Source organism: Palaemon carinicauda, chromosome 21, assembly GCF_036898095.1.
Source record: "Palaemon carinicauda isolate YSFRI2023 chromosome 21, ASM3689809v2, whole genome shotgun sequence".
NCBI classification, from domain to species: Eukaryota; Metazoa; Arthropoda; class Malacostraca; order Decapoda; family Palaemonidae; genus Palaemon; species Palaemon carinicauda.
Window position 1 is genome coordinate 39,285,323 of NC_090745.1, and position 72,089 is coordinate 39,357,411.

Sequence of the window (72,089 nt, forward strand, 5' to 3'; positions counted from 1 at the left end):
AATAATTGGTTAACCCGAAACCCAAAAGGTTGAGGAGATTTTGGGTGCAACTCAAAGTAGGTTGAGTTCCTTACAAGGCTTGCAGTTTGAAAGGCTGAAGAACTGGGGAGTCTTTGCAATCTAAACCAATACCGAATAATAGAGGACATTTGGTAAAGGTCCAGAGGCAACTCCCCAGCATCAACAAGGAGACTTGTGATAGGGGAGGTTCTAAAGGCTCCTGTGGACAATCTAATGCTAGCATGATGTATTGAATCTAGTATTTTTAACCGGCTTGGGGTTGCTGAGGAGTATATTTCGCATCCATAACTAATTTTGGAAAATATCAAGGCCTTGTATAATTTCAAAATTGTATTGCGGTCTGCCCCCCATGATGTATGGGACAAGACTTTTAAAAGATTCATAGCTTCAACACATTTAGCTTTTAATGTTTTTAAATGAGAAACCCATGTAAGCCTACAATCAAATATCAACCCTAAAAATTTGGCTTCACTTGCACATGGGATCCGTTGACCTTTGATGTATATATCCGGGTCTGGATGTACTCCCCGTATACGACAGAAATGGACAATTGTAGTTTTACTTGTTGAGAACTTAAATCCATTCATATCGGCCCAATGGATAATTTTATCAATAGAGAGTTGGATTTTTCTCTCAACCATTGCCATTCTGGCTCCAGCAAATGATATGGAGAGATCATCCACAAATAATGTTGCAAGAACATCCCGGGGAACGACTGAGGATATCCCATTAATTACTAGTGCAAAAAGGGTTACACTCAGCACACTCCCCTGAGGAACTCCTTCTTCCTGGCATCTACTCTGTGATAGAGCTTCCCCAACTCTCACTTGGAAAACTCTATGTGAAAGAAATGACTGGATGAATAGTGGTAGCTCACCTCTCAATCCGCACTCATGGATTCTTTTAAGTATACCGTATCTCCATGTGGTATCATATGCCTTTTCAAGATAAAAAAAAAACTGTAACATGGTGCTGTTTGGAAGCAAAGGCTTCACAAATGGAGGACTCAAGTTGTATCAGCACATCAGTCGTTGAGTGCATTTTCCTGAATCCACATTGAATGGGTGATAAAATATTCTTCTTTTCAAGGTACCAAATCAGTCTTGCATTGACCATCTTCTCCATGATTTTACATAAACAAGATGTCAATGCAATAGGTCGGTAGTTTGCTGCTAAAAACTTGTCCTTACCGGGTTTTAAAAAGGCTAAAATAATGGCTAGTTCCCAAACACTTGGATAACTATGATCATGCCATATTCTATTAAAAATGCTTAAAATAAATAACTTTGTATTATAAGGTACATATTTAATCATTGCATATGGAATTCCATCGGGTCCAGGGGCTGTATCGTTACAAGTAGCAAGAGCAGAATCAAATTCTCTTTCAGTATAAGCAGAATTGTATGACTCTTGCTTTCTTGTTGCGAAGTTTAAAACTTTCTTTTCTTCATTGCTCCTATACTGGTGACCAGGAGCTGCTTGACACTTGCACGATACATTTGAGAAATGGTCAGCCAGGGCATTGCTAACTTCGGTTGCTCCAGTCATATACTGGCCATTTATCTTTAACACTGGTGGTGGGTTTGGGGTGAATTTTCCTGCTATCTTTTTTACTTTCCTCCACACAGATGATGTTGGTGTTCTACTGTTAATGGAGGAAACAAAGGACATCCAAGACTGGCGCCTAGCTTCTTTCATGGAACTGTGCTCTACATTTCTTGTATATGACTAAATTCTCCTCATTACAGTGCATGCGCAATCAAGTTAAAGACTTTCTTGTGGCTCTGTGCAGGGCAGTTAGTTCTGACGACCACCAGGGGACTGGTCGTCGTCTGAATATCCCAGTTGTTTTGGGAATGGAATTCACTCCTGCTGTGTGAAGAGTTCCATTAAGTAAGTCTATGGCATCATCAACACTTTCAAACTGTTCTGCATTTCCTTCAATTTCACTTAACTCCCGAAATCTATTCCAGTCCGCCTTATCAAGATTCCATCGAGGTGATCTTTGAAAAGGTGGACCATTGTTGGTGTTTATAATGATTGGTGCATGATCACTAGTATGCCAATCATCTAATGTTCTCCAATTAAAATCGAGAAGACAGTTAGAGCTTGCAACTGATAGGTCAATGCAGGACAAGGTACCTGTCTGTACATGAAAATGTGTGGGCTCTCCTGTATTGAGGAGTCCGACATCTTCATTCTCCAAAATTGACGATATAATATTACCCCTTGCATTTGCTAAAACATCACCCCATAAAGGATGTCTACTATTAAGGTCTCCTAGTAAGATAAAGGGTTGTGGGAGTTGTTTAATCACCTCTACTATATTATCATATGAGATGTTATCATTTGGAGGCAAGTAAAGAGAACAGATTGTGTATTTTCTCCCTATATCAATCTGTACAGCCACTGCCTGCAGAGGGGTACAGATAGACAAAGATATTTGGGGAACATCTCGACGAATGTATGTATATAAGACTTCCCCCATGGCTCCCTGCTCGTTGATCATATGGTGTCCTATAGCTAACATACTCTCGAGGACAAGGAGTATTAGCATCGAGCTTGCTTTCTTGTAGACATACTGTTATAGGGGAGTGCTCACGTATGAGGAGCTAAGTTGTTCATATTTCGCCCTTAAACCCTGGCAATTCCATTGCAGAATGGAGGAAAAAACTATGTTTTATTTTTTGGAAGACACCTTAGATGAAGTCTTCCCAATGGCACTATTTGATCTAACAATGTTTCCCGGAGGTAACTCTAGAGAGGATCTTGATATAGTGGGTTTTGTGTTTCTCTTTTTCTTTGTGTCCTTTTGATCTAATTGTTGAGGAGGATGGTGGACCTCAACTTGAATTTCTGATTGGTTCAATTTACCTTCTAGTTGTTCAGAAACATCAGCAGACAAGATATCATATTTATTGGAAGTCGTGACTTTAATGTTTCTTATGGTAGGGGGAGAGAGGGAGGGAGGTCTCTCTCTTTTTCGATTGAAAGGTTGTGATCTGTCAGGTTTTTGCACCTTCCCCACTACGGGTTCACCAGGTAAATTGGTTTCGAGTGCAACCTCCATCAGATCAGGCAAGGAAACGGCCTGTGAGAGGTTTGTACTATTGTTTAAAATCGGAGTAGTTGGCTTTTGAATAATTTTCAGATCTTTAAGTGTCCGTTTTGATTTTTCCACAATTTCTGGATATAGATTTTCGATGGGACTTTCAACCTCTTTAACTACTTTCATTTGTTTCTTTATCTTAGAAGTAGAGATATAATTTTCGTCTGTGTGGTTTGACAAGTTTTTCTTCAGAACCATTGAAAAAGGTTGCCCTGGTCTTATTTGCTTTTCAAGAGCTCTTTTACGAGCCTCTTTAAAAGTAACCCTTTCCATGGTCCTAATGGCCTGGATTTCTTTTTCAAAAATAAACTTTACACAGCTTTTAGATGTAGCTGGGTGTGCTTCCCCACAATGTATGCAATTAGGGTTTTCTATGCATACTCCATGACTACTTTTTCCACAGTTGGCACAAACAGCTGGCTTATTGTTTAGTTTTTCTTTACATTTCTGGCTTAAATGGCCATACATTTGGCAATGATAACATCGCAATGGTGACGGGATATATGGTTTTACCTTCAAAGATAGCCATCCACCTTTTATAACATTTGGTAATCGGCATTGATCAAATGTTATAATCAGAGTAGCAAGAGGGATACGTTGTTCTCCAACTCTCTTTCTCATTCTGACTACTTTAACTACTCCTTGACTTTTCAGTTCATCCTCTATTTCTTTCTCCTCTATATCCAACAATTCTGGAGCATATATTACACCTATACTCTGGTTGAAAGTAGGGTGTGAAACGCATTTTACGCTATGACCATTCAATGTTGTAAGTGTTTTTAACCTTTCACCTTGTAATGGGGACAGTGTCTCTATCAAGAGACTTCCATTTCCCTGGGGTAAAATTTTTGGCTGCCCTCCACATAAATTAACTATTTCTCTATTAGCTTTAAAAACATTTATACGCTCATTTCTTCCGTTTTCAAATTCCAAGATAAAAAATTTTTCATAATTCACTACTTCATAGTGACCAGGTAATACTTCTACTTTTCTATATCTTTCTGTATTGTCATCATTTTTCACTCTCTCTCTCTTCTTCTCTAGCGTTTTATTATTCACATGACGTGAATAAGGTTCTAACGTTACAATATTAGAACCCGAGTTGGAGCTGTCTGTACCGAGGTCCATGTTTGTATTTTCCAGGTCGTCAACAGAGGTGTTTGGTTTTTTGAAAAAGCAAGCCGGGTTATCCACCTCTTATCGGAGGATGTCAGTCCTCCTATCCCATGTGGCCCAACACGAGAAGAGGCTTCAGCGGGGACCAGTCCTCTATTAGAGAGGGGCTGCCTCTCTTAAGGTGGGCGTACACTGGTCAGTGGGGGTAGTTAGCCCCTCCCACCGTCGACTCCAATGCCTGGCGTCACCCATTACCCGCAAATATGGGTGACTTAAGACCGGATCACTGGAGCCCGACTCTTAACAGACTTGGTCTGCACCCAATGGGGTCTGCCAGAGGGTGATGGCATCTAAATTGGCACAGGTTGAGATGGAATGCAGTCCATCCCACACTGTGCCAAATCCAAAGCAGCATCCAAAGTAAAATCGAACATGCCAAAGTCGTCAACAATATCGAGCCCAAAAGGAAGAGATGGGAGAAAAAAAGAAATAATCAAAAGTAAAAGAGAAAGTGCTGACTGATTTAGTTGAATCGACAGCTGGGCACCGAGGTCCAATGGGAAGTGGTTCCCACTGTTCATTAGAGCCCAGCTGCTAATCCCTAAGCCCCCCATCCTCGTCAAGGCTTCAGCATCTGGGGGGTTACCGAGCAGAGCTGGCTCGTGTGGACAGGGCCTTAGACCCTTCTCCTTCATGTCCTTCAATAATTCATCATTCAAACTCAACTTTGGTCTTCCCATCCTTCTTCTGCCCTCCACCTCCATGTTCGTAACCTTTTTACATACGTGTTCATCCTTATGACATGACCAAACCATTTCGCTCTTCGTTCTTGAGCTTTCTTTGAAACCTCTAATACTTTGACTATCTCATTGAACAATTAATTCCAGATCTTTCTCATCTCAGCCACATTTTTTTTCTTTTGCTCTTACTTTATTGGCCAAGTCCAAGCCCCAGAGAGCATGACTGATCTAACAATATTTATACAAAACTTTCCTTTAACTTTTGCACTCAACCTCCTATTACAAAGTATCCCTGATGACTTTCTCAAATTCATTCATGCACCCCGAATTCTATAACAGGACCAAGATATTTGAAGTAGCAAAGCTCTCTATGTCTCCTTGGCCTATTTCACTATTAACTGCAATTCATCTCCCCCTGTCCACATATATCTTCTTTGTTCTGCTAATATTTAAGGCTCTACGTTTAAGTTCTTCTTTCCATCTTTCTAACTTGAGTTGGTCACCTTCTCGTGTTAGATCAGTCAGCATAATGTCATCGAAAAACATTGCACTTAACGGCATATCATCTCTAACTTCCGAGGTTATAACATTCATTACAATATAAAAAAACGTACCTTAAGCCTTGTCCACACTATCGACAATGCTCAACAGGCAAACAGTGATATCAGACCACAATGGTTTGCGAGAATGAGGGTTGACAACATCAGCAGTGGAAAAACCACAGGCAAGGATCTGGCAACACTATCCGTTGCCAGATCTGCTTGTGGTTTTCCCACTTCTGAGGTTATCCTTAATTCTCACTAACCCTTAATTACCAGATCCCTGTCTGTGGTTTTACCACATCTGGCGTCATTAACCCTCATCTCACTACACATTGTGGTTTGGTATCACTGTTAGCACGTCGAGCATGCTCGACAGTGGTGAAAGGGCATTAAACTTCTCTGCAGTTTTAACAGTGACCCTTCCCTTTGTAATTCAGGACCATTTGGCTATTTATCCACATCCCTGGCATTCTTACTTGGCGATACATCCTAGTTATTAAATCCTACAGAATATCTATTCCTTCTCCTAAACACTTCCACACTTCAGCTGGTATCCCATCAGGTCCCACGGCTTTTCCCTTAATCATTTTATCCAGGGCCTTCTTAACCTCTTCTCTACTGCTATCCTGGCCTATTTTTTCCATGAGGGTTTCCATCTCTTATTATTTATTCTGGGGTTCTCTTTATTAAGTAAATCTTCAAAGTACTACTTCCATCTAGCTATTATGATTTCCTCTTTTGATAGAACTCTTACATTTTTGTCCTTTATCTCTCTGATTTGTGTTAAATCCTTTGATGATGTATCTCTGCTTTTAGCTAAATTTAAAAAATATTCATCTTACGCAATATCTTTCTCCCTTCCTAAGCTTCCGAATATCAATTATATTTTAGTACACTTTCCCATACAGATCACAACCCACAAACGCGAGGATTCTTATCAGTTAGGTTTCCGAAGACACTGATGTATACAAAAAAAAAAAACAGACAGCACAAGACCTTTCACAAATATTTCCTAAGAATATCACGTAGGTTTCTGCAAGCTTAGCAAACAAAAATAGAACACCAACTCTGCTTACATAAATTCATATCAAACATGAGTAATATAGTTTTAAAACAAATATTCATATCGAAACCATAATATTTAACATGTTTTAAGGGATGATAACATTATATACATTGAAAATCTCGAAACAAAACTTTCTTAGTGACAATATAGGCGTAAGTTCATGTGAAAATAACCAACCCTTGTCTTTAAAAGTCTTAAAAGAAAAATGCATACCGTAAGTATCAAACCAGACTTTTTTTATATGGGCACCGGGAAGAGAAAAAAAAACACCCTTAAGATCAGATGGGAATTTCTTTTCATAGAATTTCCATGAAAAAACTCATATCCAAACCAGCAAAAATCTGGTTTTACATAAATACAAAAAATTATTGCTAACTACACGAGCCTTTTTCAGCGATTTTCAAGAAAACCTTACGTATCCAAACTACCGGCAATTGCTTTTCCGTACATTAAAAAAAGAATATTCATATGCTTGCTACAAAAAAAAAAAAAAAAAAAAAAAAAAAAAAAAAAAAAAAAAAAAAAAAAGATAAAAAAAAAGACATCTTATGTAACATTCAAGAAGAAAAATCATTTCCTAATTTGCAGAGGACTTTACAAAAAAAAATTAATTAAATTTCTATGAAAATGACTTGTATGACTTTCATGTGAAGCAAATCATATCTATTGTATACCATCAAAAAAAGGGAAAAATATTCTCATGATTTTAAGATAAAAACTACCAAACATTTTTGTACTTGGTAATAGAAGCAATCCTCTTAAGGCTACGTAAAAACAAGTCTTTCCCAATGAACTTCAAGAGAATATTCACATCGAAACGTATGCATGCAATTTTGCAGTAGTTCTACTATCATATTCAGACCAGAGCAACCAGTGACTTTTACCACAATATTAAAAATGTATTCATATCCTAACCCCAAAACGTAGCTTTCAAACAATCCTCTAAATATATTTATACCCTAACGACCGAAAAGTGGCTTACAGCACGACATTTGAAGAACATATTCAAATTCAAACCAATAAACAGTGAGTGAATAGAATATTTTCCAAAAAGATAAAAAATAACTCTCTCTCTCTCTCTCTCTCTCTCTCTCTCTCTCTCTCTCTCTCTCTCTCTCTCTCTCTCTCTCTCTCTCTCTCTCTCTCTCTCTCTCTCTCTGTTATGTTTTCCCAAGGAGTACAAGCCTCAAGCAAAATACACAATGTAAAAATAAAATTCTTATTGTTAAGGATTTTCAATTCCATTTATATTTAAGCCAGCAAGACCATTCAAGACTCCCATTGTGATTACATTTTCTGCATATAGTACGTATTCCTTAGCCTCTTGTAATTTCGCATATAGTAATTTCCTATAGCAGTCCAATTTCACGTGATTTGGTCGTCCTTGTTGAGGAGCATAAACTTGCATGAATCTTATTGTGTGTGCCAATCTTCAAAGAAAAACTGATAAGCCTATCATACTTATAACCTTTCTTCCTAGACAATTCATCTCTCAAGATAACTCCTGCTCGATGTATAGCTTCTCTCACACCTATTAACAATAACTGACAATCACCATTTATCACTTTTGTGCCTCTTCTAGTAACCGTTTTTCACATAATCCTAGAATGTCTATGCTCCTTTCCTTCATTATCACAATTTCTGTCTTCTTTTCTATAAGGATGCTGAGAATAATGGCACCGAATATTAATTTTCTTATGCATTCTGTGTCCATAGTCAATTCTATTCCTGGTCCTTCAGCATTCTCACCTCGGCCACTTCATTTTTCTTTCTTACTTTCTTTATTGGCCAAGTCCAAGCCCCATAGAGCATGACTGCTCTAACAACACTTCAATAAAACTTTCCTTCAATCCTCCTATCACAAAGTATCCCAAGTAACTTTCCTCAATTCATTCATTCTTCATCATCATCATCTCCCTCTAGGTCTATTGACGCAAAGGGCCTCGGTTAGATATCGCCACTCGTCTCTATCCTGAGGTTTTAATTAAATACTTCTCCATTCATCATCTCCTACTTCACGCTTTATAGTCCTCAGTCATGTAGGTTTGAGTCTTCGGACTCTTCTAGTGCCTTGTGGAGCCCAGCTGAACGTTTAGTGAACTTAGGGAGTGAGAAGAGCATGCCTAAACCATCTACATCTACCCCTCATCATGATCTCATCCCCATATGGCACTCGAGTAATCTCTCTTTTAGTTTCATTTCTAATTCTGTCCTGCCATTTAACTCCCAATATCCTTCTGAGGGCTTTGTTCTCAACTCTATTAAGCCTATTGGAGATTGTTTCATTGTCATACCATGACTCGTGTCCATAGAGTAACACCGATACTAATAAACTGATATATATTGTCTGATTTGCTTTTTTCAATCTTTCACTAAACTCTAATTCTAAAGACCCTGTATTAGATATCATACTTCCTAAATACTTAAAAGACTCTATTTAATTAATCCTTTCTCCATCCAATGCTATTTTATCTTCCATAGCATAATCCGTATTCATTATGTCTGTCTGTCTGTCTTCTACTTATCTTCAGCTCAACCTCATGTTATATTTCATGCATTCTGGTAAGCCAGCATTGCAAATCCTATGGTTTCTAATAAAAAGGACAGAATCATCAGCATACTCTAGGTCTGCTAAATTCCTATCACCAATCCATTCCAATCCTTCCCCCACCATCTCTGACTGTTCTACGCATTATAAAATGTAAGTGACAACACATTCCCTTTGAGTATTCTTCTGTTCACTGGAAATTCATTTGATAATACTCCACTAACCTTTACTTTGCACTTACTATGCTCATGAACAGACTTGATCAAATTTACATATTTAAGGGGAATTCCAAAACACAGGACTCTCCATAAAATTGGGCGGGGCACACAATAAATTTTTCATAGCCCTTGAATGACATGAAAAGTGGATTTCTAGAGTCCAATCATTGCTGTACATGTCTCAAAATGAAAATTTGGTCAGTGCAACTTCTACCTTTCCTAAATCCTGCTTGTTCATCTCTCAGCTTTTCATCAATCTTTCTCCCTAGTCTCCATAGACTGAGAATATTATATGTTTTACTAACAACTGCCGTAAGCCTTATGCCTCTGTAATTATTGCAATCAGTCAGGTCTCCTTTTTTTTCCATTTTCTCCAATACTCCCAACTCCCATACATCAGGTTTTCCCTCTTCATGCCACACTTTACAGAATAATCTTGTAATTACTCTGGGAGTAACTTCATTTTCGGCCGGTATCATGTCGGCAGTTATTCCATCGTATCCAGGGGCTTTCCATCTCTTCAGTGTTTTTCATTCAAGCACACTGAATTCTGTGACTGACTTCTTCATCATGATTTCCAGTTTTGCTCATAACAGGAACAAGATATTTGAAGAAGCAAGCTCTTTGTGTCTTCTTGGCCTATTTTCACTGTTCCCTGTCATTCCTCTCCACCTGTCCAAATATATTGTCTTTGTCCTGCTAATTTTCAAGTCTCTACTCTCAAATTCATCTTTCCATCTTTCTAGCTTAAATAGGACCCCTCTTGTTGGATCCGTCAACACAATGTCATCAACAAACATTGCACTCCAAGGCACCTCTTCTTTAACTTCTCATGTTATAACATCCATCACAATATCAAACATATACCTTAAGCCATGTCCACACTATCAGCATGCTCAACAGGCATACCAGACACATTAGGTAGTGAGAATAAGGGTTGAAAACATCAGGAGGAGGAAAACCACACACGGGGATCTGGCAACAATGTTTGTTGACAGATCCCTGACTGGGTTTTCCAGCTTCCTACATCATCTTTAATTCTCACTACATACTTCTTGGCAGTCGAGAGAATGAAAAGCGGGAAAAGTGTCGAGAGAATGAAAAGCAGGAAAACCAGAGGTAGGGATCTGGCAACACTTTGTTGCAAGATCCCTGCCTGAGGTTTTCCAGTTTCCAACATCATCAACCCTCATCTCACTACCTATTGTGGTCTGGTATCACCGTTTGACCAACGAGTATGCTCCATAGAGTGGACAAGGCATTAATCATTTCTGGATTTTACCAGTGTTCCTACTTGTGTGGTTGACTCTGCATACAAGACTTTCTTTATTCAGACTCCTTTCTCTGTCAAGCACCTCCACACTTCCTGCCTAGGTGTTCTATCATACATTTTTCCAAATCAATAAAAACCATGTGTAGTCCTTTCGGTTTCCCCCTGTACTTCTCTACTGTCTGCCTTAGTGCAAATATTTCATCAAATGTGCTCTTTCCTGGCATACAACCAAATTGTTCTTCAAAAATTGTGGTTTCCATTCCCAATCTTCCTTCTATAATCCTCTCATATCTTTATTGTATTTGATATTAGCTTAATTTCTCTGCAGTTCCCAAACTCCTGCACATCACCCTTTGCTTTGTAATTCTAGATTATTTGGCTATTTAACCACGTCTGGCATTCTTTCTTGGCGATACATCTTGGTTATCAAATCATACAGGATGTTTATGCCTTCCTCTCCTAAACACTTACACACTTCTGCTGGTATTCCAGTAGGTCCCACTGCTTCCCCCTTCTTCGTTTTATCCATTGCCTTAACCTCTTCTCTGCTGACATCTTGGACTATGCTTTCATGGGGATTTCCATATCTTCTTATTATTCTGGCATTCTCTTTATCTAGTAACTCTTCAAAGTACTTCTTCCATCTAGCTATTATGCTTTCCTCTTTTGATAAAACTTCCATTTTTTCCTTGATCTGTCTGATATGTGTTAGATTCTTAAGATTATTTATCTGTGCTCTTTGCTGACTTTAAAAAATATTCATCCAACTCGGTGACTTTCTCCCTCCCTAAGTTTCTGAATTTCAAGTAATTTTAGTACACTTCTCCGTAGAGAAAAAAAAACACAAACACGTGTGTAGAGTAGAATCTTACTTGCTAGGTTTCCGTAGACTTATGTATACAAAAAACATATATGGACCACACAAGATCTTTCACAAATGTTTCCCAAGAATTTAAGGTACACAAATCAAAAACCCTGTATCACCTAAGTTTCTGTAGGCCAGGGGTCGGCAACCCATGGCCGTGTCAGACTTGGCACGTGAAGTGCTTATCTATGGCACAGCGTTTGATTCAAAGGATCAAAGGAAAAACACTAAAAATTACTGAGAGAGAGAGAGAGAGAGAGAGAGAGAGAGAGAGAGAGAGAGAGAGAGAGAGAGAGAGAGAGAGAGAGAGATTGTGCTCATCAATTTCATCTTTATGGTTTATTTAATTTATAATTTAAAATATATCCATTCATCTCTCTTTATATCTATCAATCAATCTATCTATCTAATGTAACTCGGCCACTGTTGCTTTAACTAGTACATCTGTGTTCAGTGTGGACCTTGAAGAAAGAATGGCAAAACCAAGGGAGAAGACATACTGAAGGAATTCACTGACCATTTTGAGAACAGATTGGTAGACATAGGAAAAATTTTTTGCGATTACAACAAATTGGTAAGAAAAAACAATGGTTTTACTAAGATGGTTGGGGATAAAATTGGGCACCCCATTATGAAATTGCATTGCCTAGTTCATCAAAACAACTTTAGTCAAGATCTCAAGCTCTGATCTCAACAATGTGATTACTAATATTACAGAAGTAGTGAATTATTTGTTACACGCTCTCCTCGCAGGTAAAGATAGTTTCGAACTTTCCTTGAAGAACTAGACAGTACGTACAAAGATATACCCTGCATGCAGTTTTTATGTGGTTAAGCTGTCGGAAAGTATTGGAGAGATTTGTGACGAAATCAAAATTTTCCTATCAGAAAAAGACCAAGACTATCCTGAGCTGGAGGACAGAGATTGGATTGTGAAACTTATGTTTCTTTAAGACACCATCAAACATCTAATGCCCTCAGGTGCTTGGAAAACAGTGATGGATTTATTTGATATTTGGAATGCATTTATTGCAAAGCTTGCAGTTTATTAAAGATATATCAAAATTTATTCTTTCCGTTATTTCAAAAAACTTGAAGAACTTATCTACAATTCATGCTGTCAACACTACCGATATTTAGCTTTACAGGCAAGAATTGGTGTTAATGCACTATTTTTCTATTGCTTAACGTGAATGATGGAGAAACACAATTTTGACACGCACATATAGTTCTTTATTAGATCCATGACGTTAACATCGATGTGGTTATATTGTTAGGAGTTTATACATGTAGACTTGACGTATGTAGCATAACTTGAAGTGATGTGAAGTGACGTGATGTGATGTGGTTCAATTACTATGGATAAATGAAAAAGAAATCAACGTATAAATAATATGCTAATGTACACAAAATTATTAAGTTAAATAACTAAGACTGATAGAAACAATATGCAAAGCTTAATTAAGTAAATTATGCATGTATAACTGTTAATTACAAAAAGGTCATACACAAAATCAATATAATTAAGGCTTATCTAAAGGCATACGTTATGTAACATGTAGGTTTACAATTGGGAAAAGATGAATCCGTTATTCCAAAACAGTATATAATAGGCGTTTACTTACAATTGTGTTCCTATAACAAACGGTCCAAATATTCCTCAGTAAATACCAACTTTCGTTATATTCGTTCTGTATGAAATCACTTTTTAAACTGATAAGTTTTCTCATTTGTTTACAGGAAGACACAGTAGATTACCATAAAGTTCACGTGACGGAGAACTATGCGTAAATTAGCTAAAACAACCCAACACCAAGTAAACAATTCATATGGCCGAGCATAGACTCGAACCAGCAAACTACCACACAGCAAACCTAAACATTAACCATCGAGATAACTAGACAACAAACATTATTTACATTTAATCGTTGGGCATCAACATACTCGACCTCTAAATCATATGATTTACAAAAAATATAAGATGCACAACTAATATTTCATTTCATACTACAATACGTGAATAGAACATGAATAAAACAAGCTTAAGGAACGAACATTAAAACGATAAACACAACAAAATAAAAATGAGTTTGACAAACAGATATGAACTAGAAAATATATCAATGTCATATAGTGTCTCTGGATAATATCTATAACACTTGATCTTCTTTTGGAAGCAAGAGTACGAGCTTGCTCACTGGTCTGTGCAATTCAGAAGATTGGGTTCGAAGTTTGACGCTTCTCACAACGCCTCTGGAGTCTGGCAATACCTCTGTTACACGTGCTAGTGGCCAATGAAGTCTTGGCGTGTTCTCGTCTTTCAGGAGCACGATGTCACCTTCCCGTGTATTTCGTTGTTGTTTGTTCCATTTGGGGCGTTGCTGCAGGCTGACTATGTACTCCCTTTTCCATCTGCTCCAGAACAAGTCCGACAAATATTGTACTCTACGCCACCTTTTTCTGGAGTACACATATTCTGGTTGCGAAGGTCCTGGTATTAACCTCTTGGGTGACTTCATATGGAGGATTTGACTCGGACTTAGTGGTTCCATGTCGTTAGGATCATCAGAACAGGTCGTGATCGGTCTTGAGTTCACAATATATTCTACCTCGCAGAGTAGCGTGCGGAATGATTCGTCATCGAGGCGAGTCCCATGGTCGAAGAATAGCGCAGATAGAACTTTCCGAATGGTACGGATCTGGCGCTCCCATACGCCGCCCATGTGCGATGCCATAGGTGGGTTGAGTTTCCAGTCGATATTCATGTACAGTAGTTTGTTTTGGATTTTGTTTTGGTTCAGATCTGACCAAGCCTTGTTCAGCTCATTCCGGGTTCCGATGAAGTTGGTCCCGTTGTCGCATCGGATTTCTTGTACCGTACCTCTACGGGCTATGAAGCGTTGCAGGCAGTGAATAAAGGAATCCGTTTCGAGACTGTTAGCAGCTTCCAGATGAATGGAGCGACTGACAAGACAGGTGAATATGACGCCGTAACGTTTGAGCTCCTTGCGGCCCTCTTTTATAATGAACGGCCCGAAAAAGTCTACGCCTGTGAATGTAAATGGTGGAGCTGGCTCGAGACGATCTTGAGGTAAGTCGGACATTTTTTGCTCTTGGCATGGCTTTCTCATTTTTCTGCACGTTATGCATTTGTGGAGTTGACGTCGGACAGCAGAGTTGATTGAAACAATCCAAAAGCGTTCTCTAATTGCTGCAATGGTGTGATTTCTACCCGCATGGCCAAGTTTCTCATGAGCATCTCGTACGATTAGAGTGGTGACGTGCGAATGTTGTGGCAGTAGCATAGGATGTTTCACATCGGAGTCCATTGCGGCTTTCGAGAGGCGTCCTCCCACTCGCAGAGTTCCGTCGATGAGCACTGGGTCGAGACGGAATATCATACTTGTTTTTGGTAGCGAGTGTTCTCTCTTGTCTTCTTTCGTGGTTGTTTTCTTGAGTTTCTCGACCTCGTTTGCAAAGGTGATCTTTTGTATAAAGCAAACGATTGCCTTTTCAGCCTTTTGCATGATCTGTGTGGTCCTGAAATTTATAGTTTGTTCTTTGTTTTGTAAGAAAGCCAAAAATGCTATGAATACTGCTACTGCTCTCTTCAGTCTCTCCCACCTGGAGAAATATGTGATTAAAGTCATAAATGGTGATCCTTCTTCTGATGTAGTTGTAGTAACTAAAGACATTAAGTCTTCTTCTCTAACCTGCGGTTCGCTGCTGGGGTGCATCTTTGCAGGGCATTCTGAAGCCGGCATATTCAAGAAATCCGGACCTTCCAGCCAACGAGTCATGTCTGACGATATCACAGAACTTACTCCACGTGATGCAATGTCTGCTGGGTTCAAATCGGTGCTAACGTACTTCCACTGGTTAGCGCTGCTGAAGTCTCTTATTTGACGGACTCTGTTGGCCACAAACACTGGAAAACGCTTTCTCTCAGCTCTGATGTAATAAAGGACTGTCGTTGAATCTGTGTAATAGCAGATTTCGTTGAGATGGAGATCAAGCTCAAGGGTCATTTTCTGTCCTAAATTTACAGCTACAGCAGCCGCTGTGAGTTCAAGCCGTGGGATAGATGTTGCTTTCAATGGAACAACCCTTGCTTTTCCGATGAGAAATGAAGTTTTCGAACATCCACCCTCGTTTGAGGTTAAGTATGCAACAGCGCCATACCCAGATGTACTGGCATCTGAGAAAACGTGCATCTGAAAAGTCGTATCTTTTGCCTGCTGTGGTAACTTCAGACATCTCGGGATTGTTATCTTCTGAAGGTTCGGGACTTAACTAATCCATTGTTTGAAACGTCGCTGGTAATCATCAGGCACTTCGTCATCCCAAGCGAGATTGGTTTCTTTGCAGAGGTCTTGCAGTATTTGCTTTGCCAGCAGCACAAATGGAGCAGCAAAACCAAGGGGGTCATAGATGGATGATACTATGGAGAGTATGCCTCTTCTTGTCAGTGGTTTGTCTGGCAACAACACTGAGAAGCCAAATGTGTCTGTTTCGACGACCCAAAGTATTCCGAGGGCGTGCTCGGTAGGCAGAGGGTCATAATTGAAGTCTCTTGTCTTTAACTCTTTTGATCGATCGTCAGCTGGGATTGTGTTTAGGACAGAGATGTCATTACTAGTAAATTTACACAGTCTGAATCCACAGCTCCGGCAGGCGGCAGTCAGTTCCGCAATCAGAGAACTGGCTTCGGTGGCACTGGGTACAGACTTTAGACAGTCATCGACGTAAAAGTTCCGTTTAATTGTATGGGCGACTTCTGAACTTAAGTTGCTTCCTTCATCTGCGACACGTCTAAGTGCGTAGTTGGCGATACTTGGTGAGCTCACTGCGCCGAACAGGTGTACCTTCATCCAGTACTCTTCGAGTTCTTTTGATATGTCACCGTTTGGCCACCAGAGGAATCTGAGATGGTTGTATTGGTGTTTGGGTACTTTCACTTGGTAGAACATAGACTCCACGTCACAAGTGAAGGCTACCGGGTGTTCTCTGAATCTGGTTAGAACACCTATCAGAGAATTGGTGAGATCAGGCCCTTGCAGCAACTGATCGCTTAAGGATATTCCATTGAATTTTGCACTACAGTCAAACACCACTCTAATTTTATCTGGTTTTCTTTGATTGTACACTCCATGATGGGGCAGGTACCACACATGTCCAGATTTGGCTGTGAGCAGGGAGTCTGGGATACGTTCAGCATAGTCATTCTCGAGTATTTTGTCAATGAAGTTGACATAGTCGGAGTGGTACTTGGGATCCTTTTGCATTTTCTTCTTTTGATAGAGTGCTCGTTTGATTGCAAGGATCTTATTATTTGGCACCATTAAGTTCTGATTCCTGAAAGGGAGAGGGATCTCAAAGTGACTGTCTTTAAACACGACATTGCTTTCAGCCTTCTTCAGGAATGTAGTGTCCTCTGGAGACAATCCTTTCTCTCCAGGATACCTTGCTACCCGGCTATCAATAAAGTCACTTTCCAGAATATTCAGTATTCTGTTTGGGGAGAGAATTTCAGTAGCCTGCTCAATGTCCTCGGTCACAATGCGATTACTGTTTACTCGATGTGTAGACGTTACGCTGTTGTCTTCTACCGGGGAGCTGACTGTCCATCCGTGACGATACTGCAGAGCGAATGGGCCTTTGCCGTCTGTTGATATGATTTTCAGAGGCTCCATTGCTAGTGGGCAATTACTGCCAATCAGTAGACCGATGTCTATTTCTGGCATTATTTCGGGAATCGATTTTGCCACGTCGTGAAGATATGGCCAGCGTCGTAACAGTTCTGGACGGGGTATTTGATCATGGCTCACTGGAATTTCTTGTCTGGAATACGTTTTTGGAAGCAGTATACCATTCTGGCCGTTTATATCACTGACGATGAGATCCTGGACAAGGTAGCTTTTGACTATGCTTTCCCCACGCATAGTTTTCAGACGCAGATTTGTTTGAACACCGGAAGCTTGCAAGTCATCTTTCAGTTCTTCTGATAGGAAGCACCCTGTGCTTCCTGGGTCATAGAGGGCGTAGGTGAGAACTTCTCTGTTGGTTCCCCTCTGCTTTAAACGAACAGGTATTATTGCTTGAAGAACCATGGAGGAGTCATGAGAAATAACGTTGCTGGTAGCGGTATCTGGAGGGTTTTGGCTGGATTCCTCTGTAAGGTTTTGAGAATATGAAGATCTGTCAGAGTAGTCCGACCTCCAAGGTAGTTTGAAGCCATCTATATGCATGGCCGTAGGATGACCTTTGCCACATTTTTGACATTTTCGCTTGTTCATGCACCCCTTCGATGTATGATTCAGACCATAGCAACTGAAGCATCTACGCTGCTCTATAATAAACTTTCTTTTCTCTTCGATAGATTTCTGCCTGAAATCTGCACAGTTATCCAGATCGTGATTTTTGCTGCAGTAAAAACAGGAGGGCGACCTAAAACCACGAGTTCTACTTTGGCTCTCATGATTAACTTGCATAACAAATGCAGATTCTGTTGGTTTCCCTTTTGATGGTTTACTAGAATTCAGTTCTCTATGCATTGCTTCTTTGCCGAACACTGGGTCATTGACACACTCTGCTGCGTTAATAACAAACTGGACAATGTCACCAAAGCACGAAGACCTGTTCTCAAGGAGTCTGCGGTTTGTGGCTTTTTCGCGCCATTTATTCTGGAGATAACTTGGCAATTTCTGGACTACCACCTGCAGGTTCGGTGCATGATCAAGAACAGCCAGGTGAGTAAGTGTTTGCATGGCGCTGAAGCATTTTAGCAAGTAATGCGAATATCTTTTCAGACATTTCCCTTCGTCTGGTTTTATCGGCTTCCACTCGTTTAGTTGTTTCAAGTATGCCAGGGATACTTTATAAGGATCACCATACTCTTGTTGTAGCAACTGTCTTGCCCGACTATATCCTTGGTCTGCCTGCATGTATATACAGCTGCTGATTAGGTCCTTAGGTTCACCGTCTGTATGCTGTAGAAGGTAGTAAAGTCTGTCGCTGCTGCTGGCTGTTCTAGAGGAGATCCTGGTGTCAAACGCCAGTATGAAGTCACTGTATTCCAGAAGATCACCGGTAAACTTGGGAACTTGCGGTGCAGGCAAAGCTAGAGCTGTGGCGATACCACTAATCTGCTGCTGTATGGTGTTAACTGGAGGTGAATTAGGCAGTGGATAGGGTGCACCAAAGTTACTGTTCACAGGTATATTTACAGGCGGATACGTATACTGTTCTAGATTTGGAAACGTTGATGACTTGGCATTCGAAGCGTTGACTGGAGTTGCAAGAGTGTTAGTAACAGTCTCTGAAGAATTTCTGGGAACAAATTCTTGTGCAGTGCTGGGATTTAGACTGGGTAAGCTGGCACTATTTTCCTGGGTGACAGGGAGTATAACCTGGTTAGCCATATTGCCACCCCTAGCCGTGTTAGCACCTTCACTCGCACAAATTCCAGGGGCAGCTACACTAGGTCCAGCAACCATAACATTCACGTCTTGATGGTTGGCTCGTTGCACAATAATGCTGGTATGTGTCTCATTGTCTTTGTTACCAACATTGTCGTCACCAATGTCATTTTCGGTTTCTGCAAAAACACGTGCTTTTGCTCGAGTCTTGGCTATTTCGATATCCAATAGAATCTCTTCTGTCTTTGCCTCCTGTTCCTTTTTCTTTGTCACGAGTTCTTTTTCGGCAAGCAACTCGGCGAGACGTGCTTTGGCTCGCACCTTTTCGGACGTAGCCGATTTGCCAGAAGGAAGGGAAGAAGGCCGTTTGGAAGAACGTTTTGAACCAGATCGGCTTAAAAGACTCTCCAGGTCTTCTAGAAGTCGTTTTTCGTTTATAGCTATCCATACACCAGTATGGTTTCGGAATTGCAGAATGCTAATTTCCTTTGTCTCATATCTGGACAATTCCTGGTCCTCCTCCAATTCGTCCGAGATGTTATCCATGACACAATTGAAGTTTTCTTTGTACTTATCGAAAGCTTCGTTATATTCTTCTAGACACATTTTCACCAAGTGCAGGTTGTCCGGATTTGACATGAGGCCTATGAGTTCATTGCGTTTTTTTGTTACGTTGCCAAGTGATGTTCTCAATTTATTTTTTAATGTTCGAATATCAACTGTCGTACCCGAGTTTTCGTCGGGAGCACTATTCTGAACGGTCTCATCAGACGACGCCATCTTGTCTGTAGTTGTTTATAACGGGCAGTAATTCCACTTCTTAAGACTCACGTATAAGAGTTATTATAGAATTTCAGCGTGAGTCGTTGATGGTAGTTTAACAATTTAATTGAACGATGTTAATGCACTATTTTTCTATTGCTTAACGTGAATGATGGAGAAACACAATTTTGACACGCACATATAGTTCTTTATTAGATCCATGACGTTAACATCGATGTGGTTATATTGTTAGGAGTTTATACATGTAGACTTGACGTATGTAGCATAACTTGAAGTGATGTGAAGTGACGTGATGTGATGTGGTTCAATTACTATGTATAAATGAAAAAGAAATCAACGTATAAATAATATGCTAATGTACACAAAATTATTAAGTTAAATAACTAAGACTGATAGAAACAATATGCAAAGCTTAATTAAGTAAATTATGCATGTATAACTGTTAATTACAAAAAGGTCATACACAAAATCAATATAATTAAGGCTTATCTAAAGGCATACGTTATGTAACATGTAGGTTTACAATTGGGAAAAGATGAATCCGTTATTCCAAAACAGTATATAATAGGCGTTTACTTACAATTGTGTTCCTATAACAAACGGTCCAAATATTCCTCAGTAAATACCAACTTTCGTTATATTCGTTCTGTATGAAATCACTTTTTAAACTGATAAGTTTTCTCATTTGTTTACAGGAAGACACAGTAGATTACCATAAAGTTCACGTGACGGAGAACTATGCGTAAATTAGCTAAAACAACCCAACACCAAGTAAACAATTCATATGGCCGAGCATAGACTCGAACCAGCAAACTACCACACAGCAAACCTAAACATTAACCATCGCGATAACTAGACAACAAACATTATTTACATTTAATCGTTGGGCATCAACAATTGGAGCGAGTTCTTAATCTGATTTCAAGACCTTCAACACATGGGTCCATTGTTTTCATTTTTAATCAGACCAGACACCTTTAAATACAGTGACTTGGATGCGACTCTCTTTGAGTGAATGGAAACTGAGGAGTTGGAAATGCATTTAATTGATATTTAGGCCTCATTGTTGTGGTAAGCTAACTTTAAATATCGTCGAGAAATACAGGAAACTAGTAAAAAAAATATACTGCAGCCTCCATTTTAAGGTCCTGGGCATCACTGCTTGATAAATTCAATTGCATGAAGAATGTAACTTTTGCACTACCATCAGCATCTGGATCCCCATAGCAACGTGAGCAGATATTTTCACATATGGAGCACATCCTCAGTCTCAGAAGGCTTACAACGGATCACTTTGAGGGTTGTGTGAAACTCAAGGTGTCCAAATATTCACCTGAAATTTCAACTGTAGCCTTTGGGAATTAAGGATAAGGATCGCTTTGATATGATGAGGTATAAACTTAAAGTATAAGAAGTTTTTGTTACAAAGAACACTAGATGCAACAAAATTGTTACATTTAATAAGTTATTTATGTTCAGAAAAAGACATTATAATTAAAATAGTCACGACATGCTGTATAATTATAATTTTAATTTTCCTATATAGTGTTAAAAATACCAACTGGCACGCACGGTACTACAAAAAATGGTATGGATTATTAATTGGCACAGTATGTTCAAAAGGTTACCGACCCCTGCTGTAGGCTAAGCATACATAAACAGAACACAAACCACTGCCTTCATGAACACCAACGCTTACATAAACTAATATCCAACATGAGTAACATAGTTTCGAAATAAATATTCATATCAAAACCAAAATATTTGACATGTTTTCCAACACTATAATATCATAAGAACTGAAAATACCAAGAAAAAAAACTTAGTAATATTAAAGATATATATTCATGTAAAAATAATCAAAACTTGCCTTTAAAATCTTAAAAGAAAGACGAGTGGCAAAAGTTATACCAGACTTTTTAGAAAGGCAAAGAAAAGAACATCTTAAATAGAGATAATCAGATGGGATTTTCTTTTTAGGCATTACCGTGAAAAAGCTAATATACAAACCAGCAAAACTATGGTTTTACATAAATTACAAACTATATAGAGACTTTTCTTCAGGTTGTTTCAAGAACATCACCCATACCAGAAATTGCTTTTCCATGTATTAGAAAATATTCATATGCATGCTGTCAAGCAAAACATCTTATATGACTTTCAAGAAGAAAAATCGTCACCTAATTTGCATAGGCCTTTACGAAATAAGCACTTAGATTCCTATAAAACAATAATTCAATTTTACCAAACTTGACTTGTATGACTTTTAGGGGGGAAAATCATATCTATTTTATATTACCAAAAGAAAATATTTTCATGATTTTAAGATGACAAAAACTACCGATCATTTACGTATATGGTAATAGAGGCAATACTTAAGTGGATACGTTAAAAAAAGTCCTTCCCCAGGATCTTCAAGAGAATATTCCCATCGAAACGTATGCAGGCAATTACACAGTGGTTCTATTATCATATGTAGACCAGAGCAACTGGTGACTTTCACCACAACATTAAAAAGATATTCATATTAATCCCAAGCCACTTTCAAGAGATCCTCTAAATACATTTATATCCTAACGACCAAAAGGTGGCGTTCAACACGATATTTAAAGAACATTCAAATTGAAACCACTAATGAGTGAGCAAGAAAAATATTTCCCCCAGCAAAGAGTTTTCAAATAATATTCTCTCTCTCTCTCTCTCTCTCTCTCTCTCTCTCTCTCTCTCTCTCTCTCTCTCTCTCTCTCTCTCTCTCTCTCTCTCTCTCGTTACGTTTTCCTAATGCTTTAAAGTAAAAGTATCAAGCAAAAAAAACACTATGCAAAAAGGCTTCGTATTTGTTAGGATTTTCTAAGCTTTCTTGTAAAAAATACAAGTACACAAACAACACAGACCTTTCATTCAGGTTTCCCTCTGTTTCAATGTACACACAACCAACTTCATAACACACAGGATTCTGTAGGTTTTGAGGTAAATTAAAACCCAACGCACAAAAATGCCTTGTATTCCCCCATGTTCCCTTACACTCTGCTCTGAAGTACAAATAAAATATCTAAACAACCAATCACAACTTTATGCTCATTTTTAATATACCTTCTACTTTTTCATTGCTATAATTACATTAGGGGTTAGGTTGCCTGATACTTCCTCTCCAATGCCTTCAATTATTGGCATTCTCTACAACAAAAACTCTTCTCACCACACCATCCTTCACCTTACCCTCCCATCTAATTCTCTTCCAAGCTTTCATGCAACAAAATTCCAATAACTCACCCTAGCATTCTTATGTTTGTTCCCTCAAGCTTTGCTTTCTATTTACGTCTTAAGAGACGACATTTCCCATCCACGATTTCACACTGATCTTATCAATGTGCTATAGATCTTGATTTTTAGATTGATTCGCATTTTCTTATCATATACCACTCCTGCTACCTCCGTAAACTTCAAGGCTGTTTTTATCCTTTTATCAACTTCAGCTTTAAATCATCTCTCCTGATTTACTGTAGGCCAAAAGTAACCACATTGCTCCACCTGTTTTATAAGAGCCTCTACTTTCACTCAACCCTTTTCTGTATTTCTCAATCATTTTCAGCTGTAATCACCAAATAATTTGTATAATGCAACTCCCACAATTCTTCATTTTTTATTTCTTCACCTAACACATCCATGGCCACCACAAGTAAAAACAGGCATAATACTGATCCATGATGTAAATCAACGATAAATTCAAAGGTGTCTGTTTCAAACAGATATTGCTACTTATGCCCTTGATCTTCTGCACATTATCTTTACCATTCTAATCAATTTCTCCAATACTTTCCCCTTCATCAAGCACCAAAATATCACTTTTCTTTGTATTCTGATCATTGGCCTTCTCTCTAGATCTACAAAAACACAGAAAAGTTTCCGGTTTCCCTGTAGCTTATTTCCTTGTACCTGATTACTATAAGATGCCATCCACAATACCTTTTTTCCTCATGAATCCATACTCCTGATTCCAAATCATTACAACCTCTCTCTATCTCATCTAATATCCACTTAAAAACTTTCAAACTATACTCTGTTAGTTTAACTCCTTTGTATTTACCACATTCCATGACATTACCTTTCTGCTTAAATACCGATACCATTACTCTCCTCTACCAGCCTTTAGACTTTATTTCCTGTTCCTAATTCAATAAACCCATTTTCTGGGATATTGTTCAATCTACAGGGTCTTATGGCAAAACTGTGAAGATTGGATGCCCTTCTGTACCTTATTGCTGTTTTATAGAGAAGTGTTCTTGCCCCTAGCAAATCAGTTTTTAAGTTTTCGCAAATGTTCTCCAAGGGCTTTGTTTTGAGCACCTTTCTTTCATCTTATCTCTATTAGGTGTCTTAAGGCTCTGCTGCTCTTCTATTTTAGTTTTCATACATTTTTTCAAACGTTTTGTCTTGTTTCCAACACATTCCACCAAGCTATTGTTTCTTTTGTCTACTTCCATCTATTTTAGATTGCAGGACATCAGTGGCAACTCCCTGAATTCCTCTTATCATTGGCATCCACTTCATATTGGAATCATCGACTTCTTTTTTGTGGATACCTATAATTGATTTCATTTCTGTATCTTTCTCTGCATTCTTAATTTTGCAGTTTTGCAAGACAGAATGGGGGTTCTAATTTGACCTCTGATGGGTTAGGATTTATCAAGTTTTAATTTTATCGGCAACAGTCCATAGTAGGAGTAAATTAACACAGGCGGAACACTCGTTACGACCGTTAATAGATTTTTGTTGTTATTTATTGCCTAGGATATCATAAATTTGTCTGTATATTGACCTCTTTCTGTACGCCAACGATACCATTTCCACTTTTGGCTTTCCTGTTTATAGAAAATTGAAAAAACATTTATCGACATATCGTTTTGGATGTAGGAATTTATAATACTTTTTTACTTCTATTTCTATTACCAATGTTTTGAAAAGCCTCCAATGCATTTTAAGTCCAGTTCTGTTTAAGCCAAAAAGACCTTTCAAGTTTTCCAGTGTGATTACCTTATCTGCATATGGTACAGATTTCTTTGCCTCATGTATTTTCGTATATAGTAACTTCTTATAGCAAACAAATTTCACGTGTTTTGGTCGTCCTTGTTGAGGGGCATAAACTTGTATGAACCTTACTTTACAGGTGCCAATCTTAAAGGAAATATGGATAATCATATAATACTTATAACTAGTGTGACCTCTCTTGCCTGAATATCCATCCCTAAAGATATCTCCTGCTCGATGTTTAGCATCTAAACAATTTTGTGCCTTTCCTAGTAACCAAGTTTCACATAATCCTAGAATGTATATATATATATATATATATATATATATATATATATATATATATATATATATATATATATATATATATACAGTATATAAATAAAAATATTCAATTGAGTTTTATAAGATTTGAAGAATTTAAATAAAAAATAAAATAGATCAAATGCTGATAACCAATTGTGTAATTTTCAGAGATTTTCATGGAAAATGTTCATATTGAAACCAGCAAAAAATTATCATCACACGAATTAAGAGAAAAAAAAAGAAATATATGCAAGCGTCCTTTACAGACTTTTTCAGATATTTTAAAGAAAATAACATCCTTTTACAAGATTCAAAAGAAATATGCTTTTACAACCTACCTTACCAGACTACTTCTATAGCTTTCAAGAAAGAAAGATTAAGTTCTAAACTACCAAACATGTATTACCACATGAATCTCAATAGAATATTGAAATTGAAAATAATTAACTTGGAATTTTAGAGATTTTGTTAGAATAAATTCGTACCAAAGCAACAGCTAACTTTCGCCTAAAAAACATATCCATATCCTTACCCACAAATGTGGCTTTCAACATGTCCTGTGAGGAAATATTAATATCCTAACGACCAAAGGTTTCCTTTTACGTGATTTTAAAAAAAACATTCATACCCAAACAACTTAACAGTAACCGATATAAATATATTCTCTCTCTCTCTCTCTCTCTCTCTCTCTCTCTCTCTCTCTCTCTCTCTCTCTCTCTCTCTCTCTCTCTCGTTACGTTTTCCTAATGCTTTAAAGTAAAAGTATCAAGCAAAAAAAACACTATGCAAAAAGGCTTCGTATTTGTTAGGATTTTCTAAGCTTTCTTGTAAAAAATACAAGTACACAAACAACACAGACCTTTCATTCAGGTTTCCCTCTGTTTCAATGTACACACAACCAACTTCATAACACACAGGATTCTGTAGGTTTTGAGGTAAATTAAAACCCAACGCACAAAAATGCCTTGTATTCCCCCATGTTCCCTTACACTCTGCTCTGAAGTACAAATAAAATATCTAAACAACCAATCACAACTTTATGCTCATTTTTAATATACCTTCTACTTTTTCATTGCTATAATTACATTAGGGGTTAGGTTGCCTGATACTTCCTCTCCAATGCCTTCAATTATTGGCATTCTCTACAACAAAAACTCTTCTCACCACACCATCCTTCACCTTACCCTCCCATCTAATTCTCTTCCAAGCTTTCATGCAACAAAATTCCAATAACTCACCCTAGCATTCTTATGTTTGTTCCCTCAAGCTTTGCTTTCTATTTACGTCTTAAGAGACGACATTTCCCATCCACGATTTCACACTGATCTTATCAATGTGCTATAGATCTTGATTTTTAGATTGATTCGCATTTTCTTATCATATACCACTCCTGCTACCTCCGTAAACTTCAAGGCTGTTTTTATCCTTTTATCAACTTCAGCTTTAAATCATCTCTCCTGATTTACTGTAGGCCAAAAGTAACCACATTGCTCCACCTGTTTTATAAGAGCCTCTACTTTCACTCAACCCTTTTCTGTATTTCTCAATCATTTTCAGCTGTAATCACCAAATAATTTGTATAATGCAACTCCCACAATTCTTCATTTTTTATTTCTTCACCTAACACATCCATGGCCACCACAAGTAAAAACAGGCATAATACTGATCCATGATGTAAATCAACGATAAATTCAAAGGTGTCTGTTTCAAACAGATATTGCTACTTATGCCCTTGATCTTCTGCACATTATCTTTACCATTCTAATCAATTTCTCCAATACTTTCCCCTTCATCAAGCACCAAAATATCACTTTTCTTTGTATTCTGATCATTGGCCTTCTCTCTAGATCTACAAAAACACAGAAAAGTTTCCGGTTTCCCTGTAGCTTATTTCCTTGTACCTGATTACTATAAGATGCCATCCACAATACCTTTTTTCCTCATGAATCCATACTCCTGATTCCAAATCATTACAACCTCTCTCTATCTCATCTAATATCCACTTAAAAACTTTCAAACTATACTCTGTTAGTTTAACTCCTTTGTATTTACCACATTCCATGACATTACCTTTCTGCTTAAATACCGATACCATTACTCTCCTCTACCAGCCTTTAGACTTTATTTCCTGTTCCTAATTCAATAAACCCATTTTCTGGGATATTGTTCAATCTACAGGGTCTTATGGCAAAACTGTGAAGATTGGATGCCCTTCTGTACCTTATTGCTGTTTTATAGAGAAGTGTTCTTGCCCCTAGCAAATCAGTTTTTAAGTTTTCGCAAATGTTCTCCAAGGGCTTTGTTTTGAGCACCTTTCTTTCATCTTATCTCTATTAGGTGTCTTAAGGCTCTGCTGCTCTTCTATTTTAGTTTTCATACATTTTTTCAAACGTTTTGTCTTGTTTCCAACACATTCCACCAAGCTATTGTTTCTTTTGTCTACTTCCATCTATTTTAGATTGCAGGACATCAGTGGCAACTCCCTGAATTCCTCTTATCATTGGCATCCACTTCATATTGGAATCATCGACTTCTTTTTTGTGGATACCTATAATTGATTTCATTTCTGTATCTTTCTCTGCATTCTTAATTTTGCAGTTTTGCAAGACAGAATGGGGGTTCTAATTTGACCTCTGATGGGTTAGGATTTATCAAGTTTTAATTTTATCGGCAACAGTCCATAGTAGGAGTAAATTAACACAGGCGGAACACTCGTTACGACCGTTAATAGATTTTTGTTGTTATTTATTGCCTAGGATATCATAAATTTGTCTGTATATTGACCTCTTTCTGTACGCCAACGATACCATTTCCACTTTTGGCTTTCCTGTTTATAGAAAATTGAAAAAACATTTATCGACATATCGTTTTGGATGTAGGAATTTATAATACTTTTTTACTTCTATTTCTATTACCAATGTTTTGAAAAGCCTCCAATGCATTTTAAGTCCAGTTCTGTTTAAGCCAAAAAGACCTTTCAAGTTTTCCAGTGTGATTACCTTATCTGCATATGGTACAGATTTCTTTGCCTCATGTATTTTCGTATATAGTAACTTCTTATAGCAAACAAATTTCACGTGTTTTGGTCGTCCTTGTTGAGGGGCATAAACTTGTATGAACCTTACTTTACAGGTGCCAATCTTAAAGGAAATATGGATAATCATATAATACTTATAACTAGTGTGACCTCTCTTGCCTGAATATCCATCCCTAAAGATATCTCCTGCTCGATGTTTAGCATCTAAACAATTTTGTGCCTTTCCTAGTAACCAAGTTTCACATAATCCTAGAATGTATATATATATATATATATATATATATATATATATATATATATATATATATATATATATATATATATATATATATATATATATATATATATATATATATATATATATATATATATATACAGTATATAAATAAAAATATTCAATTGAGTTTTATAAGATTTGAAGAATTTAAATAAAAAATAAAATAGATCAAATGCTGATAACCAATTGTGTAATTTTCAGAGATTTTCATGGAAAATGTTCATATTGAAACCAGCAAAAAATTATCATCACACGAATTAAGAGAAAAAAAAGAAATATATGCAAGCGTCCTTTACAGACTTTTTCAGATATTTTAAAGAAAATAACATCCTTTTACAAGATTCAAAAGAAATATGCTTTTACAACCTACCTTACCAGACTACTTCTATAGCTTTCAAGAAAGAAAGATTAAGTTCTAAACTACCAAACATGTATTACCACATGAATCTCAATAGAATATTGAAATTGAAAATAATTAACTTGGAATTTTAGAGATTTTGTTAGAATAAATTCGTACCAAAGCAACAGCTAACTTTCGCCTAAAAAACATATCCATATCCTTACCCACAAATGTGGCTTTCAACATGTCCTGTGAGGAAATATTAATATCCTAACGACCAAAGGTTTCCTTTTACGTGATTTTAAAAAAACATTCATACCCAAACAACTTAACAGTAACCGATATAAATATTTTCTCTCTCTCTCTCTCTCTCTCTCTCTCTCTCTCTCTCTCTCTCTCTCTCTCTCTCTCTCTCTCTCTCTCTCTCTCTCTCGTTACGTTTTCCTAATGCTTTAAAGTAAAAGTATCAAGCAAAAAAAACACTATGCAAAAAGGCTTCGTATTTGTTAGGATTTTCTAAGCTTTCTTGTAAAAAATACAAGTACACAAACAACACAGACCTTTCATTCAGGTTTCCCTCTGTTTCAATGTACACACAACCAACTTCATAACACACAGGATTCTGTAGGTTTTGAGGTAAATTAAAACCCAACGCACAAAAATGCCTTGTATTCCCCCATGTTCCCTTACACTCTGCTCTGAAGTACAAATAAAATATCTAAACAACCAATCACAACTTTATGCTCATTTTTAATATACCTTCTACTTTTTCATTGCTATAATTACATTAGGGGTTAGGTTGCCTGATACTTCCTCTCCAATGCCTTCAATTATTGGCATTCTCTACAACAAAAACTCTTCTCACCACACCATCCTTCACCTTACCCTCCCATCTAATTCTCTTCCAAGCTTTCATGCAACAAAATTCCAATAACTCACCCTAGCATTCTTATGTTTGTTCCCTCAAGCTTTGCTTTCTATTTACGTCTTAAGAGACGACATTTCCCATCCACGATTTCACACTGATCTTATCAATGTGCTATAGATCTTGATTTTTAGATTGATTCGCATTTTCTTATCATATACCACTCCTGCTACCTCCGTAAACTTCAAGGCTGTTTTTATCCTTTTATCAACTTCAGCTTTAAATCATCTCTCCTGATTTACTGTAGGCCAAAAGTAACCACATTGCTCCACCTGTTTTATAAGAGCCTCTACTTTCACTCAACCCTTTTCTGTATTTCTCAATCATTTTCAGCTGTAATCACCAAATAATTTGTATAATGCAACTCCCACAATTCTTCATTTTTTATTTCTTCACCTAACACATCCATGGCCACCACAAGTAAAAACAGGCATAATACTGATCCATGATGTAAATCAACGATAAATTCAAAGGTGTCTGTTTCAAACAGATATTGCTACTTATGCCCTTGATCTTCTGCACATTATCTTTACCATTCTAATCAATTTCTCCAATACTTTCCCCTTCATCAAGCACCAAAATATCACTTTTCTTTGTATTCTGATCATTGGCCTTCTCTCTAGATCTACAAAAACACAGAAAAGTTTCCGGTTTCCCTGTAGCTTATTTCCTTGTACCTGATTACTATAAGATGCCATCCACAATACCTTTTTTCCTCATGAATCCATACTCCTGATTCCAAATCATTACAACCTCTCTCTATCTCATCTAATATCCACTTAAAAACTTTCAAACTATACTCTGTTAGTTTAACTCCTTTGTATTTACCACATTCCATGACATTACCTTTCTGCTTAAATACCGATACCATTACTCTCCTCTACCAGCCTTTAGACTTTATTTCCTGTTCCTAATTCAATAAACCCATTTTCTGGGATATTGTTCAATCTACAGGGTCTTATGGCAAAACTGTGAAGATTGGATGCCCTTCTGTACCTTATTGCTGTTTTATAGAGAAGTGTTCTTGCCCCTAGCAAATCAGTTTTTAAGTTTTCGCAAATGTTCTCCAAGGGCTTTGTTTTGAGCACCTTTCTTTCATCTTATCTCTATTAGGTGTCTTAAGGCTCTGCTGCTCTTCTATTTTAGTTTTCATACATTTTTTCAAACGTTTTGTCTTGTTTCCAACACATTCCACCAAGCTATTGTTTCTTTTGTCTACTTCCATCTATTTTAGATTGCAGGACATCAGTGGCAACTCCCTGAATTCCTCTTATCATTGGCATCCACTTCATATTGGAATCATCGACTTCTTTTTTGTGGATACCTATAATTGATTTCATTTCTGTATCTTTCTCTGCATTCTTAATTTTGCAGTTTTGCAAGACAGAATGGGGGTTCTAATTTGACCTCTGATGGGTTAGGATTTATCAAGTTTTAATTTTATCGGCAACAGTCCATAGTAGGAGTAAATTAACACAGGCGGAACACTCGTTACGACCGTTAATAGATTTTTGTTGTTATTTATTGCCTAGGATATCATAAATTTGTCTGTATATTGACCTCTTTCTGTACGCCAACGATACCATTTCCACTTTTGGCTTTCCTGTTTATAGAAAATTGAAAAAACATTTATCGACATATCGTTTTGGATGTAGGAATTTATAATACTTTTTTACTTCTATTTCTATTACCAATGTTTTGAAAAGCCTCCAATGCATTTTAAGTCCAGTTCTGTTTAAGCCAAAAAGACCTTTCAAGTTTTCCAGTGTGATTACCTTATCTGCATATGGTACAGATTTCTTTGCCTCATGTATTTTCGTATATAGTAACTTCTTATAGCAAACAAATTTCACGTGTTTTGGTCGTCCTTGTTGAGGGGCATAAACTTGTATGAACCTTACTTTACAGGTGCCAATCTTAAAGGAAATATGGATAATCATATAATACTTATAACTAGTGTGACCTCTCTTGCCTGAATATCCATCCCTAAAGATATCTCCTGCTCGATGTTTAGCATCTAAACAATTTTGTGCCTTTCCTAGTAACCAAGTTTCACATAATCCTAGAATGTATATATATATATATATATATATATATATATATATATATATATATATATATATATATATATATATATATATATATATATATATATACAGTATATAAATAAAAATATTCAATTGAGTTTTATAAGATTTGAAGAATTTAAATAAAAAATAAAATAGATCAAATGCTGATAACCAATTGTGTAATTTTCAGAGATTTTCATGGAAAATGTTCATATTGAAACCAGCAAAAAATTATCATCACACGAATTAAGAGAAAAAAAAGAAATATATGCAAGCGTCCTTTACAGACTTTTTCAGATATTTTAAAGAAAATAACATCCTTTTACAAGATTCAAAAGAAATATGCTTTTACAACCTACCTTACCAGACTACTTCTATAGCTTTCAAGAAAGAAAGATTAAGTTCTAAACTACCAAACATGTATTACCACATGAATCTCAATAGAATATTGAAATTGAAAATAATTAACTTGGAATTTTAGAGATTTTGTTAGAATAAATTCGTACCAAAGCAACAGCTAACTTTCGCCTAAAAAACATATCCATATCCTTACCCACAAATGTGGCTTTCAACATGTCCTGTGAGGAAATATTAATATCCTAACGACCAAAGGTTTCCTTTTACGTGATTTTAAAAAAACATTCATACCCAAACAACTTAACAGTAACCGATATAAATATTTTCTCTCTCTCTCTCTCTCTCTCTCTCTCTCTCTCTCTCTCTCTCTCTCTCTCTCTCTCTCTCTCGTTACGTTTTCCTAATGCTTTAAAGTAAAAGTATCAAGCAAAAAAAACACTATGCAAAAAGGCTTCGTATTTGTTAGGATTTTCTAAGCTTTCTTGTAAAAAATACAAGTACACAAACAACACAGACCTTTCATTCAGGTTTCCCTCTGTTTCAATGTACACACAACCAACTTCATAACACACAGGATTCTGTAGGTTTTGAGGTAAATTAAAACCCAACGCACAAAAATGCCTTGTATTCCCCCATGTTCCCTTACACTCTGCTCTGAAGTACAAATAAAATATCTAAACAACCAATCACAACTTTATGCTCATTTTTAATATACCTTCTACTTTTTCATTGCTATAATTACATTAGGGGTTAGGTTGCCTGATACTTCCTCTCCAATGCCTTCAATTATTGGCATTCTCTACAACAAAAACTCTTCTCACCACACCATCCTTCACCTTACCCTCCCATCTAATTCTCTTCCAAGCTTTCATGCAACAAAATTCCAATAACTCACCCTAGCATTCTTATGTTTGTTCCCTCAAGCTTTGCTTTCTATTTACGTCTTAAGAGACGACATTTCCCATCCACGATTTCACACTGATCTTATCAATGTGCTATAGATCTTGATTTTTAGATTGATTCGCATTTTCTTATCATATACCACTCCTGCTACCTCCGTAAACTTCAAGGCTGTTTTTATCCTTTTATCAACTTCAGCTTTAAATCATCTCTCCTGATTTACTGTAGGCCAAAAGTAACCACATTGCTCCACCTGTTTTATAAGAGCCTCTACTTTCACTCAACCCTTTTCTGTATTTCTCAATCATTTTCAGCTGTAATCACCAAATAATTTGTATAATGCAACTCCCACAATTCTTCATTTTTTATTTCTTCACCTAACACATCCATGGCCACCACAAGTAAAAACAGGCATAATACTGATCCATGATGTAAATCAACGATAAATTCAAAGGTGTCTGTTTCAAACAGATATTGCTACTTATGCCCTTGATCTTCTGCACATTATCTTTACCATTCTAATCAATTTCTCCAATACTTTCCCCTTCATCAAGCACCAAAATATCACTTTTCTTTGTATTCTGATCATTGGCCTTCTCTCTAGATCTACAAAAACACAGAAAAGTTTCCGGTTTCCCTGTAGCTTATTTCCTTGTACCTGATTACTATAAGATGCCATCCACAATACCTTTTTTCCTCATGAATCCATACTCCTGATTCCAAATCATTACAACCTCTCTCTATCTCATCTAATATCCACTTAAAAACTTTCAAACTATACTCTGTTAGTTTAACTCCTTTGTATTTACCACATTCCATGACATTACCTTTCTGCTTAAATACCGATACCATTACTCTCCTCTACCAGCCTTTAGACTTTATTTCCTGTTCCTAATTCAATAAACCCATTTTCTGGGATATTGTTCAATCTACAGGGTCTTATGGCAAAACTGTGAAGATTGGATGCCCTTCTGTACCTTATTGCTGTTTTATAGAGAAGTGTTCTTGCCCCTAGCAAATCAGTTTTTAAGTTTTCGCAAATGTTCTCCAAGGGCTTTGTTTTGAGCACCTTTCTTTCATCTTATCTCTATTAGGTGTCTTAAGGCTCTGCTGCTCTTCTATTTTAGTTTTCATACATTTTTTCAAACGTTTTGTCTTGTTTCCAACACATTCCACCAAGCTATTGTTTCTTTTGTCTACTTCCATCTATTTTAGATTGCAGGACATCAGTGGCAACTCCCTGAATTCCTCTTATCATTGGCATCCACTTCATATTGGAATCATCGACTTCTTTTTTGTGGATACCTATAATTGATTTCATTTCTGTATCTTTCTCTGCATTCTTAATTTTGCAGTTTTGCAAGACAGAATGGGGGTTCTAATTTGACCTCTGATGGGTTAGGATTTATCAAGTTTTAATTTTATCGGCAACAGTCCATAGTAGGAGTAAATTAACACAGGCGGAACACTCGTTACGACCGTTAATAGATTTTTGTTGTTATTTATTGCCTAGGATATCATAAATTTGTCTGTATATTGACCTCTTTCTGTACGCCAACGATACCATTTCCACTTTTGGCTTTCCTGTTTATAGAAAATTGAAAAAACATTTATCGACATATCGTTTTGGATGTAGGAATTTATAATACTTTTTTACTTCTATTTCTATTACCAATGTTTTGAAAAGCCTCCAATGCATTTTAAGTCCAGTTCTGTTTAAGCCAAAAAGACCTTTCAAGTTTTCCAGTGTGATTACCTTATCTGCATATGGTACAGATTTCTTTGCCTCATGTATTTTCGTATATAGTAACTTCTTATAGCAAACAAATTTCACGTGTTTTGGTCGTCCTTGTTGAGGGGCATAAACTTGTATGAACCTTACTTTACAGGTGCCAATCTTAAAGGAAATATGGATAATCATATAATACTTATAACTAGTGTGACCTCTCTTGCCTGAATATCCATCCCTAAAGATATCTCCTGCTCGATGTTTAGCATCTAAACAATTTTGTGCCTTTCCTAGTAACCAAGTTTCACATAATCCTAGAATGTATATATATATATATATATATATATATACAGTATATAAATAAAAATATTCAATTGAGTTTTATAAGATTTGAAGAATTTAAATAAAAAATAAAATAGATCAAATGCTGATAACCAATTGTGTAATTTTCAGAGATTTTCATGGAAAATGTTCATATTGAAACCAGCAAAAAATTATCATCACACGAATTAAGAGAAAAAAAAGAAATATATGCAAGCGTCCTTTACAGACTTTTTCAGATATTTTAAAGAAAATAACATCCTTTTACAAGATTCAAAAGAAATATGCTTTTACAACCTACCTTACCAGACTACTTCTATAGCTTTCAAGAAAGAAAGATTAAGTTCTAAACTACCAAACATGTATTACCACATGAATCTCAATAGAATATTGAAATTGAAAATAATTAACTTGGAATTTTAGAGATTTTGTTAGAATAAATTCGTACCAAAGCAACAGCTAACTTTCGCCTAAAAAACATATCCATATCCTTACCCACAAATGTGGCTTTCAACATGTCCTGTGAGGAAATATTAATATCCTAACGACCAAAGGTTTCCTTTTACGTGATTTTAAAAAAACATTCATACCCAAACAACTTAACAGTAACCGATATAAATATTTTCTCTCTCTCTCTCTCTCTCTCTCTCTCTCTCTCTCTCTCTCTCTCTCTCTCTCTCGTTACGTTTTCCTAATGCTTTAAAGTAAAAGTATCAAGCAAAAAAAACACTATGCAAAAAGGCTTCGTATTTGTTAGGATTTTCTAAGCTTTCTTGTAAAAAATACAAGTACACAAACAACACAGACCTTTCATTCAGGTTTCCCTCTGTTTCAATGTACACACAACCAACTTCATAACACACAGGATTCTGTAGGTTTTGAGGTAAATTAAAACCCAACGCACAAAAATGCCTTGTATTCCCCCATGTTCCCTTACACTCTGCTCTGAAGTACAAATAAAATATCTAAACAACCAATCACAACTTTATGCTCATTTTTAATATACCTTCTACTTTTTCATTGCTATAATTACATTAGGGGTTAGGTTGCCTGATACTTCCTCTCCAATGCCTTCAATTATTGGCATTCTCTACAACAAAAACTCTTCTCACCACACCATCCTTCACCTTACCCTCCCATCTAATTCTCTTCCAAGCTTTCATGCAACAAAATTCCAATAACTCACCCTAGCATTCTTATGTTTGTTCCCTCAAGCTTTGCTTTCTATTTACGTCTTAAGAGACGACATTTCCCATCCACGATTTCACACTGATCTTATCAATGTGCTATAGATCTTGATTTTTAGATTGATTCGCATTTTCTTATCATATACCACTCCTGCTACCTCCGTAAACTTCAAGGCTGTTTTTATCCTTTTATCAACTTCAGCTTTAAATCATCTCTCCTGATTTACTGTAGGCCAAAAGTAACCACATTGCTCCACCTGTTTTATAAGAGCCTCTACTTTCACTCAACCCTTTTCTGTATTTCTCAATCATTTTCAGCTGTAATCACCAAATAATTTGTATAATGCAACTCCCACAATTCTTCATTTTTTATTTCTTCACCTAACACATCCATGGCCACCACAAGTAAAAACAGGCATAATACTGATCCATGATGTAAATCAACGATAAATTCAAAGGTGTCTGTTTCAAACAGATATTGCTACTTATGCCCTTGATCTTCTGCACATTATCTTTACCATTCTAATCAATTTCTCCAATACTTTCCCCTTCATCAAGCACCAAAATATCACTTTTCTTTGTATTCTGATCATTGGCCTTCTCTCTAGATCTACAAAAACACAGAAAAGTTTCCGGTTTCCCTGTAGCTTATTTCCTTGTACCTGATTACTATAAGATGCCATCCACAATACCTTTTTTCCTCATGAATCCATACTCCTGATTCCAAATCATTACAACCTCTCTCTATCTCATCTAATATCCACTTAAAAACTTTCAAACTATACTCTGTTAGTTTAACTCCTTTGTATTTACCACATTCCATGACATTACCTTTCTGCTTAAATACCGATACCATTACTCTCCTCTACCAGCCTTTAGACTTTATTTCCTGTTCCTAATTCAATAAACCCATTTTCTGGGATATTGTTCAATCTACAGGGTCTTATGGCAAAACTGTGAAGATTGGATGCCCTTCTGTACCTTATTGCTGTTTTATAGAGAAGTGTTCTTGCCCCTAGCAAATCAGTTTTTAAGTTTTCGCAAATGTTCTCCAAGGGCTTTGTTTTGAGCACCTTTCTTTCATCTTATCTCTATTAGGTGTCTTAAGGCTCTGCTGCTCTTCTATTTTAGTTTTCATACATTTTTTCAAACGTTTTGTCTTGTTTCCAACACATTCCACCAAGCTATTGTTTCTTTTGTCTACTTCCATCTATTTTAGATTGCAGGACATCAGTGGCAACTCCCTGAATTCCTCTTATCATTGGCATCCACTTCATATTGGAATCATCGACTTCTTTTTTGTGGATACCTATAATTGATTTCATTTCTGTATCTTTCTCTGCATTCTTAATTTTGCAGTTTTGCAAGACAGAATGGGGGTTCTAATTTGACCTCTGATGGGTTAGGATTTATCAAGTTTTAATTTTATCGGCAACAGTCCATAGTAGGAGTAAATTAACACAGGCGGAACACTCGTTACGACCGTTAATAGATTTTTGTTGTTATTTATTGCCTAGGATATCATAAATTTGTCTGTATATTGACCTCTTTCTGTACGCCAACGATACCATTTCCACTTTTGGCTTTCCTGTTTATAGAAAATTGAAAAAACATTTATCGACATATCGTTTTGGATGTAGGAATTTATAATACTTTTTTACTTCTATTTCTATTACCAATGTTTTGAAAAGCCTCCAATGCATTTTAAGTCCAGTTCTGTTTAAGCCAAAAAGACCTTTCAAGTTTTCCAGTGTGATTACCTTATCTGCATATGGTACAGATTTCTTTGCCTCATGTATTTTCGTATATAGTAACTTCTTATAGCAAACAAATTTCACGTGTTTTGGTCGTCCTTGTTGAGGGGCATAAACTTGTATGAACCTTACTTTACAGGTGCCAATCTTAAAGGAAATATGGATAATCATATAATACTTATAACTAGTGTGACCTCTCTTGCCTGAATATCCATCCCTAAAGATATCTCCTGCTCGATGTTTAGCATCTAAACAATTTTGTGCCTTTCCTAGTAACCAAGTTTCACATAATCCTAGAATGTATATATATATATATATATATATATATATATACAGTATATAAATAAAAATATTCAATTGAGTTTTATAAGATTTGAAGAATTTAAATAAAAAATAAAATAGATCAAATGCTGATAACCAATTGTGTAATTTTCAGAGATTTTCATGGAAAATGTTCATATTGAAACCAGCAAAAAATTATCATCACACGAATTAAGAGAAAAAAAAGAAATATATGCAAGCGTCCTTTACAGACTTTTTCAGATATTTTAAAGAAAATAACATCCTTTTACAAGATTCAAAAGAAATATGCTTTTACAACCTACCTTACCAGACTACTTCTATAGCTTTCAAGAAAGAAAGATTAAGTTCTAAACTACCAAACATGTATTACCACATGAATCTCAATAGAATATTGAAATTGAAAATAATTAACTTGGAATTTTAGAGATTTTGTTAGAATAAATTCGTACCAAAGCAACAGCTAACTTTCGCCTAAAAAACATATCCATATCCTTACCCACAAATGTGGCTTTCAACATGTCCTGTGAGGAAATATTAATATCCTAACGACCAAAGGTTTCCTTTTACGTGATTTTAAAAAAACATTCATACCCAAACAACTTAACAGTAACCGATATAAATATTTTCTCTCTCTCTCTCTCTCTCTCTCTCTCTCTCTCTCTCTCTCTCTCTCTCTCTCTCTCGTTACGTTTTCCTAATGCTTTAAAGTAAAAGTATCAAGCAAAAAAAACACTATGCAAAAAGGCTTCGTATTTGTTAGGATTTTCTAAGCTTTCTTGTAAAAAATACAAGTACACAAACAACACAGACCTTTCATTCAGGTTTCCCTCTGTTTCAATGTACACACAACCAACTTCATAACACACAGGATTCTGTAGGTTTTGAGGTAAATTAAAACCCAACGCACAAAAATGCCTTGTATTCCCCCATGTTCCCTTACACTCTGCTCTGAAGTACAAATAAAATATCTAAACAACCAATCACAACTTTATGCTCATTTTTAATATACCTTCTACTTTTTCATTGCTATAATTACATTAGGGGTTAGGTTGCCTGATACTTCCTCTCCAATGCCTTCAATTATTGGCATTCTCTACAACAAAAACTCTTCTCACCACACCATCCTTCACCTTACCCTCCCATCTAATTCTCTTCCAAGCTTTCATGCAACAAAATTCCAATAACTCACCCTAGCATTCTTATGTTTGTTCCCTCAAGCTTTGCTTTCTATTTACGTCTTAAGAGACGACATTTCCCATCCACGATTTCACACTGATCTTATCAATGTGCTATAGATCTTGATTTTTAGATTGATTCGCATTTTCTTATCATATACCACTCCTGCTACCTCCGTAAACTTCAAGGCTGTTTTTATCCTTTTATCAACTTCAGCTTTAAATCATCTCTCCTGATTTACTGTAGGCCAAAAGTAACCACATTGCTCCACCTGTTTTATAAGAGCCTCTACTTTCACTCAACCCTTTTCTGTATTTCTCAATCATTTTCAGCTGTAATCACCAAATAATTTGTATAATGCAACTCCCACAATTCTTCATTTTTTATTTCTTCACCTAACACATCCATGGCCACCACAAGTAAAAACAGGCATAATACTGATCCATGATGTAAATCAACGATAAATTCAAAGGTGTCTGTTTCAAACAGATATTGCTACTTATGCCCTTGATCTTCTGCACATTATCTTTACCATTCTAATCAATTTCTCCAATACTTTCCCCTTCATCAAGCACCAAAATATCACTTTTCTTTGTATTCTGATCATTGGCCTTCTCTCTAGATCTACAAAAACACAGAAAAGTTTCCGGTTTCCCTGTAGCTTATTTCCTTGTACCTGATTACTATAAGATGCCATCCACAATACCTTTTTTCCTCATGAATCCATACTCCTGATTCCAAATCATTACAACCTCTCTCTATCTCATCTAATATCCACTTAAAAACTTTCAAACTATACTCTGTTAGTTTAACTCCTTTGTATTTACCACATTCCATGACATTACCTTTCTGCTTAAATACCGATACCATTACTCTCCTCTACCAGCCTTTAGACTTTATTTCCTGTTCCTAATTCAATAAACCCATTTTCTGGGATATTGTTCAATCTACAGGGTCTTATGGCAAAACTGTGAAGATTGGATGCCCTTCTGTACCTTATTGCTGTTTTATAGAGAAGTGTTCTTGCCCCTAGCAAATCAGTTTTTAAGTTTTCGCAAATGTTCTCCAAGGGCTTTGTTTTGAGCACCTTTCTTTCATCTTATCTCTATTAGGTGTCTTAAGGCTCTGCTGTTCTTCTATTTTAGTTTTCATACATTTTTTCAAACGTTTTGTCTTGTTTCCAACACATTCCACCAAGCTATTGTTTCTTTTGTCTACTTCCATCTATTTTAGATTGCAGGACATCAGTGGCAACTCCCTGAATTCCTCTTATCATTGGCATCCACTTCATATTGGAATCATCGACTTCTTTTTTGTGGATACCTATAATTGATTTCATTTCTGTATCTTTCTCTGCATTCTTAATTTTGCAGTTTTGCAAGACAGAATGGGGGTTCTAATTTGACCTCTGATGGGTTAGGATTTATCAAGTTTTAATTTTATCGGCAACAGTCCATAGTAGGAGTAAATTAACACAGGCGGAACACTCGTTACGACCGTTAATAGATTTTTGTTGTTATTTATTGCCTAGGATATCATAAATTTGTCTGTATATTGACCTCTTTCTGTACGCCAACGATACCATTTCCACTTTTGGCTTTCCTGTTTATAGAAAATTGAAAAAACATTTATCGACATATCGTTTTGGATGTAGGAATTTATAATACTTTTTTACTTCTATTTCTATTACCACTGTTTTGAAAAGCCTCCAATGCATTTTAAGTCCAGTTCTGTTTAAGCCAAAAAGACCTTTCAAGTTTTCCAGTGTGATTACCTTATCTGCATATGGTACAGATTTCTTTGCCTCATGTATTTTCGTATATAGTAACTTCTTATAGCAAACAAATTTCACGTGTTTTGGTCGTCCTTGTTGAGGGGCATAAACTTGTATGAACCTTACTTTACAGGTGCCAATCTTAAAGGAAATATGGATAATCATATAATACTTATAACTAGTGTGACCTCTCTTGCCTGAATATCCATCCCTAAAGATATCTCCTGCTCGATGTTTAGCATCTAAACAATTTTGTGCCTTTCCTAGTAACCAAGTTTCACATAATCCTAGAATATATATATATATATATATATATATATATATATATATATATATATATATATATATTTATATATATTTATATATATTTATATATATTTATATATATTTATATATATTTATATATATTTATATATATTTATATATATTTATATATATTTATATATATATATATATATATATATATATATATATATATATATATATACAGTATATAAATAAAAATATTCAATTGAGTTTTATAAGATTTGAAGAATTTAAATAAAAAATAAAATAGATCAAATGCTGATAACCAATTGTGTAATTTTCAGAGATTTTCATGGAAAATGTTCATATTGAAACCAGCAAAAAATTATCATCACACGAATTAAGAGAAAAAAAAGAAATATATGCAAGCGTCCTTTACAGACTTTTTCAGATATTTTAAAGAAAATAACATTCTTTTACAAGATTCAAAAGAAATATGCTTTTACAACCTACCTTACCAGACTACTTCTATAGCTTTCAAGAAAGAAAGATTAAGTTCTAAACTACCAAACATGTATTACCACATGAATCTCAATAGAATATTGAAATTGAAAATAATTAACTTGGAATTTTAGAGATTTTGTTAGAATAAATTCGTACCAAAGCAACAGCTAACTTTCGCTTAAAAAACATATCCATATCCTTACCCACAAATGTGGCTTTCAACATGTCCTGTGAGGAAATATTAATATCCTAACGACCAAAGGTTTCCTTTTACGTGATTTTAAAAAAACATTCATACCCAAACAACTTAACAGTAACCGATATAAATATTCTCTCTCTCTCTCTCTCTCTCTCTCTCTCTCTCTCTCTCTCTCGTTACGTTTTCCTAATGCTTTAAAGTAAAAGTATCAAGCAAAAAAAACACTATGCAAAAAGGCTTCGTATTTGTTAGGATTTTCTAAGCTTTCTTGTAAAAAATACAAGTACACAAACAACACAGACCTTTCATTCAGGTTTCCCTCTGTTTCAATGTACACACAACCAACTTCATAACACACAGGATTCTGTAGGTTTTGAGGTAAATTAAAACCCAACGCACAAAAATGCCTTGTATTCCCCCATGTTCCCTTACACTCTGCTCTGAAGTACAAATAAAATATCTAAACAACCAATCACAACTTTATGCTCATTTTTAATATACCTTCTACTTTTTCATTGCTATAATTACATTAGGGGTTAGGTTGCCTGATACTTCCTCTCCAATGCCTTCAATTATTGGCATTCTCTACAACAAAAACTCTTCTCACCACACCATCCTTCACCTTACCCTCCCATCTAATTCTCTTCCAAGCTTTCATGCAACAAAATTCCAATAACTCACCCTAGCATTTTTATGTTTGTTCCCTCAAGCTTTGCTTTCTATTTACGTCTTAAGAGACGACATTTCCCATCCACGATTTCACACTGATCTTATCAATGTGCTATAGATCTTGATTTTTAGATTGATTCGCATTTTCTTATCATATACCACTCCTGCTACCTCCGTAAACTTCAAGGCTGTTTTTATCCTTTTATCAACTTCAGCTTTAAATCATCTCTCCTGATTTACTGTAGGCCAAAAGTAACCACATTGCTCCACCTGTTTTATAAGAGCCTCTACTTTCACTCAACCCTTTTCTGTATTTCTCAATCATTTTCAGCTGTAATCACCAAATAATTTGTATAATGCAACTCCCACAATTCTTCATTTTTTATTTCTTCACCTAACACATCCATGGCCACCACAAGTAAAAACAGGCATAATACTGATCCATGATGTAAATCAACGATAAATTCAAAGGTGTCTGTTTCAAACAGATATTGCTACTTATGCCCTTGATCTTCTGCACATTATCTTTACCATTCTAATCAATTTCTCCAATACTTTCCCCTTCATCAAGCACCAAAATATCACTTTTCTTTGTATTCTGATCATTGGCCTTCTCTCTAGATCTACAAAAACACAGAAAAGTTTCCGGTTTCCCTGTAGCTTATTTCCTTGTACCTGATTACTATAAGATGCCATCCACAATACCTTTTTTCCTCATGAATCCATACTCCTGATTCCAAATCATTACAACCTCTCTCTATCTCATCTAATATCCACTTAAAAACTTTCAAACTATACTCTGTTAGTTTAACTCCTTTGTATTTACCACATTCCATGACATTACCTTTCTGCTTAAATACCGATACCATTACTCTCCTCTACCAGCCTTTAGACTTTATTTCCTGTTCCTAATTCAATAAACCCATTTTCTGGGATATTGTTCAATCTACAGGGTCTTATGGCAAAACTGTGAAGATTGGATGCCCTTCTGTACCTTATTGCTGTTTTATAGAGAAGTGTTCTTGCCCCTAGCAAATCAGTTTTTAAGTTTTCGCAAATGTTCTCCAAGGGCTTTGTTTTGAGCACCTTTCTTTCATCTTATCTCTATTAGGTGTCTTAAGGCTCTGCTGCTCTTCTATTTTAGTTTTCATACATTTTTTCAAACGTTTTGTCTTGTTTCCAACACATTCCACCAAGCTATTGTTTCTTTTGTCTACTTCCATCTATTTTAGATTGCAGGACATCAGTGGCAACTCCCTGAATTCCTCTTATCATTGGCATCCACTTCATATTGGAATCATCGACTTCTTTTTTGTGGATACCTATAATTGATTTCATTTCTGTATCTTTCTCTGCATTCTTAATTTTGCAGTTTTGCAAGACAGAATGGGGGTTCTAATTTGACCTCTGATGGGTTAGGATTTATCAAGTTTTAATTTTATCGGCAACAGTCCATAGTAGGAGTAAATTAACACAGGCGGAACACTCGTTACGACCGTTAATAGATTTTTGTTGTTATTTATTGCCTAGGATATCATAAATTTGTCTGTATATTGACCTCTTTCTGTACGCCAACGATACCATTTCCACTTTTGGCTTTCCTGTTTATAGAAAATTGAAAAAACATTTATCGACATATCGTTTTGGATGTAGGAATTTATAATACTTTTTTACTTCTATTTCTATTACCAATGTTTTGAAAAGCCTCCAATGCATTTTAAGTCCAGTTCTGTTTAAGCCAAAAAGACCTTTCAAGTTTTCCAGTGTGATTACCTTATCTGCATATGGTACAGATTTCTTTGCCTCATGTATTTTCGTATATAGTAACTTCTTATAGCAAACAAATTTCACGTGTTTTGGTCGTCCTTGTTGAGGGGCATAAACTTGTATGAACCTTACTTTACAGGTGCCAATCTTAAAGGAAATATGGATAATCATATAATACTTATAACTAGTGTGACCTCTCTTGCCTGAATATCCATCCCTAAAGATATCTCCTGCTCGATGTTTAGCATCTAAACAATTTTGTGCCTTTCCTAGTAACCAAGTTTCACATAATCCTAGAATGTATATATATATATATATATATATATATATACAGTATATAAATAAAAATATTCAATTGAGTTTTATAAGATTTGAAGAATTTAAATAAAAAATAAAATAGATCAAATGCTGATAACCAATTGTGTAATTTTCAGAGATTTTCATGGAAAATGTTCATATTGAAACCAGCAAAAAATTATCATCACACGAATTAAGAGAAAAAAAAGAAATATATGCAAGCGTCCTTTACAGACTTTTTCAGATATTTTAAAGAAAATAACATCCTTTTACAAGATTCAAAAGAAATATGCTTTTACAACCTACCTTACCAGACTACTTCTATAGCTTTCAAGAAAGAAAGATTAAGTTCTAAACTACCAAACATGTATTACCACATGAATCTCAATAGAATATTGAAATTGAAAATAATTAACTTGGAATTTTAGAGATTTTGTTAGAATAAATTCGTACCAAAGCAACAGCTAACTTTCGCCTAAAAAACATATCCATATCCTTACCCACAAATGTGGCTTTCAACATGTCCTGTGAGGAAATATTAATATCCTAACGACCAAAGGTTTCCTTTTACGTGATTTTAAAAAAACATTCATACCCAAACAACTTAACAGTAACCGATATAAATATTCTCTCTCTCTCTCTCTCTCTCTCTCTCTCTCTCTCTCTCTCTCTCGTTACGTTTTCCTAATGCTTTAAAGTAAAAGTATCAAGCAAAAAAAACACTATGCAAAAAGGCTTCGTATTTGTTAGGATTTTCTAAGCTTTCTTGTAAAAAATACAAGTACACAAACAACACAGACCTTTCATTCAGGTTTCCCTCTGTTTCAATGTACACACAACCAACTTCATAACACACAGGATTCTGTAGGTTTTGAGGTAAATTAAAACCCAACGCACAAAAATGCCTTGTATTCCCCCATGTTCCCTTACACTCTGCTCTGAAGTACAAATAAAATATCTAAACAACCAATCACAACTTTATGCTCATTTTTAATATACCTTCTACTTTTTCATTGCTATAATTACATTAGGGGTTAGGTTGCCTGATACTTCCTCTCCAATGCCTTCAATTATTGGCATTCTCTACAACAAAAACTCTTCTCACCACACCATCCTTCACCTTACCCTCCCATCTAATTCTCTTCCAAGCTTTCATGCAACAAAATTCCAATAACTCACCCTAGCATTCTTATGTTTGTTCCCTCAAGCTTTGCTTTCTATTTACGTCTTAAGAGACGACATTTCCCATCCACGATTTCACACTGATCTTATCAATGTGCTATAGATCTTGATTTTTAGATTGATTCGCATTTTCTTATCATATACCACTCCTGCTACCTCCGTAAACTTCAAGGCTGTTTTTATCCTTTTATCAACTTCAGCTTTAAATCATCTCTCCTGATTTACTGTAGGCCAAAAGTAACCACATTGCTCCACCTGTTTTATAAGAGCCTCTACTTTCACTCAACCCTTTTCTGTATTTCTCAATCATTTTCAGCTGTAATCACCAAATAATTTGTATAATGCAACTCCCACAATTCTTCATTTTTTATTTCTTCACCTAACACATCCATGGCCACCACAAGTAAAAACAGGCATAATACTGATCCATGATGTAAATCAACGATAAATTCAAAGGTGTCTGTTTCAAACAGATATTGCTACTTATGCCCTTGATCTTCTGCACATTATCTTTACCATTCTAATCAATTTCTCCAATACTTTCCCCTTCATCAAGCACCAAAATATCACTTTTCTTTGTATTCTGATCATTGGCCTTCTCTCTAGATCTACAAAAACACAGAAAAGTTTCCGGTTTCCCTGTAGCTTATTTCCTTGTACCTGATTACTATAAGATGCCATCCACAATACCTTTTTTCCTCATGAATCCATACTCCTGATTCCAAATCATTACAACCTCTCTCTATCTCATCTAATATCCACTTAAAAACTTTCAAACTATACTCTGTTAGTTTAACTCCTTTGTATTTACCACATTCCATGACATTACCTTTCTGCTTAAATACCGATACCATTACTCTCCTCTACCAGCCTTTAGACTTTATTTCCTGTTCCTAATTCAATAAACCCATTTTCTGGGATATTGTTCAATCTACAGGGTCTTATGGCAAAACTGTGAAGATTGGATGCCCTTCTGTACCTTATTGCTGTTTTATAGAGAAGTGTTCTTGCCCCTAGCAAATCAGTTTTTAAGTTTTCGCAAATGTTCTCCAAGGGCTTTGTTTTGAGCACCTTTCTTTCATCTTATCTCTATTAGGTGTCTTAAGGCTCTGCTGCTCTTCTATTTTAGTTTTCATACATTTTTTCAAACGTTTTGTCTTGTTTCCAACACATTCCACCAAGCTATTGTTTCTTTTGTCTACTTCCATCTATTTTAGATTGCAGGACATCAGTGGCAACTCCCTGAATTCCTCTTATCATTGGCATCCACTTCATATTGGAATCATCGACTTCTTTTTTGTGGATACCTATAATTGATTTCATTTCTGTATCTTTCTCTGCATTCTTAATTTTGCAGTTTTGCAAGACAGAATGGGGGTTCTAATTTGACCTCTGATGGGTTAGGATTTATCAAGTTTTAATTTTATCGGCAACAGTCCATAGTAGGAGTAAATTAACACAGGCGGAACACTCGTTACGACCGTTAATAGATTTTTGTTGTTATTTATTGCCTAGGATATCATAAATTTGTCTGTATATTGACCTCTTTCTGTACGCCAACGATACCATTTCCACTTTTGGCTTTCCTGTTTATAGAAAATTGAAAAAACATTTATCGACATATCGTTTTGGATGTAGGAATTTATAATACTTTTTTACTTCTATTTCTATTACCAATGTTTTGAAAAGCCTCCAATGCATTTTAAGTCCAGTTCTGTTTAAGCCAAAAAGACCTTTCAAGTTTTCCAGTGTGATTACCTTATCTGCATATGGTACAGATTTCTTTGCCTCATGTATTTTCGTATATAGTAACTTCTTATAGCAAACAAATTTCACGTGTTTTGGTCGTCCTTGTTGAGGGGCATAAACTTGTATGAACCTTACTTTACAGGTGCCAATCTTAAAGGAAATATGGATAATCATATAATACTTATAACTAGTGTGACCTCTCTTGCCTGAATATCCATCCCTAAAGATATCTCCTGCTCGATGTTTAGCATCTAAACAATTTTGTGCCTTTCCTAGTAACCAAGTTTCACATAATCCTAGAATGTATATATATATATATATATATATATATACAGTATATAAATAAAAATATTCAATTGAGTTTTATAAGATTTGAAGAATTTAAATAAAAAATAAAATAGATCAAATGCTGATAACCAATTGTGTAATTTTCAGAGATTTTCATGGAAAATGTTCATATTGAAACCAGCAAAAAATTATCATCACACGAATTAAGAGAAAAAAAAGAAATATATGCAAGCGTCCTTTACAGACTTTTTCAGATATTTTAAAGAAAATAACATCCTTTTACAAGATTCAAAAGAAATATGCTTTTACAACCTACCTTACCAGACTACTTCTATAGCTTTCAAGAAAGAAAGATTAAGTTCTAAACTACCAAACATGTATTACCACATGAATCTCAATAGAATATTGAAATTGAAAATAATTAACTTGGAATTTTAGAGATTTTGTTAGAATAAATTCGTACCAAAGCACCAGCTAACTTTCGCCTAAAAAACATATCCATATCCTTACCCACAAATGTGGCTTTCAACATGTCCTGTGAGGAAATATTAATATCCTAACGACCAAAGGTTTCCTTTTACGTGATTTTAAAAAAACATTCATACCCAAACAACTTAACAGTAACCGATATAAATATTTTCTCTCTCTCTCTCTCTCTCTCTCTCTCTCTCTCTCTCTCTCTCTCTCTCTCTCTCTCGTTACGTTTTCCTAATGCTTTAAAGTAAAAGTATCAAGCAAAAAAAACACTATGCAAAAAGGCTTCGTATTTGTTAGGATTTTCTAAGCTTTCTTGTAAAAAATACAAGTACACAAACAACACAGACCTTTCATTCAGGTTTCCCTCTGTTTCAATGTACACACAACCAACTTCATAACACACAGGATTCTGTAGGTTTTGAGGTAAATTAAAACCCAACGCACAAAAATGCCTTGTATTCCCCCATGTTCCCTTACACTCTGCTCTGAAGTACAAATAAAATATCTAAACAACCAATCACAACTTTATGCTCATTTTTAATATACCTTCTACTTTTTCATTGCTATAATTACATTAGGGGTTAGGTTGCCTGATACTTCCTCTCCAATGCCTTCAATTATTGGCATTCTCTACAACAAAAACTCTTCTCACCACACCATCCTTCACCTTACCCTCCCATCTAATTCTCTTCCAAGCTTTCATGCAACAAAATTCCAATAACTCACCCTAGCATTCTTATGTTTGTTCCCTCAAGCTTTGCTTTCTATTTACGTCTTAAGAGACGACATTTCCCATCCACGATTTCACACTGATCTTATCAATGTGCTATAGATCTTGATTTTTAGATTGATTCGCATTTTCTTATCATATACCACTCCTGCTACCTCCGTAAACTTCAAGGCTGTTTTTATCCTTTTATCAACTTCAGCTTTAAATCATCTCTCCTGATTTACTGTAGGCCAAAAGTAACCACATTGCTCCACCTGTTTTATAAGAGCCTCTACTTTCACTCAACCCTTTTCTGTATTTCTCAATCATTTTCAGCTGTAATCACCAAATAATTTGTATAATGCAACTCCCACAATTCTTCATTTTTTATTTCTTCACCTAACACATCCATGGCCACCACAAGTAAAAACAGGCATAATACTGATCCATGATGTAAATCAACGATAAATTCAAAGGTGTCTGTTTCAAACAGATATTGCTACTTATGCCCTTGATCTTCTGCACATTATCTTTACCATTCTAATCAATTTCTCCAATACTTTCCCCTTCATCAAGCACCAAAATATCACTTTTCTTTGTATTCTGATCATTGGCCTTCTCTCTAGATCTACAAAAACACAGAAAAGTTTCCGGTTTCCCTGTAGCTTATTTCCTTGTACCTGATTACTATAAGATGCCATCCACAATACCTTTTTTCCTCATGAATCCATACTCCTGATTCCAAATCATTACAACCTCTCTCTATCTCATCTAATATCCACTTAAAAACTTTCAAACTATACTCTGTTAGTTTAACTCCTTTGTATTTACCACATTCCATGACATTACCTTTCTGCTTAAATACCGATACCATTACTCTCCTCTACCAGCCTTTAGACTTTATTTCCTGTTCCTAATTCAATAAACCCATTTTCTGGGATATTGTTCAATCTACAGGGTCTTATGGCAAAACTGTGAAGATTGGATGCCCTTCTGTACCTTATTGCTGTTTTATAGAGAAGTGTTCTTGCCCCTAGCAAATCAGTTTTTAAGTTTTCGCAAATGTTCTCCAAGGGCTTTGTTTTGAGCACCTTTCTTTCATCTTATCTCTATTAGGTGTCTTAAGGCTCTGCTGCTCTTCTATTTTAGTTTTCATACATTTTTTCAAACGTTTTGTCTTGTTTCCAACACATTCCACCAAGCTATTGTTTCTTTTGTCTACTTCCATCTATTTTAGATTGCAGGACATCAGTGGCAACTCCCTGAATTCCTCTTATCATTGGCATCCACTTCATATTGGAATCATCGACTTCTTTTTTGTGGATACCTATAATTGATTTCATTTCTGTATCTTTCTCTGCATTCTTAATTTTGCAGTTTTGCAAGACAGAATGGGGGTTCTAATTTGACCTCTGATGGGTTAGGATTTATCAAGTTTTAATTTTATCGGCAACAATCCATAGTAGGAGTAAATTAACATAGGCGGAACACTCGTTACGACCGTTAATAGATTTTTGTTGTTATTTATTGCCTAGGATATCATAAATTTGTCTGTATATTGACCTCTTTCTGTACGCCAACGATACCATTTCCACTTTTGGCTTTCCTGTTTATAGAAAATTGAAAAAACATTTATCGACATATCGTTTTGGATGTAGGAATTTATAATACTTTTTTACTTCTATTTCTATTACCAATGTTTTGAAAAGCCTCCAATGCATTTTAAGTCCAGTTCTGTTTAAGCCAAAAAGACCTTTCAAGTTTTCCAGTGTGATTACCTTATCTGCATATGGTACAGATTTCTTTGCCTCATGTATTTTCGTATATAGTAACTTCTTATAGCAAACAAATTTCACGTGTTTTGGTCGTCCTTGTTGAGGGGCATAAACTTGTATGAACCTTACTTTACAGGTGCCAATCTTAAAGGAAATATGGATAATCATATAATACTTATAACTAGTGTGACCTCTCTTGCCTGAATATCCATCCCTAAAGATATCTCCTGCTCGATGTTTAGCATCTAAACAATTTTGTGCCTTTCCTAGTAACCAAGTTTCACATAATCCTAGAATGTATATATATATATATATATATATATATATATATATATATATAAATATATATATATATATATATTATATATATATATATATATATATATAATATATAAATAAAAAATATATAATAGATACAATTGATGATGAATTTAAATCAAATGCTGATGTAATTTTCAGAGATTTTCATGGAAAATGTTCATATTGAAACCAGCAAAAAATTATCATCACACGAATTAAGAGAAAAAAAAGAAATATATGCAAGCGTCCTTTACAGACTTTTTCAGATATTTTAAAGAAAATAACATCCTTTTACAAGATTCAAAAGAAATATGCTTTTACAACCTACCTTACCAGACTACTTCTATAGCTTTCAAGAAAGAAAGATTAAGTTCTAAACTACCAAACATGTATTACCACATGAATCTCAATAGAATATTGAAATTGAAAATAATTAACTTGGAATTTTAGAGATTTTGTTAGAATAAATTCGTACCAAAGCAACAGCTAACTTTCGCCTAAAAAACATATCCATATCCTTACCCACAAATGTGGCTTTCAACATGTCCTGTGAGGAAATATTAATATCCTAACGACCAAAGGTTTCCTTTTACGTGATTTTAAAAAAACATTCATACCCAAACAACTTAACAGTAACCGATATAAATATTTTCTCTCTCTCTCTCTCTCTCTCTCTCTCTCTCTCTCTCTCTCTCTCTCTCTCTCTCTCTCTCTCTCTCTCGTTACGTTTTCCTAATGCTTTAAAGTAAAAGTATCAAGCAAAAAAAACACTATGCAAAAAGGCTTCGTATTTGTTAGGATTTTCTAAGCTTTCTTGTAAAAAATACAAGTACACAAACAACACAGACCTTTCATTCAGGTTTCCCTCTGTTTCAATGTACACACAACCAACTTCATAACACACAGGATTCTGTAGGTTTTGAGGTAAATTAAAACCCAACGCACAAAAATGCCTTGTATTCCCCCATGTTCCCTTACACTCTGCTCTGAAGTACAAATAAAATATCTAAACAACCAATCACAACTTTATGCTCATTTTTAATATACCTTCTACTTTTTCATTGCTATAATTACATTAGGGGTTAGGTTGCCTGATACTTCCTCTCCAATGCCTTCAATTATTGGCATTCTCTACAACAAAAACTCTTCTCACCACACCATCCTTCACCTTACCCTCCCATCTAATTCTCTTCCAAGCTTTCATGCAACAAAATTCCAATAACTCACCCTAGCATTCTTATGTTTGTTCCCTCAAGCTTTGCTTTCTATTTACGTCTTAAGAGACGACATTTCCCATCCACGATTTCACACTGATCTTATCAATGTGCTATAGATCTTGATTTTTAGATTGATTCGCATTTTCTTATCATATACCACTCCTGCTACCTCCGTAAACTTCAAGGCTGTTTTTATCCTTTTATCAACTTCAGCTTTAAATCATCTCTCCTGATTTACTGTAGGCCAAAAGTAACCACATTGCTCCACCTGTTTTATAAGAGCCTCTACTTTCACTCAACCCTTTTCTGTATTTCTCAATCATTTTCAGCTGTAATCACCAAATAATTTGTATAATGCAACTCCCACAATTCTTCATTTTTTATTTCTTCACCTAACACATCCATGGCCACCACAAGTAAAAACAGGCATAATACTGATCCATGATGTAAATCAACGATAAATTCAAAGGTGTCTGTTTCAAACAGATATTGCTACTTATGCCCTTGATCTTCTGCACATTATCTTTACCATTCTAATCAATTTCTCCAATACTTTCCCCTTCATCAAGCACCAAAATATCACTTTTCTTTGTATTCTGATCATTGGCCTTCTCTCTAGATCTACAAAAACACAGAAAAGTTTCCGGTTTCCCTGTAGCTTATTTCCTTGTACCTGATTACTATAAGATGCCATCCACAATACCTTTTTTCCTCATGAATCCATACTCCTGATTCCAAATCATTACAACCTCTCTCTATCTCATCTAATATCCACTTAAAAACTTTCAAACTATACTCTGTTAGTTTAACTCCTTTGTATTTACCACATTCCATGACATTACCTTTCTGCTTAAATACCGATACCATTACTCTCCTCTACCAGCCTTTAGACTTTATTTCCTGTTCCTAATTCAATAAACCCATTTTCTGGGATATTGTTCAATCTACAGGGTCTTATGGCAAAACTGTGAAGATTGGATGCCCTTCTGTACCTTATTGCTGTTTTATAGAGAAGTGTTCTTGCCCCTAGCAAATCAGTTTTTAAGTTTTCGCAAATGTTCTCCAAGGGCTTTGTTTTGAGCACCTTTCTTTCATCTTATCTCTATTAGGTGTCTTACAGCTCTGCTGCTCTTCTATTTTAGTTTTCATACATTTTTTCAAACGTTTTGTCTTGTTTCCAACACATTCCACCAAGCTATTGTTTCTTTTGTCTACTTCCATCTATTTTAGATTGCAGGACATCAGTGGCAACTCCCTGAATTCCTCTTATCATTGGCATCCACTTCATATTGGAATCATCGACTTCTTTTTTGTGGATACCTATAATTGATTTCATTTCTGTATCTTTCTCTGCATTCTTAATTTTGCAGTTTTGCAAGACAGAATGGGGGTTCTAATTTGACCTCTGATGGGTTAGGATTTATCAAGTTTTAATTTTATCGGCAACAGTCCATAGTAGGAGTAAATTAACACAGGCGGAACACTCGTTACGACCGTTAATAGATTTTTATTGTTATTTATTGCCTAGGATATCATAAATTTGTCTGTATATTGACCTCTTTCTGTACGCCAACGATACCATTTCCACTTTTGGCTTTCCTGTTTATAGAAAATTGAAAAAACATTTATCGACATATCGTTTTGGATGTAGGAATTTATAATACTTTTTTACTTCTATTTCTATTACCAATGTTTTGAAAAGCCTCCAATGCATTTTAAGTCCAGTTCTGTTTAAGCCAAAAAGACCTTTCAAGTTTTCCAGTGTGATTACCTTATCTGCATATGGTACAGATTTCTTTGCCTCATGTATTTTCGTATATAGTAACTTCTTATAGCAAACAAATTTCACGTGTTTTGGTCGTCCTTGTTGAGGGGCATAAACTTGTATGAACCTTACTTTACAGGTGCCAATCTTAAAGGAAATATGGATAATCATATAATACTTATAACTAGTGTGACCTCTCTTGCCTGAATATCCATCCCTAAAGATATCTCCTGCTCGATGTTTAGCATCTAAACAATTTTGTGCCTTTCCTAGTAACCAAGTTTCACATAATCCTAGAATGTATATTATATATATATATATATATATATATATATATATATATATATATATATATATATATATATATATATATATATATATATATATATATATATATATATATATATATATACAGTATATAAATAAAAATATTCAATTGAGTTTTATAAGATTTGAAGAATTTAAATAAAAAATAAAATAGATCAAATGCTGATAACCAATTGTGTAATTTTCAGAGATTTTCATGGAAAATGTTCATATTGAAACCAGCAAAAAATTATCATCACACGAATTAAGAGAAAAAAAAAGAAATATATGCAAGCGTCCTTTACAGACTTTTTCAGATATTTTAAAGAAAATAACATCCTTTTACAAGATTCAAAAGAAATATGCTTTTACAACCTACCTTACCAGACTACTTCTATAGCTTTCAAGAAAGAAAGATTAAGTTCTAAACTACCAAACATGTATTACCACATGAATCTCAATAGAATATTGAAATTGAAAATAATTAACTTGGAATTTTAGAGATTTTGTTAGAATAAATTCGTACCAAAGCAACAGCTAACTTTCGCCTAAAAAACATATCCATATCCTTACCCACAAATGTGGCTTTCAACATGTCCTGTGAGGAAATATTAATATCCTAACGACCAAAGGTTTCCTTTTACGTGATTTTAAAAAAACATTCATACCCAAACAACTTAACAGTAACCGATATAAATATATTCTCTCTCTCTCTCTCTCTCTCTCTCTCTCTCTCTCTCTCTCTCTCTCTCTCTCTCTCTCTCTCTCTCTCTCTCTCTCTCTCTCAATCATGCTTTCCACAGAGATTCACATGTACATCACAAACACAAAACATGCAGACTTTGTATTGAATACGTTTTTTTAGGCTTTCATATATACAAAAACCATAAATACAAACAAAACTTGTATCACCTTTGTTTCAGTGAGCTTTGAAGTGCACAAACTACCCACAGCACAAAATTCCCTATATCAACTATCCCATATGCTATGAAGTACACAAACTCGTAACAAACTGTTCGCAACAAACCAGAATTTTTTTTTTTATTTTATATATATATATATATATATATATATATATATATATATATATATATATATATATATATATATATATCAATTTCAACAAGAGAAACTTTCTTTGGAGAAATATTATATATAAAAATTGAAAAACAATACATATTACTTTAAATGAACATTCATATCGAAACTGCTATACAAAATATTTTTATGATTAATGGAAAAAAATCTTATGACTACCAAATGTGACTTTTTGTGAGATTTTCATATACAAAATACCATAAATATGCAACCTATCAATAGTGATTCATTTGGCTTTCAAAGAAAATCATATCCAAATTATCAAACATATAAGAAATTATTCATATTTGAACCCTCAACTGGGGCTCTCAACTTACCCATCAAGAAAATATAAACTTCCTAACAATCAAAAGACTTTTAAGGAACCTATTCATATGGAAATTATGTTATTACAAAATCTTTAAAAATATTCATCTAACTGAAATTTGTTGCTCCTCACTAAACATCTGAATATCAATTATATTTCAGTACACTTTTCAGTACAGATCCCAACACACAAACACGCGTAAAGAGAGAAGTCGTATTGGCTGGGTTTCTCTAGACTTTGATGTATATAAAAACACATACAAGAACAATACAAGACCTTTCACAAATGTTTCTCTCAGAATTGAAGATACACAAAAAAATTCTATCACCTACGTTGAGCAAACATCATAACAACGCACAAAATTGCCTTCAAACGCTCATGCTTACATAAACTCATATCCAATATCAGTAATATACTTCCAGAATAAATATCTATATAAAACTCAAACTTTTAACATTATTTTATAGATATATATATATATAATAGTATATTTATATATAGTGTATATATATATATAGTGTATATATAGTGTATATATATATATATATATATATATATATATATATATATATATATATATATATATATATATATATATATATATATATATATCGAAAATCTCCAATATAATCTTTTTGGTGGAATTGATGGGATATGTTAACAAAAAAATCCTATCGAAAATCCTAAACCAAACTGGTTTTATATACCCGATGGAAAAAATTTGCACATAAACTATCATTTCATGGACTCCATGAAAAACCAATTTAAAAATGCAAAAATAATGTTTTAAACTTAAAAGGTAAAAACGCGTGGTTTCAGTCGCAGAATCATCAAAATAGATACTCAACAACCGGGCAAGCCACTCCCTCTTCCCCTTACCCAAACATAGTCCTGGTCAGGGATCGATCTGCAGTCTGCTGCCAAGTGAAGCTAAGCGCACGCGTTACCACTGTACCAGCCAGGAGGCGAACTAATAAGAAAATATATACAAACTACTTCAAGAGACTTTCAGGGAGTTCCAAGAAAATAATTCCTTTCCAAAATACCAAATATTACCTTTACGTTAATTAAAAAACAGTATACAGCTATAGTACAGGGGGATAGGATAGGTGGAGGGAGGTGGAATTGGGATTTTGGAAGGATTTGAGGAAGCGTTAAAATGAAGTACAGTGGGAAGTGAAAAGATTGGGGCAGACCCCCCCCCCCCCCCCTTTTTTTTTTTAACATCATGCCTTGTGGACTACCAGAGGGGCTTGTGTTTTACGATTATTCCTTTTCTGGGGCTTGTTTGTTAATCTATGTTTATCTACTTTTGTTTTATCTTAATACTCTAGATTTGGTTCATCCTGAGCGATGTGTGGAGCTATCCTTTTCCACCAAGAATGCTCGTTGTGTGTGTGTGTTATTTCATCACTTCTTATTGCACGTTCTTGGTAAATGTTTCTGAATCTTTCCCAGACTTGTGCGATCCACACAAGCCTTCGAAAGATTCTGTGGTACCTGACGTTAGCTGATTCAAGGTTGTAAATGTTATGGGTGTTTCGCTGTTTTCATCATCATCATCATCAATTATGAATTATGATTATGATTATTATTATTGTTGTTGTTATGGTTCAGGCCATGAATGTTTCTTGTTTCCATTTTGCAATTTTTGTAGGGTTTTCATCTTTGATCGAGCCATTGTACATAATGATGCTATTAAATATTCGAAAATAGGTCTTTTCAGGCTTCTGTAAAGATTTATTCTTATGTTTTATCCAATAGTTTTAAAAGGTTTAATGCTCCTCTTCTGTTTTTCCAATTGGAGTTTTTTGTTTGATATGGCAGGTTATGCTAGTTCTTTTAATAAATAGACCAAGGATTTTAACTTAGTTATTAAATGTAACATTTATGTTGTTTACTGTTATTGGTGCTGGTTTATTTTTGGATACTGATAAGAGTTTTAATTTGTTGCTGTTTGTTATCATTTTCAGCTTATTTTCGTCGTCTTTTATTCCCCTTTACCTCTTTCGGTTTTTATTTTCAAAAAAACTTCTGGAATTTCTAGGATGTATTATTACTTGTGTGACGTCATCTGCATGGGTATATTCGGGGGTAGTTGGCATATCTACTGTGTAGACTATAAAAAGTGTTGGGGATAGTATGCCCTCGTGTGGTACCCCACTGGTACCCCACTTTTTTTATCTATTGTTTCCCCCAGTTTCCGATCTCTGGTACGTATTCTGAAAGTTCTGTCTTTAATGTAGCTTGAGGGGAGTTTTTGTCCATTATTATTGGTAGTTCCAACTGGAGTATTTTATATTTGAGGCCGTCATGCCGTACTTTATCAAATGCCTTAAGAGATATCCCTGCAGATGATAGTGCATTGCCTTTTTATTTAGTTGGTTTTTGGCTATTGTTTCGTAAACTCTCATAAGGGCAGTTTCAGTGCTTCTCCCTGTCCTGAAACCGTGTTGGTGTTTGTACACTTTATTGTTACTTTCCAGGAATCTCCTTAGTCTTGTTTTTATGATTTTTTTAAAACACTTCCAACAGTGATTGGCCTTCTGTTTAGTGGCAGATTTGGGTCTTTCCCTGGTTTGGGGGAAGTATGAGTATTCCTTCTTTGTTTGGTTTTGAGTAATATCTCAATGAGTGTTAGGTTTGATATTTGTTGGAGTCTTCTCCATGCCACCACCCAGTCTACCAAGGAGGCTTTCTTTTATGTTTTCAGGAATAAAAATTATATCATAATATTCAAACAAGATACTTAATAAATTATACAAGCCTATACATAAAACAAATGATAAAAAAAATGAGCATTTCGAAACTACGAAACCTGCCTTTTATTGGAAAATCATATATACAGTATGGCCTACTCCCGAACAAAAATTTTCATTTTATGATTTTTATGACTAGGCTTCTCAAGGCTTTCTAAAAAAAAATATGTACACACACACAGCACGGACTTTTCAAACAGATTTTCCTCAGCTTCGATGTACACACAAACAAACAAATCTTATAACATCCAGGTTTCCGTAGGCTTTAGAGTACATAAAAACAATCCAACATTAAAGAATGCCCTCTAATGCCCATGCTTCCCTTGCTCTCAAGAACAAAAAACCACATTCAAACTACCTATCATGAGTTTTATTTCACTTTAAAAAAAATATTCCCATCCAAACAACCAACCATAACGAGAGCAGGATTTTTAAGTAAACATATCTACTTTTCTACTGTTAAACCTACATCAAGGGGTCGGTTGCCTTATGTATGCTCCCAAATGCTTTATATCAGTTGTGACATTCTTATTCCATTGTTATTTCAAAATATTCCAATCCTTCGAGTTGCAATATTCCCATAATCCACCTAATCATTCCTATCTCTTGTCTCAAAGCCCACGTTTCCGATCCATATATTAACATATATTTTCTTATCACATACCACTCCTGCTACTGCCCCAACTCCCTTAAACTTCTTTTATCCTGTTCTCAACTTCAACCTCACTTCCTCTCTCCTGATTTGTAGTAGATCCCAAATTTCTCAACTGTTCCACCTGTTTTATAATAGAGCCTCGACTTTCATACTCGGCTATCCTGTCCCTACCTTTCTTACTGCTTAACATAACTTCAGTCTTAAACAAATTTACTTTAAAGCTACCCGTCTCTAAAGTTTCTTACTGATCAACACCCTTCTCTAAGTCCTCTTGATTTTCGGCGGCGGTAATGACCAAATCATCTGCATACTTTTTATAGTATTCCACGTATCATTTAATATCCATGGATTCCTCTTTGTAGCTGCATGCCCCAAAACTTCATTACCAACCCACTGATATATGTTCTTAATATCATACCATTCTTCATTTATCTTCTGTTCTTCGTCTCTCAAAATCTCCTAAGACTATAAATCAATTCCTACATTCAATCACAGATGTTTTCTCTGTGATCATCTCCCAGAAGCTTTAATGTATCAAACACAGGTATTCTATCTACATTTTTATTGAGGGCTTTCAGTTTTAATTTTAGTGAGGCTATGAGGAGCTGGTGATCACTGCTATTATCTCCACCTCTATAGCTTTTTACATTTCTCAGTCCTTCTTTCTTCATTAATAGTTATGTGATCTATTTGATTTTTGTAATTGGTACATGGTGAAGTCCATGTATACCTGTGGATGTCCTTGTGTTGGAAAAGAGTACCCCCAATGACAAAATTGTTGTTGAACAGAAACTTATGAAATGTGCTCCATTTTCATTTGCAACTTTGCCAAGCCCCTCAACGCCCACCACATTATCTATACCTAGATTATTCCTTCCAACGTTAGAATTGAAGTCACCAATTACAAATTTTATGTCTTTCTCTGGGATCTCATCTATTACTCTCAGCAGTTCTTTATAGTATTCATCTTTCCTTTCTTCAGGGGAATCATTTCTTGGTGTATAGCAAACTATAAAACACATATTACCCTGCTTTGATTTACACTTTGCCAGTAATAATCTACTATTTACAGCTTTCCACTCAATTAATGCCTTTTCTGCTCTTGCTCTTGGTGTCATCATTATTCCTACCATTTCTCTTCCAAGAGCATCTGTCCTTCCTGAATAAACATATATGTTGCCTTGGTCTAAGGTTTCCTTACCAACTCCCTTACAATGGGTTTCACATAGGGCCAAAATATCAAAACTATATTTCATTATTCTCCACTTGCTGTAACTTCCCAATTTGATTCATGGTTCTAATATTCCAATTACCAATTTTCAATTTTTCTTTATTTTTAAACCAGGAGATTCTTAACACCCAACTACACCAGGACTGTGGGCCATTCTGTCATCAACGTTAATTTTGTTTTAATGTTGTTAATGTTTTTAAAATATTTCATTTCAATTTTCATTACTTTTTATATCGTTCATTTATTTAATTATCTCCTTTCCTCACTGGGCTATTTTTTCCTGTTGGAGCCCTTGGGCTTATAGCATCTTGCTTTTCCAACTAGGTTTGTAACTTAGCTAGTAGTAATAATAATAATAATAACAATAATAATAATAATAATAATAACTTTCCATTGACTGACTAAATCCATAGAGGATTCATTGGCTAGATTCATCAAAGGATAACCAGTGCCTTGTGATGCGCAGCGCCCATCTAATTAAGGCAAATGACCCCTGCCGGTCATTACTAATTCCAGCTTTCCAGTAAGACCATCCGCTAGGCCTCGGTGGTAGAAGCCGAAGAGACATCTTGTCTATTGCCTTAAACATAATCGGTCCCCGGGTGGCCAGTGAATTCTTCGAGATTTAGGGGAGCATTTCTTCTACACAAAGTTCTTGTTACTCCTCCAGGTTGCTTATCCACTTAAATAACATGTAAAGGTTTTGTTATAATAAGACCGTAAAAATATTCACCTCACTCCATATCTTTCTCCCTCTCTAAACATCTGAATATCAATTATATTTTAGTACAATTTCCAGTACAGATTCCAACACACAAACACATGCAGAAATGGGTCTTATTGGCTAGGTTTTTGTAGAGTTTTTTATATACAAAAAAGAACACACAAACGCAAACCACACAAAACCTTTCACAATTATTTCACCAAATTCAAGGAAAACCAATAAAAAATACATTGCTTTCAAACGCCTAAGCTTACATACACTCGTATCTAACATAAGGAATATACTTTCAAAATAAATATTCATAACAAAACCAAACATTTTCTATGATTTTCAAAAAAATATATATGCATCGGAATCTCCAAATAAAAACTTCCTTGGCGACATTAAAGGAAAATACATACATACATACACACACACACACACACATATATATATATATACATATATATATATATATATATATATATATATATATATATATATATATATATATATATATATATATATGTGTGTGTGTGTGTGTGCGTGTGTGTGTGTGTGTGTGGGTTATGCAAAAACAAACAAAACTTGCATTTAAAATAATTAAAAGAAAAGATTCATATCGAAAAGTACCAAACCAGACAGATTTTAGATAGGCAACGAAAAAAAAACTTTTGCAGATAGAATGGATTTTTTTCAGGGATTTCCATGAAAAACTTACACTCAAACAAGCAAATATCGTGTTTTACATTAATGATGATAAATACATTTTAACTAAATAAAGAGACTTTTTCGGTGATTTTCAAGAAAATCCTTCACATCCATACTACCAAAATTTGCTTTTCCATGAATTAAAGAGTAATATTCATAAGCCAGCTACAAAACACGACGTCTTCCTTGACTTTCAAGAAGAAAATTCACGACTTCAGAAATAAGCTATCAAAAAAAAAATATCTTAAATAACAAGAAAATTAAAAAAATTGAAACTACTAAACCTGACTTTTGTGACTTTTATGGAATAAATCATATCTAATACATGCTACCAAACAAAAATATTTCTATTACAACAAGATGAAATAAAAACTACAGAACATATTTGTTTACAAAGTTATATGGAAAGTACTTATATGCATAGCCTACAAAAAAACAAGTCTTTCCCTATGATCTTAAAGAGAATATTCAAATTCAAACTACACTCAGTCCTCGCTTTTCAGCTTTTCACGGAAGTTAATAGAGACGGGCGCGAAATGGGAGAATCCAGAAATACTAACTGCCATAGGGTGGGTCAAGTAAATAGCCTACCAACTCGCTGACCATTACCTAACTGCGGTTGACTAAGGGCCTAAGTAACTAATTTTTTTCATATGCTTTCCATTAGTTCTTACTATTTTTCAGATGTAATTGTACAATATTAACAAAACTTTAGTACACGTAAAAAGACTCATAAACAGTGTCATTACCACAATTTATAAAACTAGTGGCCACCAAACCACGCTTTGTTAAGTTTCAACAAAACACTTATTTTAATCTAACAACGTTCTATGAAACTGTACAGTAAAAGAAAAGTCTCTAATAGTTGATGGTTGAAATGCACCTGAAATTTGAAAGAAAAGTAAAAAATGTTTTAATGAAAAACGATTATATTCATAAAATTTATGGTATATGGTATTTCAGAATAAATGGCTTGTTATATAGTGAAACGATTTAGTGGCGTTAGGTAACTATTTAGTGGCATTAGGTTACTATTCAGTGGCATTTGGTTACTATTTATTGGCGTTAGGTTACTGTATAGTTTCTATACAGAGGAATATATCTAAACTGTCTATACAGTATATGCTCCAATGGAATACATTAATTAATATTCATTAAGGTATGTCTAATATGAATTAACAAAAACAGTCCTCCCAATTTGTGCTTTTCAGATGAGTGATAGAAAGTAGCCCTCAGGGGCGTAAAATCGCAAACGCAAAGCAGAACAAGCAAAGGCAGTAGCAAAACAAGGTTCTTTTTTAAAGTATCTAAGTTGAGAAAAAATAAGCAAAAATGATAGTAAATCAGCAGGTACCAATATTAAACCCACTGCAACTTGAAACACAGACTGTAAAGTAGATATTGCACAGACTTCTGTTGGAGAAAAAGTTGATGGTATTGAACCTGCTGCTGTATCTGACATTGGAATTAGTGAAGTGAATTATGGTGATCCAACAGCTTGGCCTAACACATGCAATAATGTTTTGCGACAACTGCTTGTACAACATGAACCACGCCAGATTTCTTCATACAACTTCCCCAAGGATTCCAAGAACAGAAGATTTTCCCCTATACATTAAAAAAGAAGATTGAGTAATGGTGAGGAAGTATGCCGTGACTGCTTGGTTTATTCAACTTCGCAAGATTGTAATGTTTTGTTTTTGCTGTAAATTATTTTCCTCCAAACCTAACGTTTCTCTGCATAAAAAAAGGTTCTAATGACTGGCAGGATACCATACATTGACAACCATCAAACCCGGCTTGAACTTGAACTACGATTGAAACAAGGAAAAACTATTGATCATATTGAACAACAGAGTTTGAAGCAGGAAGAAAAGTACTGGCAAAAAATTTTGGAAAGTTTGATTGCATTGTCTAGGGTTCTTGCTGTACAGAACTTAGCATTTAGAGGAACAAATGAGAGCCTCTACAGTCCCAACAATGGAATTTTTTTAAAGTTGGTTGAATTTCTAGCTTTATTTGATCCAGTCATGAATGAGCATGTACGTAGAATTAAAATCAAAGACTATGGTCACTATCTGGGAAAAAGGACCCAAAATGAACTAGTACAGCTCCTGGCAAGTGCAATTAAAGAGAAAATTTGGGCTGATGTAAAGCTTGCAAAATATTTCTCCATTATTATTAGACTGTACACCTGAAATCAGCCACATAAAGCAACTGACAATGATTCTTCAATATGTAGATATTAAAAAAGAGCCAGAGGTTAGTCAGCATCATGTTTACATCAAAGAAAGTATTTTAGGCTTTGTTCCATTAAAAGAAACTACTGGAGCTTTCATGACTGAAACACTGGTGGATGAGCTTCAAAATATGGGGTTGCAGATAGACAATTTATGTGGTCAAGGATATGATAATGGGAGCAACATGAAAGGAAAGCGCAACGGTCTTCGGCAGTGTGTGCTTGATATGAATCCACATGCCTTCTTTGTATCTTGCAGTGCACACTCTTTAAACTTAGGGGTGAATGGTGCTGTCAAATGTTGTCTTCAAGCTACAAAATTTTTTGGCATAGTACAACACCTGTATAATTTTTTCTCAACCTCAACTCATCGAAGGCAGGTTTTGGTCAGTATCATAAAAGACTTAACCATCAAACCTTTAAGTGAGACTAGGTGGGAAAGTCAGATTGATGCTCTTAACACTCTCAGATATCTTCTTGCTGACATATATGATGCTTTACTTGGAACTTATGAAGACATAAACCTGAAAGGGTCATCTGGAAGTTTACCCCAGATTGAAGCCAAGGGGTTAGCTGATGCTGTTTCCAAATATGAGTTTGTTGTTTCACTGGTCACATGGTATAACATCCTGTTTGAAGTTAATATTACCATCAAGCATCTTCAAGATAAGGATGCTGATTTAAATTCAGCTACTAGACATTTGTAAGCAACAAAAAGCTACCTTCTGAGCTGTATATGTGATGGTTTTTTTTTCAAAAAGTTCTGGTTGATGCTACAGAAGTGCCTCAAGATTTGGAAATAGAGCCACAATTTGAGAAAGAACAATCACAAAAACGGCCAAAGAGGTGTCTTTTTGATTAAGAAGCACATGAAGAATCACTTGAAGACCCCAGCCAAAAGTTTAAAGTAGAATTTTATTATAGCATTCTTGAAATGGCCACCCAATCAGTAGAATAAAGATTTCACCAGCTACATTCCTACAAAGCAATATTTGGCTTCTTATGACATCCATGGAATAAAAAATGCACCAACCACAGACATCCTTCATGACTGCCAAAATTTAGAAAAGTCACTAACACACAATGGGCATCACAACATTGATGCAAGAGACCTATGCTCAAAGCTCAAGGCAGTATCACGGCGCTTGACGAAACCCATGCTCCCACAAGCAGCACTCGACTTTATATTTGAGCAAAAACTGCAAGATTGTGCATCAAATATTGTGACTGTCCTCAGAATATTATTAACTTTGCCAGTATCCGTTGCAAGTGGAGAACGCAGCTCCTCTAAACTGAAGCTCATTAAAACTTACTTGCGCTCAACAATGCTGCAGCAAAGGCTTGTTGGTTTAGCCACTTTATCAATAGAGAATGAGGAAGCTTCTAACTTGAATCTTGCTAAATTAGTGGAAAAATTCGCCAGTCTAAAAATTGGAAAGTGGAATTGTAATTTTTATTGTAGCCTACATAATTTAATTTCCAACAATGTGTTGCACATTTTTTTACCAGTATTTTAAACTTAGTATTAGATGGTTGATCTATTACAATACATAGTATATTGCTATAAAATGACTTTTTTTGTTACAAATATGAACCAAAAAAATATTGTCGCTGAGCCACTAGTACGGGGTGAACTTTCAAGGAAAGGGCCCAAGGGGCATCAAAAACTCTAGGGCCGGGCCTGTTCCAAGGCTATCGCTTTTCAAACACCTATTCCATATCATGGCTTCATCAAAAAAGCTTTTGTGAACTACGACAAATATGAGAATGTCTTGCAATGTGACCTTTACAAGATGATTTTGCAGGCATCGACGACACTGAAGAAAATAGCGATGATATTTATAACGGAGTTCTCCTGGACTTGGAAAATAATGCTTCATCCCATTCAGATTCTGACCACGTGGAAAGTGATCGACTCTTAAAAGACTATGACCCTCCATGAGAATTGCTAGAAGAGAATGGTGAAGTTAGTAGTAACAGTGAGGATGAAGAAAATGAATGGGAAAAATATAAGGAAATAGATAAGCTAAGAATTATCCACATTTGGGGAAACAACAATTCTTCCCTCCAAGAACTGGGATGCAAACCCCACTAGATATTTTTCATGGAGTTATTTTAATTCATTTCCAATGAAATAACAAACTATGCAAGGCAAAAGATAAACCTAAAACGTACTTTTCAGCAATGTTCGGAACAGGTAAAGATAAGTGATCACCAGCTCAGGGTTGCTTATCTTTACTTGGGAAATTTTGGAGTGATTTATTTTTACCTGAGAAATTTTGGGGTAGTTCATCTTTACTTGAGGTTTAGATTAGGGTATTGGTAGTTAAAGCCTAAGATAGTTAGCCTATTACTAAACAAAAAAGTATAATAATAATAATAATAATAATAATAGTATATGTTAAAATGAGCACTTATTGTTACGACAAATTCAAAACAAGTTGAAGAGTTGTTAATGGTACTGTGTAACTGTTGAACATGGAATAGATAGAATCGTGTATAGGCTAAGTTCTTAACTAAATCTAGAATCTTGATATTTTGAAAGAGCCACCTCACAATGGATCGACGGATTTACAAAGATAGTTAAACCTCTGTTGGTAGACGATACTCTTCCTGTTATAAACTGTATGAAGGCAAATGGTCTCTTGACAACAGAACTCAAATGCAGTGATTGTGGTGTTCTAATGAACTGGACTCGTCGATCTTCAATTCAAGATAAGTTTACATGGAAGTGTCAAGTGAAAGATTGCAGTAAATATAAGATAATGAATTCTATTTGTAAAGACTTCTTTTTTGCACGGTCTAAGATTTCTCTACAAAAGTGGATACATGCAATATATTTGTAGTGCAATGGCTCAAACGTTGAGCAAATTATGGGCTTTTTTTAACCTTTCTAAAGTGACCGTAATTGATATACATAACTTTATTCGAGAAATATGTACGAGATATTTTGAAAAACATCCAATAATCCTCTTGAAACATATCTTTCTACCAGGATCGCTCATCTTTACCTGGGAAGTTATGGGGTCGTTCCTCTTTACATGGTCACCATGGGGTCACTTATCTTACCTGATCCCAATGTTAAGTTTGACAATACAGTCAAGACGTAACAGAAAAATTAGTAATGGCATTTCAAGGATTACTCATTCAAATTGGGTTGCTTCAGTAGATCACTATCAATAGTGTATTTAGTGCTAGAAAAGTTTCTTGCATTCCATGGAATTTTCAAAAACTGTTTAGCAGAAAACATTTCTAAAATTTTGTCTCCTCTGAGTGAATCCAATGACATCTTTGAAGGTCAGTGATCAAAGGTTCGTCAAGTAATAGATTACATAATACCTCGATTCCTTCAATATTATCCAGGACTAATTTGTCAGCCGACGAGTCCAATTTTCTAGTTCAAAGGTCGCATTAGATTCAAAATTTATAATCTAAGGAAACCTACAAAACGGGGTCTGAAAGTGAATGATATAGCATGTTCAATGACCATATATGTTTAGCGCTCATCCCGTATTATGGAAAAGCAACGACTGACATTTTTGGCAATGCTAACCATACATTTTACACCAAGATCATACTGGAATTAGTGGATATGGTTATAAAATCAACAAAAGCCAGTGGATACCACGTGTTCGCTGACAGACTGTATACCAACCTTCAGCTAGCCAAAGAACTATTGATGCCAAAAATTCATCTGACTGGAACCATTCAGACAAATTGAGCAGGACTTGCAAATAATATAAAAAAGGCAAGATAAAACTCTCTCCTGGGTAAACACTTGTCCTTTTGTGAAAGTAAACACGATCAAGCTTTTAGTTCGGCTGATAAACAATACATGACAATGCTTACAACGTTCCATACATCGGCAAAAAGAAATGGGCTGGAAAAATAACAAAACCAACGGTAATCGGCAGATATACTGCAAATGTATGTGGCATTGATAGGGTTGATCACTACAGCTTTCTTATGGCTTTACACTGAAGTCTGTAAAATGGTGGAGAAAGCTGTATTTTTTTTTCTTGAATATCTAGCTTTCTGCTTTACAAAATGCACATGGACACCCTACAAGAAAAAAACTAAACCATAAAAATTATAGAAAAGAGCTCTGTGAGCAACTTGTTGGTGATTTTTTATTTAGATTAGAAGGAAAAAGATCTGTCAACAGACATGAAGCACCAGAAAGACTAAGGAATGACTAGTTCCATATAATATACAGTATCCCGGATAACCATCTGTGAGAGGGAGCATGCTGTTTGCAGCTATGGGACCAGTGGTTGTAAAAAAAAAAAAAAAAAAAAAAAAAAACCTGCATATTATTGTCTAACTTGCCTTGGTAACCCTGTGCTACATGCATAGGACTGTTACATGTTACATCACACAAAAGTTGACTATAAAGTTAAATATCAGATTTCTTTTAGAAAAAAAAAATTATTCCAAATACAGATGTTTCAATTCCTCACTTTTATAAAAAAAAAAAGGTGCGTGCGTGCTTTTTTTTTTTTTGTTTAAATCTTATATTGTAAATTGTTTGAAAAGTTATTTCATAATTCTTTAAAAAATTTTAAAATTCATCGTAAACTACATTGTATATTTTATCGGGATATTTTTTTTTATAAGAAAGACTGTTTCATAATTTAACAGAAAAATTAACTGTAAAGTTAAGGTTTTGTTTACAGCACTATAATGAAAAGTAAAGAAAATTTCCATGCAGAATATTGCCAGGCAGAAGATTGCCATTGCCCATGTTATTTTTTTTTTTTTAATTGAAGGCATAAGATTTTAAAGAAAAGAAAATTATTGATTTTAAATATAATTGATAATTGATAAAATTATATCATTTCAACTTTTATAATTGTTCAATCTTACTTAAAACTATCATTTCTGCTTTCGTAATAGTAATTGTTCAATATTACCCAAATTACCATTTCTCCTTTCGTAATTGTTCATTGTTACCCAAACTACAATTTATCCTTTTGTTTATATTTATTGGCTTACCAAAAGAAAAAAAATAATTCTAACTTTTCTTAAAATAAAGACATATACTATTTGTTTAGTTTCTGGAGTCTGTATCCATAATGGCTGCTTTCATAACAAGTGAACATGGAAAGGATATTCTCATTGATGTACTACAATACATGAGTCATTTAAATGGAAGAAACAAAGAAGGTACAAAAATCTACAGGGAATGTGCGTTAAGAAAACAGAAATTATGTCCAGCAAGACTACGTTCAAAATCAAAGAACCATGATTACGAAATTTTGAAACATGTTAATGAACACATTCACAGTGCTGACAAGAGCAAAGTATAAGCCAAGGCAGCCATTCAAAAGCTGAAGAAAGACACATCAACTTCAAGTCATCCTACTCGTTCTTTGATTGCAGTGTGTTTATCATCTTTAGATAACTGTGCACGTGCTGAGTTACCAAATTTGCAACATTTAAGTAGGAATGTTAGGCATTGGAGACAGGAAACATCTTGTGCCCCGAAAATTCCTTCTGAAAGGACAGGATTTGTAATTCCAACCGAATTTCAAACTCTTAATTCTGGAGAGAAATTCCTCCAGTATGATTCTGGAGTCGAGGATGAGAATCGAATCTTATTATTTTGCACGAATGATGGGATTGAAGATTTAAGAAACTACAAAAACTGGGCTATGGATGGAACGTTTAAAGTGTCCCCTAATATATATTTTCAACTTTTTACAATTCATGTCCAAGTTGAAAAATCTAGTTTTCCACGTGCTTTTGCATTCCTTCCCAACAAAAGTGAAGTTACATATGAAAAGCTGTTTAATATAATTAAGAATTTAGTACAACAAGAACCCCACACGGCTATGAGTGACTTCGAAAAAGCTTCGATAAATGGACTAAATAGTGATTTTCCACAAACCAACAAAACTGGATGCTTTTTCCATTTCTGCCAGGCAAACGATAGAAAGCTTGTGAACCTTGGTTACAAAAATCGGCATCACAATGACAGAGGCTTCAGTTTAAAGTTACGATGTTTTTCAGCTTTGGCTCTCCTCCCGTGTCATGATGTTGTTACAGATTTTGAATTGACATACATCGGTGTTATTAGAGGAAGGGGTAACAATAGGAGGAGATCAACACCATTATTCCCGATTCCTATGTGGCATGTTCATTCTAGAGTGGAGCACTGCATGCCACGAACCAACAATAGCATCGAAGCTTTCAACAACGCCTTTTTCCAAAGTATTTCACAATGTCATCCTAATATCTGGAAATGCATTGAATTTTTAAAGAAGGAGGAAATTTTAGCGCATACAAAAATTCTACAATTCGAAAAAGGAGATAAGATTCATTATAAAAAAATATAAAGATATCAATGATAAACTGGAGAGAACTGTTGCGCAGTATGATGAAGATCGTAAAATCTCATTTCTTCGAGCTGTTGCATATAACCTACACTCATTTAAAAAAAAATGATTTTTTTCTACAGTATTATATTTCTTAACATTTATATTTTGTTTAATTATATTTGGTGAATTTTATCAATTATATTATGATGTAATGTCTTTTATTTCGAATAAATTTTTTCTTTTGGTAAGCCAATAAATATAAACAAAAGGATAAATGGTAGTTTGGGTAACAATGAACAATTACAAAAGGAGAAATTTGGGTAATATTGAACAATTACTATTACGAAAGCAGAAATGATAGTTTTAAGTAAGATTGAACAATTATAAAAGTTGAAATGATATAATTTTATCAATTATTAATTATATTGACGTGGTGTCTTATTTAAAATCAATAATTTTCTTTTCTTAAAAATCTTATGCCTTCAATTAAAAAAGTAATAAAATGGGCAATGGCAATCTTCAGCCTGGCAATATTCTGCATGGAAATTTTCCTTACTGGCAATTATCCGCATGGCAATTTTCCGCCTGGAAATTTTCCCACTGTGAATTTTCCTAGCGCCACTGAAAATACGCTAATAGTAGTTTTTTCAACGAATGTATGAATACGACTATATGTTTACAGTTTTATCATAAATAAAACACTCTCTCTCTCTCTCTCTCTCTCTCTCTCTCTCTCTCTCTCTCTCTCTCTCTCTCTCTCTCTCTCTCTCTCTCTCTCTCACCTGATTTTACGCGGATAACAAAAGGCTATCGAGTGCAATACAGCTACAAGTTTTCGTGATTAGTCGGTGATTAGTTTGAGATCAGAAAAGTTGGATAAAACGTTGGCATAGGATAATTATCTTGTGAATTACTAAAAATCTGAACAAGATGGCAGGCTATAACACAGGCAAGGCATGGAGAGATATTGCTGCAATTAGCAAGAATAAATTCCACGAGTTGGCACAAGAACTAGACCTCCTGATAACAGAAGTCGCTAATAGCTCCAACCAGTGTGACGGAAAAATATTCTCAAACATATTGAAACAATATGAACCAAAAAAATGGAACAAGTCTGCGAAAAACATCATCAAAATAATAGAAGGAATTCCAAAGAAGATCCAGGTGATAAAGAGACAAAGAAAGTTTACATCAATCAGCACATTCCATCAAAGAACAGTAAGAAGTCCAATATGGTGAATATGCTGATTGATGCATTGGGAAAAAGAATGCCAAAATGGTGCAATACATGTCATGTACCAACACACCCTACTTGCACTGAAGTACAACAAAAAAAATAAATAATAAAGACACAAAAGTATTCTGCTCAACATGCTTAGTCTGGATAGAAAATTTAAATAAGTCGAGACTGAATCTGCAAATAGTTGAAGATAA

At 35.1% G+C, this 72,089-nt stretch overlaps 3 protein-coding genes across 3 annotated transcripts; 1 reads left to right on the forward strand and 2 right to left on the reverse strand.

The window, feature by feature from the left end:
• Positions 1-6,031: 6,031 nt before the first annotated feature.
• Positions 6,032-15,712, reverse strand: LOC137614845 (uncharacterized). Its single transcript, XM_068344505.1, has 2 exons — positions 14,902-15,712; positions 6,032-6,159 (listed from the first exon to the last, which is right to left on the reverse strand). Exons 1-2 carry the CDS (start codon positions 15,710-15,712, stop codon positions 6,032-6,034), a joined length of 939 nt encoding a protein of 312 aa, XP_068200606.1.
• Positions 15,713-15,787: 75 nt separating this feature from the next.
• On the reverse strand, positions 15,788-17,746 carry LOC137614846 (uncharacterized). The gene has a single exon (XM_068344506.1). It carries the CDS (start codon positions 17,744-17,746, stop codon positions 15,788-15,790), a length of 1,959 nt encoding a protein of 652 aa, XP_068200607.1.
• A 46,573-nt stretch (positions 17,747-64,319) lies between these two features.
• Positions 64,320-66,277, forward strand: LOC137614847 (zinc finger MYM-type protein 1-like). Its single transcript, XM_068344507.1, has 3 exons — positions 64,320-65,038; positions 65,306-65,781; positions 66,141-66,277. The coding sequence occupies exons 1-3, from the start codon at positions 64,320-64,322 to the stop codon at positions 66,275-66,277; spliced, it is 1,332 nt and encodes a 443-aa protein (XP_068200608.1).
• Positions 66,278-72,089: the final 5,812 nt, after the last annotated feature.

Bases quoted from the DNA above. Each gene is read 5' to 3' on its own strand.
- LOC137614845 (XM_068344505.1), bottom strand. From the start codon at position 15,712: ATGCACGTTTTCTCAGATGCCAGTACATCTGGGTATGGCGCTGTTGCA. The intron at 6,160-14,901 runs GTATGATATTCC...TGGAAAAAATAG, and splicing joins ACACTCGCTACCAAAAACAA to GCCAGGATAGCAGTAGAGAA.
- LOC137614847 (XM_068344507.1), top strand. From the start codon at position 64,320: ATGATTCTTCAATATGTAGATATTAAAAAAGAGCCAGAGGTTAGTCAG. The intron at 65,039-65,305 runs GTAAGCAACAAA...AGATTTCACCAG, and splicing joins AATTCAGCTACTAGACATTT to CTACATTCCTACAAAGCAAT. The intron at 65,782-66,140 runs GTAATTTTTATT...ATGATTTTGCAG, and splicing joins AAAAATTGGAAAGTGGAATT to GCATCGACGACACTGAAGAA.
- LOC137614846 (XM_068344506.1), bottom strand. From the start codon at position 17,746: ATGCATATAGATGGCTTCAAACTACCTTGGAGGTCGGACTACTCTGAC.